General features: G+C 40.5%; 1 protein-coding gene across 1 annotated transcript; it reads left to right on the top strand.

Moving 5' to 3' along the window:
- Positions 1–41,625: 41,625 nt before the first annotated feature.
- TTLL10 (tubulin tyrosine ligase like 10) lies at positions 41,626–71,588 on the top strand (the record flags this gene model as incomplete). Its single annotated transcript, XM_075190657.1, is given in 11 exon segments — positions 41,626–41,663; positions 46,661–46,779; positions 48,158–48,269; positions 49,102–49,190; positions 51,188–51,372; positions 51,374–51,387; positions 61,202–61,373; positions 67,272–67,412; positions 68,086–68,202; positions 69,646–69,739; positions 70,577–71,588. Coding segments are annotated over 11 exon segments (1,764 nt in total), but the record flags the coding sequence as incomplete, so codon positions are not given.
- Positions 71,589–72,089: the final 501 nt, after the last annotated feature.

Below are 72,089 nucleotides of genomic sequence, written 5' to 3'. Positions count from 1 at the left end.
TTTAATGATTATCATTATCATCATCACTATTTATTTATATAGCGCCACTAATTCCGCAGCGCTGTACAGAGAACTCATGCACATCAGTTCCTGCCCCTTTGGGGCTTACAGTCTAAATTCCCTAACATACACACACACACACACACACACACACAGACTAGGGTCAATTTGTTAGCAGCCAATTAACCTACCAGTATGTTTTTTGGAGTGTGGAAGGAAACCAGAGCACCCGGAGGAAACCCACACAAACACGGGGAGAACATACAAACTCCGCACAGACAAGGCCATGGTCAGGAATTTAAGTCATGACCCCAGTGCTGTAAGGCAGAAGTGCTAACCACTTAGCCAAGGTGCTGGTGGTAATGCAACTTTAAATGCTCTGTTCTTTCCTGTATTACTGTTACTGCATTCATATTGGGCTACATAACTCTCTATGTATTGCTACAACCTTTGTTACTATAAGGGATTTAACTCAGAAGCTATATATTTTTAAATGTCCCATTTTGCTCTTGTCTGTGAAAGTAATACCCAAGTCATTCAACTTTAATGCCTTTTTCACAATTGGCCATTTTAAAATTATTGCTCTTGCATCACTCTTTCATAAGGTTCTATTAAATGCAAATCAATAGTTACTGTGTTATGATCACTATTTTCTAAATGCAACCTTACCTGTACATTATCCATCGTGTATAATTTCAATTAGATATAATTAAATCCGATATATGTTGGTTCTTCTACCGCTTGGGAAAGGTAGTTGTTTGCTTCCTCACAATTCATACCTGGGTAGTTAAAATCACCCATTACGAGGACTGGACTTTGCTTTACTGCTTTTTTGTATTTGCATTTGTAATTGAATTTTAGAACAATCTATTATGCTTGGTTACTTATACACGGCAACAAAGACATTTATAAACTACTGTTTGGAATTTGTTACATCAACCTTAAGGACTTTGCATTTGACAAGTATGTATTTATTTATTTATATAGCTTCATTATTTACACTGTGCATTACAGAGACAGCACAGGGAAATATAGTATAGTACAAAAAATGCACAACAGAAGCGGACAATGGAAGAGGAGGTCCCTGCTTCAGAGAGTTTACATACTAGGTTGGGAGACCTATAGAGACAGAAGGTGGATGAGTAAATACAGTAGATGCTTGTGCTTGGCCACAGAAGTGGCCATGTATTGTCACCTTCTTCAGAGATATTTTCCCACAAGATTTTACATAAAGACAAACCAATCGCCCCTCTCCCTAGCAGCACAAGTCCCTTAAATTTGACGCCAATCAAAATGTGTGGAGGGGATGAGGCCAATCGGAGGTGGGTGGGGCTTTCCGGGGCCAACCAATCAGAATGAAGGATGGGTGTGAATATGCAAAATCGCCCTCCCTAAAAATTACGTCTAGGTCCGGCCCTGGTCTGATAAGAACATAGTATTAAAGGAACTGGAGGGATACATTCTAAAATGCTTTAGCCTTACATATTCCCTTAGTTTGTACGCTCCCTTGAGCAGGGCCATCTCTCCTCCTGTTTCCTGCACCTTTTACTTTGCTCTCCAGCTACCTTTCCCCCCACCTCTCTGGGGGTCTCCCCGTCATCCGCGCCCTTCCTCTTGGGCTCCGGCGCCTGCCGGTCCTCCCTCCCCCCCTCTCTAGCTGTGCTCTGAGCTTACTGAGTTACTGTGCTTATTGTTTACTGTATTTTGGCGTCCCACCTTGTACTGTACTTGTTTGTCCCTGTACGGCGCTACGGACACTGAGTGGCACCTTATAAATAAAAATTAATAATAATAATAATGCTCAGTCATGAGACTCACACAATCATGTTTCAGTTAAAGCTACTATATTATAATCCTCCTCCATCATTATTAATTATAATTATTTTATATAGAAGACTATTACATGTATTACCATACATTTTATATAATTTTTGGGATTTTTTAAGTACATCCTTTATGCCTCTTCTATCCCCCGCTCTATTTGCCCTCACAAAGGTTTTCAGTGGGAAACCTTCATACTTTCACTTTCACTGCTACTCAGAAAAAGTTTGAATGATTAAGAACTGAGTATAAATATAAATTGTTTTTTGCTGTGTGTCCATAGAATAAGTCTAAACAGAGTCCCAAATCTTTTCCCTTACACCTCCGCTGAAAAGTCAATTTGAGACTTGTGCGTCACGCCAGGACACTAAGGTTTTCTTAAAAATACCTAATACTTCCCATGTGCCTGTGTGAATTGAGTGAATTAAGGGCAGGTCAAAGCCATCTAAAACACCAACAGGCTATGTGAATACACAATGGAAACTTGCAAGTATACATGGCATCGGCACAGAGTTACCAAACAGCAAAAACTATAATTGATTGTAATTGTGAAAGGTACCTTTAATTTAGCACAATTAGAAACACTGCTTGGTATTAAATAAGAAATGCTTTGGTGTGCATAGTGCACGTTGGAGAGCAGAATGGCTTAAGGAGGGTACTGAAAAGAGGACTTGAGATGTAGAAAATTCATAATAATTATAAGAAAGAAAAACCCCACTAAGTTTAATGTGTTTTCTATGTTACCTACTATACTACCTGTTTATCTGCTATTACTTTTTCATTTACTGTACATTTCTGGGTTTCTGCTAAGTATTTAGTTTATGTAGTAAAGATGGTTTTGTTTTGTTTGTTTTGATTTTTTATTTCTAAACCAGTTTTATGGTGTTTTTGATGAAAGACAAATATTTTGTTCTAACACTATAATCCTAGTAGGGGGGATATCAGTCGGTTGCTGAGAGCTGCTTTGAAGACTGAAGCTAGAGAGAGATGTGTGATAAGGCACACTGGCCTCAGAGAGACTCCAGTACGTATAATCAAGCAACCTTTAAACAACATCTGTTAAGTGCCATAAAGCTTTTCCAACATGTACAAATTGGTCTAAAATAAATGCTTGTAAACTAAGCAATTGGGAATAACCAGAAGTCGATTTTGAAAAATTATGTGATGTAAGATATTCATGACTTTATTGCCCTTACTATCTACATGCATTATGGTTTTCAGCCATGGCTGACAGACTGACCGCAGAGCCCCAGGAAAAATGGTTGCACAGAGCTTCGGGAGGGGAATGTTTAGATCATTCATCAGTGGTAAAGCAGCTTTAAGGTATAAATATATAAGCTATATATGGATTTTGCTAGTTCTGTAATTATGACTCTATATTATATGTCAAAGGAAGAACAACTTCCCTGTATTGTCAGTTGTGCGTTGTTATATTATGCTCCCATAGAGAGATCCATCTAATTTAATAATGAATAATAACAAATCTCTAATCCAAATCTCTAATCTCACACCCAAATTCCTTCCATGACACCCAAATTCTTTCCATGCAGTATTTCCATGAAACTCACAGCAAGTGTTTCTAGGCGTGTTTGCTAAAGGCAAATCTCCTCATTCATGAATTTCATGCTGTTTCATGATTGGGGTGGATGCTTTGGTACTTTGCAAAATCTCCCTTTGTATACCCCCAAGAGAACTGCAGTACATTGCCTTGTCTCAGCTTTCCCTTGTCAAATAAACACTGGTATGCTTTACTTTATGTCTTTACACTTAAAATCCAGAGACACACAATCTATATTAATATAAGTCCATATTATATATTATCATCCTATCACTAGTTTTTATTTTAGCGTTTTATGTCTTTATTACATGTGTGTCTTTTGCACTATGTAATAGGCAAAAAAAAATTCTCACTAAACTATTGATAAATATGGAATAATAGGATTATTGACCATTAAGCTTGCTTAATCAATTAAAACCAGACACATATGAATGCATGGTAACATTGCAGTTAGTAGGATGTATGCTACATGTTTGCAGTTGATAATATGCAAACATACAGTAGGTATTGAAATAACTGCAATGGAACAATGATGTACACACTTTTTAATGACTGATCTGACGACTTTAATAGATATCTATTAATACCTTATTGAATTTGACTCCCAAATGGAAGCACGCAATCCTAATTCTGTGCTGAGATAACTTCATGTTACATGTTGGCTTAGCTTACTATTATAAACATAAGTGGGAACTACTGTCCAGAGTTTCCATCAAGTTACCAATCAGGATGAGATTGCTTCTCGGCTTCTTGGCTAAGACCAAGTATAAAATCTGTTCTGATCAGGGTCTAGTCCCACCCTCCTGAGAAGTGGCAGTGCTACCTTGGTCCTCTGGCCAGAAGGCTGATTGCATGCAGCCTGAGGTGCTGTGTGCCCCTGCAAAAGAACCGGACTGAGGTGCACAAAAATAAACTGGTTGTGGGTTTGCATCAGTGGCGAAACTACGATTGGTGCAGCAGGTGTCGTGCAGCGGGGCCCATGGACTTAATGGGGCCCGCTGCATGGCAGATGCAGAGTGTCGGAGGCTCCGGTTCCCTCCTCCCTGCACTGGGGCCAGCAGCTTGCTAGTTCCACCTCTGGTTTACACCTGCACGTTTTCACAGAGTAAGGAGAACTATACATTTTTATTCTTCTTGCGACACTTTTTATTTCATGGTTCTGGCCTTTTGGTTGTGCCAGAAATTATTATTTTTTTAAAAACATATTTTATTAGGGATTTTTACAACATTTTCACAGTATAAAGATAAGATCACATTGAACGCTTAACATTTAGGAAACTAATCAGAAGATTGGAGGGAAAAAGAAAGAGGAGGAATGAGGAGGGAGGAGGAAAGCAGAAAAGCAGAAGGAGAGACGAATGGGAGAAGGTCTTTGGAAGGGGAAAAGGGAGATCGGGGAAAAGGAGGGGGGGGGGTGTTAATAGTGAAGGCAGTGAGAGGGCCCAGTCTGGCTCCATAGCGAGCCGTAGGTGCCTAGCATGCAGTCTATTATTGAGACTAGGGGTATCAATCTTTATGTTAAGTGGGCCTCTAATGGTCCGTTCCATAATAAGAGAGAGAAGGGTTCCAAATGGCACAAAATTTGTTAGGACAATCATTTATAATATTTGAGACATATTCAGAGTGGTAGGTCTGCCAGATCCTATTAATCATTTCAGGAAGGGCAGGGGGTTCATGTTCTTTCTAAGCAGCGGATATTGCACATTTGGCGGTATTGAGTATGTGGCCCGCAAACGCCATTGTGTACTTGTTAATGTCTGTCACAGATCTGTGTAGGAGAGAGTAGGAGGGACAAGGAGGAAGCAGCAGGGAGGTTACATTCATTATGGATTGGGAACACTCTGCCAGAACCTCACGATCTTGGGGCATGACCACCAAATGTGGTGGAATAAACCTTCTCGACCATAGGACCTCCAGCATAATTTAGAGGGGTTGGGATATATGGCTTTCAGGCGGGTGGGGACTAGGTACCATCTATAAAGTAATTTATAGTTGTGCACACAAATAAACCCTGATCTTGGACCATTCATCTATATCAAGTACCACACCTAGGTCCTCTTCCCACTTCAATTCATAGCAGTCTTTCACAGGTTGATGATATGCCACCAAAAGATGATAGAAAGTGGAGATTGAGCCAGTAGCAAAGGATTTGTTCCAACAGAAGGACTCCAGAGGCGTGAGCTGGTACATAAGCTTAAATATGGGAATAGATTGGTAGAGGTGTCTTAGTTGAAGGTATTGGTAGAAACATTCATAGGGAATGTTATATCATCGTTGGTGGTCCGTAAATTCTGGGAATATGCACATACAGGCTATATCTGGTATAAATCTGAGACCTTGTCAGGACCAATGTTGAAAGGAAGAGTGCTGTTGTCCAGTGGGAAAAGCTGGGTTGTTCCACAAAGGAAACATGATATTGGAGTTCTTCAGTAGACGGAATGTGCGGTTGCTGTAGTCCCAGATCTGAAGGGAGAAGTGAGTGGTTGGTGGGAATAAGAAGGGGGGTGGGCGGTGTTTGATGGGTATCCACAGAAGAGTATAAGGACAGAGTAAGTATAGTAGGTTGGCCTCTATATCAACCCAAAGTCTCATGGAAAATGGCGAATGAAATAAAAACAGCTGAGTAAGGTGAGTGGTAGTACTTAGAGATGTTTGGGAGACCTAGACCTTCCACCGAGGCTTGATGATGGAGCATAAAAGCTTGCACTCTGGGATGTCAGCCTGTCCAAACAAAATGGGTGATTTGTTTTGAAGAGTCTGAAGTGCTATGGAGGGTAATCGAACCAGTAGGGTCTGAAACAAATAAAGGGTCCGCGGCAATAGATTTATATTTACTGCTGTTATACGTACTAGCCAGGAGATACACAATTTATCCTAGGTTACAACTTCAGGTTTAAGTGAGTCCAAGAGTCGGGGAAATGTGGATGCATACAGTTGATTATAGTGACTAGTTAAATAGATCCCCAAGCCTGTCTGGTTGCCATCAGAAATCTGATTGACATTTCAGAGTGTCAAAGAGATGGGGGTATAGGTTGAGAGGGAGGATTTTGGACTTGTCTATTTTAATTATAAAATTAGATACCGCGCCATACTTACCAAGTTCAGTCTGGAGGGAGAGTAGGGAGGTGAGGGGGTTGGTAATTGTAAGGAGAATGTCATCTGCATACATGGAGATCTTGTAGTCCTCTATGCTTGCCTGGATCCCAGTGATCATTGGATTATCACGAATACAGGACACTAGTGGTTCCATCGTTAGGGCACATAGTAAACGGGAAAGTGGGCAGCTCTGTCAGGTACCTTTTGTGATAGCAAAAGGAGATCATGCAGCCAAAAAATCTTTTTAAACCTGCTGGCCATTAGGCTGAGACCTGTTGGAATGTTTTTTTTTTTATTGTTTATTCATTAACGTACAGCACTTTACACTAGGCACATTTTAATGTTTTTCGTTTCCTTGTTTTTGTCTGCATGTCTCTAGAGGTTTGGGTCACCTCCCCAAGTCATCAGAGGCTTTCTCCTGCTAAGGAAGAAAGGGACCCACCCAAGCATGGCGGTGAGTTGAACCCAAAGACCCTCCCCCTAAAGGGCCATATGGCTCTGGGGGTTTGAGATATCAAGTGTGGAAAGGGCCCCATTCATCCCCATCCTCAGGAACCAAAATGTCCCTTAGGGGATGTGGTACTCCACCTGATAAAGGAAGCAGAGCAGAGGTGGATCCAGAGAAATTAACACTGAAGAGCGATTAGATAGGTAGGATGAGAACCAGGATAGGGCAGTGCCTTCAAGGCCTTAGGGATTGTAGCGTTTGTATGAGGAGAGAGTGGTCAACAGTGTCAAATGCAGCCGAGAGATCCAGGAGAATTAGAAGAGAGTAATGGTTTTTCCTTTTTGCTGTGATCAAATCATTGACAACCTTGGTCAGCGCAGTCTCTGTGGAGTGTTGAGAGCTAAAGCCTGACTGAAGAGGGTCCAATAGGTTGTTTGCTGTAAGAAAGTGTGTGAGGCGAGTGTAGGCAATTCTCTCAAGAAGCTTGGAGGGGCATGGGAGCTGAGAGATATATCGGTAATTTGCGAGAGAATTTGGGTCAGAATTTTGTTTGTTTTTTTTTTAAAATGGGTGTAATCACTGCATGCTGATGACGTTAGCCATTCAATAATATGGGGAGAGCATCACCTGAGAAGCAAGCTTCGTGCTCTCCCCTGCGTTAATTAACAGAATTGACCCTTGTGTGACCCTAGGTTGCGCATGCGCAGTAAATACTTGTGGTCAGACTCAGAACCCAGAGTTTTTTCTTTAGAACAGAGTCATTGGCGGGATAGCTTCTTATCAGATTTGCTGTCCAGAAATGACTTTAAGGGTAAATTGGTCCATTAAGCTATCTGTCATTGCTGCGATACTTAACAGGGCAAAATTGCAAACCATGGTAAATAGGCAACTTTGTCTCTTACTCCCCCTTTGTGTGTCTGTCTGTCAATCTTTACACATCTTATCATATCTATCCCCCTACCATCTTATACCATTTGCACCGACCACCAACTTTTTCCCTGTGTCCCTCACAACCCACTAATACTCTTGCCAAGACATCTGTACTAAATTGTAATCTTCCATTATACAATGTCTATATAATATTCATGTAACTGCAGTAATTTATGCCATCTGACATCTAAACTAGCAGTAAACATTGTCTTTTTACAGTATATAATCTTGATTTTATTAAATGTTCACCTATTAAAAATAGGATTGCCATCTGGCTGATATATTGCCATCCTCGCTGGTTAAAATAACAGTGTGTGTCAATGTTTTTATTTGGACAGAAACTTTTCATAGATAGGAAGCCTGGTATTGTGATTACCAGAGCTCATGAATATTGTACAAATGGGAGAACTCAGAAAGGACACACCCAAAATCCCACAGACTCAGAGAAATACTATATACATCCAGTCTGGAAGGTGGAATTGTTAGGTGCCTGCCAAGGCTATGAGAGAAGAATGAACTGACATTGGCACTTCACGTTATAGTTGCCGTTACCCCCATACATTACGGTCTGCATCCAGAAGTTGCTAGGGAACAGACTGTTAAAAGGGAACGGGGGATGGGGCTGTTGATAGTGATCCACCTTGTCAAGTCAGAGTTATGGAACACCCTTTGGTGTCCCAGCAACCATAAGCAGCTACTGTGACAAAAAAAAAAATGACTTCCTGCATTGAATGAATCTTTCACTGGCAGACAGGTAAAGCCACATTAGTGCTTGTGGGGACCGAGTGCTGTAAAAACAGACATTTGGAGGGAGGGGGTAATGCCACTGAACAATCAAAAATGTTGCATCTATTTAGGACAAGTCAAAGCAGAAATAAGGGGAGAGAGTAAAGAACAACTGCTAAATTGTCTCATCATTTCATGGGTATTAAACAATCTGTGAGTCTTGAGCTGAAGTCAGTGTGAAAGCTTTTGAGGCAAGTAGAAAATAATACTACTGCTCTTTTATCCATAAGTACCTGCATTTTATTTTAGCCAAGACATTATTAGTTATATGAGCTCAAAGAGCATGCGAGGTTTCTTGATCTGTTTTTCATGCATGTTTGTTTGTTATTCGCTAAACCGGAGCATAGATCTATGGCAGGAGAAAAATACAAAGTGTTATAACAAATAAAACAAACTAATAATAATAGAAAAAGTTTTAAATGTGAATACGGTCAGCAGTAGGATGTGTAAATAGACAAATGTTATTTACAAATATATTCACCATAGATACTATAGTTTTGTTTCATACTGTCACAGGATATGAATATTTACTAATTATCTGTTAGCTAATCAATATTTTGTGTTATAGCAGACGGATGGAAAGTTTAAGCACATGTAAATGGATGTGAAAATAACAATCATTATACCAAGTGAGACATATATATATACATATATATATATATATATATATATATATATTTATATATAGACGCATGTTTAAAAAAAATGTAAATGCGTTCATAAATATAATTTGAATTATATGTGTTTTCATGTGCTTTTTAACATGTACAATAAGGGGCATATTCAATTCCGATCCCGATTCGCGGGATCGCACCGGAACGGCCGCGCACCTAATCCGCATTACCGCAATAACGATACCGTATTACCGGCAGTAGTGCGCATTTTCCGCGGTAACGCGCGTTACCGCGGATCGGATCGGAATTGAATATGCCCCTAATAAAAGTCTTTGCAAATGCCTGTGCATATGTAGCATAAGGCAACACCAGTTCTTTCAATGATAAATAATTTTTTAGCTATTTTTAAGGCACAGTTCTCCTGTTGCTGGGGTTAGCTCACTATTGCAGCATCCTATACATGAAAGGGTCTATTGATTAGGGATTGCCCTGCTGGGGGTAAATTTCTATGATAAGGGCATGGGAAGGTGTATTTAAGTATCGTTGTAGTACTTGATGGTGTTAACAATATATAAGCATTAAAAAAATCTTTATTAGAATACAGCATTTTTTATGCAGTAATATTTAAACAGAATGAAGATAATTATTAAAATAAATAAATGATGTTCATAAATGTGAAAAAAACAACATTATATACACTATATATTATACTTTTGCTTATATGTGTGTGAGATATAATATCCCCCCCCCCCATGTACTTCCAGGAGAGCGCACTTAGGGGTCTATTTATTTATATATGGCTAATTTTCTTTTGCCGCAAAATACCCAAAATACTCAAAGCTTCGGTATGAATGAGCTCAAATTTTACATTATATATATATATATATATATATATATATATATATATATAAATATAAAATTTGAGCTCATTCAAACCGAAGCTTTGAGTATTTTGGGTGGCAGATTGGAAAATGTAAGGCTCTCCTTTATCATTTATAGTTCAATTTTAAAGAGTTTTTATTATAGGGAGAGAGATAGGGCTTCATCCTATACATCATGGGGTCACCTCCACCGATAGCAGTACTATCGCTAAATGTAGACCCCTCTGGCGTTAAAATTTGCCTATCTTTGTGAAGTACGGCCTCAATACTTCTTCTGCTATCTCCATTTCATGATAGTAAGAACAGAAGTGTTTGAATAAAAAAATGCTTATTCTTAGAATAAAATTAATATTTTTTTCTATAGCCATTATTTTTAAATATTTTTTTAAATATTTGTAGCTATTTTTTTTACTATTTAAGTTTTTTTTATATATTTTAAATTAGTGGAAGAGAAAGCCCAAGTCTGTCAGTTTCATTTGGCAAACCTGGGGAAGCGGAAGGTTAACTCTTACCGGTCAGGGACATTATTGTCAAGGCAGCTGTCTAATAATTTTTATTTATTAACTTATGATTGCGGCAAAAGAAAATGAGCCACATATAAATAAATAGACCCCTAAGTGCGATCTCCTGGAAGTACATGGGTGGGGAGCCTGAAAAAGCAGCTTGTAGTTTATAAAAAGCCCAAGATGGAAATCCATTAGAGGCATTAGTGAGAACTTGCTGCAGCGGAAGTTTGGGAGTTGAGGCAAGTGGCATGTCAATAATTCCACCCAAAATGATGGTTGGTTTTATTTTTAAGTTTGGGGCACAATTCTTCTTTTAAAATGGCTTTACATCTGTCAATACAGATCACCTTGGTGTGTACCAACCATTCTTCACCTTTTATCTCCTATGTAAAGAAAAAAGTTCTCTTGTGGAACAAAGTGATGGCCCTGAAGCGTTTTCCGTTTTTGGTTTCCATTTATAGATCCTGAAAGAGAAATCTGATTTGTGTGGGAATAAAAGAGAGCTGGCGTGTCTCAGTCTAAGGATGAGACCTAAGGTGTGGATGTGATATAGGGATTTGACTCACTGACCTCTTTCCTGTGATCATATAACACCTTTGTTAGATGTATTCTGCTCTCTGGTGCTGCTGTTTTGTTGTGTATTTTGGTGCAAATGTCTATTCTTTTTGTTATAGTATCTTCAGCAATAAAAGCTTGGCAGGATTTAGATACATTTATGCATTTGGCCATCATAATTGTTCATCAGAAGATTTTGTAGAATAAAGCCATAAAGGGAATATAGAGTTTTGTTTTTTTTAGGTGCCAATTTTCAGGCGGTAATCTAATAAACTGTACAGCTCATTGCCTGATATATTACATTTTATATAAAGAAACCAAAACAGTCTGTACAGACATGAGACCTGGCTACCGTTATCTCCTGATTAGATATAGAACAGAGGACACAACCCCTACTCAACACATCCCTACTCAACACAACATGAACACAACATGATCATAATACAATTATGTTTTATTTTAAATACTTTCTATAAATGTAACATACACAACATAAAAATACAGACAGTGTCAATTGCATACAAAACAGAAGACGTATTAGGCTGGTTACACACTACAGAAAATTTCCCCTTATGCCATATCAGTAACCATTTTACATACTACTGGAGAAAAAAAATAAACATGTTTTAAAAGATTTACCTTCAGACGTGTGGTCTTCATCTGTCATAACTGTCTGCTGAAAAGATCATAACTCTGTAAACTCTATGGAGATCCTGATCGTGAGTGCATACACACTGCAGACTTGTAAGGACAACGTTCCATTGTTGAATGGAATTTTTAGTCTGGTTTAATAATCAAATGAAACGATACAATGAGCTTTGGAACAACCATCCTTCATCGTTGGAGCGCACACACTAATGCAATATCGGTCCAAACAGACGATTATCATATGATTGACACGATAATTGGCTGAAAGACTGTAGTGTGTACCCAGCCTTACACAACAGTCTTGAACGTCTTTCCCAAATAACAGATTACATTAAGAGCATACTTGCCAACAATATTTGCGCAATGCCGCAGTTCATTGCATTGCACAGCTGGGACAGGCCTGATGATGCGATTTGTATCAGTAATAGCACTTCTGCCTTACAGCACTGGGGTCATGAGTTCAATTCCCGACCATGGCCTTATCAGTGAGGAGTTTGTATGTTCTCCCTGTGTTTGCGTGGGTTTCCTCCGGGTGCTCCGGTTTCCTCCCCACTCAAATTGACCCTAGTCTGTGTGTGTCAGCGAATTTAGACTGTAAGCCCCAATGGGGCAGGGACTGATGTGAGTTTTCTGTACAGCACTGCGGAATTAGTGGCGCTATATAAATAAATGGTGATGATGATGATTAAGACCCACCCCCATCTGGGCAGATAAATCAGTGAATAAATAAATTGAGTTGTTTTTGCTTTCCATTTATGGATTGATTTATCAGCCGTATGGGGCCACTGTGACTGATACACTTAATTGTATCATGACCTCTGGACTTTACAAATTGCTTAGTATTCTGAGTCACATGGATCTAAAGATACGTGTGACTCGGAATCCTATTTAAATCACGGGATGCAATTTACACTTACACTGCATCAGGTCCGGAATGTTTGAAATCTGGATGTCAGTTGTGTACTAATATTGGTTGCTGACCTGATATTTTAGAAATCAAATTGAGAAGATGCGACCAAATCAGCGGCGCACAGAGGATTGTCGGGGGGGGGGGGGGGATTTCCCCCCGCCGACCCAAAAAAACCCAAAAACCGAGAGAGAGCTGCTGCTCCGTTTCGCCAGCGCTGTCCTATACAGCACCGCCGCGGACGCTACTTTGACAGTGCCGCGGCTGCTGTATAGGACAGTGGCCACTTAGTTAGCGCAGGGGGGGGGGGTTTCTAGAGACTCAGAAACCCCCCCTGCGTGCGCCACTGCAACTCAAAGCATGTTTGGCCTTCTCTAGATATCCAGGTATTTCAGCCGATAGGCCCTTACCTAGCTTGTCTAGTTGCATATCTCACCAATCTTTTGTGCCAGTGAAGTGCATAATTACATTTCAGATAGCTGTGGCTTATTAGCATGTATGCAGTATATAACAATCAGTAATGAAGAATATAAAGTAGCAAGTTGGATGCTATCCAGATATAGAATTTCACATATCTCAATTGTATTATGGTACATAAGGTAATTTCATAATCTAACCAGTATATGAAATTTCATCCAAGAAAGCACCACAAATACTTTTTGCTGCTCAATTCATGTGCAAAAGATCTGTTTTTGGCAAGTGCAAAATGTTCCTGCAGATTAGTAAGTTATGAGCCATCGTCTGCTTTTCATTCATTCCAACAGCTTTTTTTTTTAATAAGTAACTTGACATAAGAGTGCTCTTGTTTCCAGAATAGGTAGATTGGATTTCATCCATTCATTGTCTTTTCTCTTGTATTCACACTTGCCCTTTTCTGGGTTTACAATGACCTGCAAAGGAGCAGAAAAGAGATCAAGTCAATGAGACTATTCCACCAAGAGGTGGCTAGGCCGGCGTGTGAAAAATCACTTGTAGGTAGATGTGCAAAGGTTTTGGTGACCTGTGGCTCTCTGGCTGTTGTTCCACTGGTAAAGGGTACAAAATGAGTTAATGGATAAACAGAAATAAACAAAGCAGAGTTCTTAAGAACTTACTTTGAAAGCCTTTCCAAAAAGAAGGCTTAAAGTAGGATCAAAGCCAGTGATATTCAGGGGTCTATCTGTCTAATGAACAAAAGCCCTAAATCCTAAAAAAAAAATTTTGTTTTAATTTATTTTTTACATTTTTCCTTTAAAAAATAATATTTTTTGTCATATCTGGACCTGGAAGCCCAAATCCGGGCTTTCAGTTCTAGTCCACATGCATGAGCCGCTGAAGCACCCTCCACAGGTTCTGTAAGCACTGTTCTTACCGCTGCCAGTCAGTGTCGCTAGGAGAGTATTGCTCTTCTGCTCACATGACATTTTTTTGGGGATAAATTGCCTGATAAAAGATTTTCTAGTGCTGCGATACACAGCGATAAAAAACTTGTTATTGGGGGGGTCTTGATAAATAGACACTAAAGTCTTTTTAGTGGGGACCCTATGTGAGAGTGCACCATTGTTCTTGATCAACACAAGAGGTAGTTTACAGCACACCTATTGCATATATGACATATTTCGAGAGACGCTAGAGATGAGTGAAATATTACGTGAATCAAGTCTGCTTAACGCCCACTGTAGAGCCGATCATGCACTGACAAATGCCCCCGCCAGAAGTCGTTCCATCAAATCCCGTCACTTCACGCCCGCCATATGTAGCGACCAACTGCTAGTGCCAACCCTCAACCAGCTAACTGGAGCTCGCTAGAACCGCGACAAGCAGCAAGGCATGCAAGACAGCGCGTAGAGAAAATGCATTATATTCACCCAACCGGACGGAACTCTCCACGGACCACTTCAAAATGATCCGCCTGATGCAGTGGATGTTAAGGCAAGCAGCACACATATATTCCTGAAAGGACAACTTGACGTAACAGCACTAAGCAAAGCTTTGAAAAGAACATCGCTGCCCATACCAACACCTTTTAGTCATTGTTGCATCATGCCTTGGTACGAACAAAAGTGCAGGGAATGATTGAATGATCTCAAGATTATATAAGTGTTCTTTTAAAATAATATACAATGAAAAGTGCAAGAGCGGTCCAGAGCCTAGAACTCCTCATGGAGGTGGGGGGGGGGGACATCCCCTCCACCGATGAACCGGCTCGGGCCAGGCTCTACATCTATTGGTGGTGAGGTGCTGGGGGGCCATGCTACACCCCTCAACCAGTTGTGGTGATTGGAGCCTAGTGCTCTCAATATTGTTGGGGGAGTCAACCACACCGCAACATGGCCAGCGCAAGCAGGAAAATAAAATATGGGAAAGGGAGGTAAAGGGCACACACAATGAAGGAGAAAACAAAGGGAAAAAAAAAATACAGAAGCAGAAAATGGGGACAGACATAGGAATAAAAGAGAGAAATGGAATGAAAATAAACACTAGAGACAGGCAGCAGGAGGCACAAAGAGTTCTTATCCCACAATTTCCTGGATCCAAGAGGCTGATTCCTTCTTGGCTAAGTACATTTATAAACTGTCCTTTGGCCCTTTCCAATTGACACTACCAGTGGGCGTACCCACATCCCTTGTCTGCTCCGTAACCCTTTAGAGTGGTGTAACTTAGTTATGAACACAACCACAGCTTTTAATTTTCCTTGTGCTTTATTCAGCCCTCAGTTCTTATTCTCGGCTCTATCACATTTTCGCACCAGTTTCGATGATGGTGAAAGTCTCACCTGATCATCTGTTGGTGCTACGGGAAGACAGCTTACATCACAGAATGAGAGGAGCCCATTTAAAACATTGCGTCATCTTGTTGCGTTCTCTGCCAGGCAAGCATGTGATGTCATGAAGCACATGACATTGAGTCACATGCCCAGGTGATAAAGCACTATCACAGAGCCCAACAGAGTTTACATTCTATTCTGCATGTCTGTGCGATAGTGTGAAAGACAATGCGGGATGGTGAGCACAGTTCCACAGTTGTGGGGGACAGTCTCCTGATTGTATGCGGCTTCCCTACAGTCATGCGCCCCAGGCTGTTGTCCCGTGAAAAAGGGAAAGAAATAACCTTTTTGTCGATGGTTAAAAAATAGTGATATCAATATGAAATGAGCCAAAATATAGCAGGGTAAATAAAATAATCAAATTATTAAAGATAATCCTGCTGCCTTCCACAAACAACAAGTACTGTTACTTGTTAGTATACAAAATAAGAAAAAAAAGGCAAGTAGTGGCTCTGGTAAATCTTAAACAACATATTTATTGTACATAAAATACTCATGAAATGCTCAGCAAGTCTAAAGAGCAACACCTATTAGCCACAAATTTGTAGAAATAGAAAGAGCACTAATAATGGCAGCTATAATAGACTCAGTAACCAATAATGGCATAAAATATAGGAGAAAGTCCAGCTAGGTACCCTACCCATAGGTACAAAGATATTATAAATACAGCCACAAAGCTGTGACCTCAATACAAATTAATTCCAGCAATAATGACCTGTGATCAGGGAGCCAAAGCACACTTAGGGGTATATTTTCTAAACTGCGGGTTTGAAAAAGTGGAGATGTTGCCTATAGCAACCAATCAGATTCTAGCTATCATTTATTTAGTACATTCTACAAAGTGATAACTAGAATCTGATTGGTTGTTATAGGCAACATCTCCACTTTTTCAAACCCGCAGTTTAGTAAATATACCCCCTAGTATGCACAATCGTCTCCTCTTCAATAAATAATCAGCTGGTGTACCTTACAGGTATTGATGATAATTCCTGGTATCCTCCTCAGAATTCATATTAGAGTCTTTAGGATTGAATCCTGCTGTCAACCTGAAGTGCAGAAAGGATGTATTGCTCCAATCGATTGAAGTATCCCTAAAAACTTGTATACATGAAACAGGAAAAAACATAGGGTGCTTCCAAACTTACTGGTGCCCCTCTCATGCGTTTCTCCACCCCCTTCAATGGGCAGTTTAATCAGTTGTCCCGTCAGACCATAGCTTGAGCTGGTACTAGTGAGAAATTCTACATGAAGCAATGTTATTATGTTTCAGTTAAATAAAAATGTGCACCTGGAAAAGCCTGACATGAAAAACAAAACCAAATGGACATGGCTGATATAGAACTACACAGCCCAGCATGCCCTGCCAGTCATTGGCATGCAGGCAGACACTGGCAGAACTCACCAATCGCTGTCTAGTTCTGTACAGGAGTATTTCGTAGCCTGCATTGATTTTAGGCTTAGTGTGACAGTTTTAAAAGTAACTTTTTTTTTTGCTGCGACGCCTGTGACATTGGATGAATGGGGTATTTGTGGCTTTGCAGTGCGACATTCTCCAAATCATTTACAGAAGGTGTGTGTGCAGAGACCATGGGCCTGATTAATTAAGGATCTTAACTTAAGAAACTTCTTATTTCAGTCTCCTGGACAAAACCATGTTACAATGCAAGGGGTGCAAATTAGTATTCTGCTTTGCACATAAGTTAAATACTGCCTGTTTTTTCATGCAGCACACAAATACTTGATAGTTTATTTGTACACTGAAATTTAAAGTTGATATTTGTGTGCTACATGAAAAAACAGTCAGTATTTAACTTATGTGCAAAACAGAAATCTAATTTGCACCCCTTGCATTGTAACATGGTTTTGTCTAGGAGACTGAAATAAGAAGTTTCTTAAGTTAAGATCCTTAATGAATCAGGCCCCATGACTGATGAATGATGATGATGATGTAACACAAAATACAAGTTTCCTTTTACTAATTTTGGTGCCAATTTATTAAAGGGCGAGAAGCCCTGTTGCCAATGAAAATGGGTGTATTCGCTGGCGATGGGACTCCTGTATTCTTCTCCTTATAATTTCCCCGGAGTTGCATGGCACAGCCTATTTACTCCGCTATATTTGTTCTGTTATCGCTCTCAGGATGGTTAGACAACCAGTACCTTCCAGGCCCGTATCAATATTTTTTTCTATAAATTGCAGCATTAACGCTTTTTGATCAATAGGTCATTTAATAGTGTGCAAAAATCATGCTGTGTGCCATTTATTTTACTATGTTTTCATTTATTATAAAGTGCTTCTCATATTATTCTGAAATATCTGTCTGCAGCCACTCCCTGCCTCCAGGAAATATAAATATTTTGTACAGAGAGAGTTGTACTCGGGTTCCAATGATAAAAAGATAACCTTCCTTAATGCATCACCATATAAAGACTTAGGGAAAGTTAATACTGCGTCTCTTCAGGGCAATAGAATAATACTGCATCTGTTCAAGAGATACAAGAAAGAATAGTCAGCTGGTTATTAGAAATGGTGACTGCAGTGTATCAATAATCTATCACAGCTATCACCATGGATCACTCTCTGCATGTAATATTGCCAGAGATTTAGGCTGGGTACACACTACAGGGTTTTCAGCTGATTATCGGGCCAATCAGACGATAATGACCGTTCAGCCCGAGATCACAATAGTGTGTATGCTCCAACGATGAACAATTATCCTTCCAAAGCACATCATTCCATATGATTTTTAAACTGAATGAAAGATCTCGTTTAACGATGGAACAATGTCGTTCCAATCCTGCAGTGTGTACGTACTCACGACTGGCAGTATCCATAGACCTCTATGGAGTGCGCAGAGTCACCATCTTTTCAGCTGATGGATATGACAGATGAAGAGCACAGATCTGAAGGTAAATCTTGTAAAACGAGTTTAATGTGTACACATGAATCGGCTGCTGATCGGGACTCTTTTTATTTTCAGTCGTTGGTAAAAGAGCTAGACTCACTCACGGATTCGAAGAATAAAGCACTCTTTCAGTGCTTCTTTTCTGGTACAAGAACAGGCATTGCCAGAATATATATAGGCTCCACATGCAGGGCCGGCGCTACCATTAGGCAGCCTTAGGCAGCTGCCTAGGGCGCCGGCCTCTGGGGGGCGGCACTGTGGCCGAGGAGACTGATTATTAAAAAAACAATTATGAATAAGTTCATTTTAAGCGGGCGGCGCGATCGCCGCCGGGCGGATCGTCCGCCCGCAATATAGTAGTCCTGTAGACCTAAGCGGTGCTGCACTGTAAGCAGCACCGCATTTTCAAATGTGCCTGGCGCCTGGCAGCGTCGTGACGTCACGACGCTGCCAGTGTAGAGAGCCGACAGGAGTCTGACAGAAGTAAAGAGAGAGGAAAGAAGCAAGAAACAAGAGGCGGAGAAGAGAATGGAAGAAAAGTGAAGGTGAGTACAGAAAAGGGGGAGAGGTAGTGAAAGTATGGAACAGAGAAACGGAGGGGAGGGTGACAGAAGTATGCTGCAGAGAACCGAGGGGGGAGGAGGAGTGGATGCTACAGTAAAAAGGGGAAGAGGGAGAATGAATGCTACATAAAATGTGTGTGGTGGGGGGATAATGGAAGCTACAGAATATGTGGGGGGGGGGGGGGAGAATGGATGCTACAGTAAATGTGTGTGTGGGGGAGAATGGATGCTACAGAAAGTGTGGGGGGGGGAGAATGGATGCTACAGAAAGTGTGGGGGGGGGAGAATGGATGCTACAGAATATGTGGGGGGGGGGGAGAATGGATGCTACAGAAAGTGTGGGGGGGGGAGAATGGAAGCTACAGTAAATGTGTGTGTGGGGGAGAATGGATGCTACAGAAAGTGTGTGGGGCGGGAGAATGGAAGCTACAGTAAATGTGTGTGTGGGGGGAGAATGGATGCTACAGAAAGTGTGGGATTACACTTATAAATGTCCTTAAGTTAGAGACTATGGAGTCTATGTACTAAAATAGTGCCGTGACAAATTGCAGCTATGCAAGGGCATAGGTGACATATGTGAGAATAGCTAGTGGGCAGATGGGCATGTGTGAGTGAAGTTGGTGGACAGCGGGTACATGTCAGTCTGTAACAGGCGAGTGATGTCATGTTTTCTTTTTTTTGTTTGTTTGGTTCTGAAATCTAACATTTAGAGCCTCCACTCTAGATATCCTGTGTTTGCTCCTGGGCAGCAGTGAAGCCTGGACAGCATTCTGCGCCAGACATCAGTGCTGCGTCAGACATCTGAACTGCATCCTAGCCAGCCAAGAGGAGGTAAGAGTTATTTTTATTTCAAAAATTCTAAGTGTGTTAGGGGCTGTGAAATAAAAAAATATTTTTTTATGTGGGGGGGAGGGGGGCGACGAGCTTAAACTTTGCCTAGGGCGCCGGGCAACCTTGCACCGGCCCTGTCCACATGGCACCGGAAGAGTTGTCGCTGGTGATAACAACTTTAACATATAGGGGCCAATTTATGACCCGGTAACTATCAATATGTATCACTGCAAATTGCAGTAAAACATAAAGAAACACCACTGCAATTTACCATGTTGGGTCTGCTCTGGGAGCCCCGACGAAGATCCCACTCTTCACCAAAACATTTTCCCTCTTCATCTGCATCGTAAGGCCATCCTTAATATATTGAATAATGCTACTGTCTAGTGACAGTGATAGGGAACAGTGATAAACTCTGGTAATTATGTTAAGGCAGGAGAAATCTCTGTTCTCTCCAATGTCAAGCCTTTGTTAAATAGCAAAAAGCAGTTAAAGAGCATTTTGCTTGCGCTTATGCCAGTATTTTGGCTCTTCACCACCTGTTAAATAGACACCATAGTGCTATGGGATAACTAGCTCTTTGATAAATGTACCCAAATTTCCAGAGACAGTCCCAAACTTTTGCCCTTGGAAAGGTCACTATTTTGCAATATTGACAAACTACAAAATAAAATTCCTTTTAAATATTACCATTTCTTCTTATCCTCAGGGCTTTGTACCAGTTTTTTGGGGAATTAGTATTTAAAATGCAAAAAGGTATGTTATAATCAAACCCAGTAAATATGACATAAGGTAGATTGTAGTGATCCAAGATCCACCAAGACAGTATTGTTTGGTTAGATGTAGCAGCTGAGCAGCAAAGTGTCCCTGAAAATTATTTTAATATGTTGGCAACTATACAGACATAACACACTGCAGCTAACAAACATCATCTGACCACTGGACATAATCAAAATACAAATTCTATTACACTCTATACAGATATAGTGCACTACACATACCCAAGATGACCTGATCACTGGACATAATCATAACATAAATTCTATTACACTCTATACAGATACAGGACAGACTACTGGTATTGGCAAAGCTAGCCTAGGAGGCGTGGAGTCTAACGTGCCCCAGGTCTTCTCCAGGGACCCCTGCAAGGAGTTTTGGGCTTCGCGTGGAGACACGCAGGTCATGGCCCTCCAAGGTAGCCATGAGTGAGATGATAGAGAGGTCAGGCAATCCGGGTCAGAACCGTGCTAGAATACAGAACCAAAGGAACAGGCAAACGCAGAGGCAAGAATGCAAAGGTCAAGCCAGCCGATCCAAAATGAGCCAAAAGAGTCTTTCCAGAAGCAGAGTCAAAGTTGCAAAGGTCTAGCCGGGAGGTCCAATATAAGCCAAAGTGGAATCCAGGAGCAGGGTCAGACAATCCGGGTCACAAGCCAAAAGGAAGTCAGGATGCAGAGAGATGAGATATACAGGAGCTAGAAGTAAGGTGGACCTTGGTTCTATGGCCCAGAATGGCGCTAGACGATCCTTTAAATAGGTGCAGAGGAGATATCATTGGTGGCAGGGAGCTCGGCGGTCAGAATCAGCTGACCGCCGTCAGGAAGCCAGAGAGGAGCATCCCGTTGCTTAGCAACAGAGAAGCGTGAATTGCGCATGCAACGGCGCCCGCTGCCCAGAAGACTGGACGCAATTGTTCGGAGGAGAAGGGCGCCCGTCCCGACACTTCCTGAATGTGCGGGGATGGCGCCTTACAGTACCCAGCTTGACCTGATCACTGGACATGATCATGATACAGATCTATTACACTCTATGCAGATATAAAACACTACACTTACAAATCATGACATGACTATTGAACATAATCATAATACAAATTATATTGCAATCTATGTAGACATAGGACACTACACCAACTCAACATGGCCTGACCACCGGACATGACCGTAATACGATTCTATTAATCTCTATGCAGATATAGGCAACATGACCTGACCACTGATTGTAACCATAATACTAGCTCTATTAAAATCATAAAGGTTTAATTTTAAAGGTAAACACCGACCTTTCTGCATGTTTGAATAATTAATACGTCACTGTTTCTTTTGCAACCTTTTTATTTAACAGGAATTTAGATTGACATTATCAAAATACTCCTCTTTTATGTAAAGAGACACCCAAAGCCACATAAATGTGATTATGTTGGGAACAGTATATGTCTGATATACATACAAATGTTCTTTTTTCTCAACAGAGAAAAAAACATTGAGGCCTGCTGTTTAGCCAAAGTAAAATGACCAAGGCTCACGACTGACATTCACTTGCAATCCTACAAAAATGCAGTTAAAGTCCAGTCCTGCTGAGACAAGGATAGAAGAGTCACATAATGGACTGTGCGATACATCAAAACATACTCCAGAGCCAGTGGAAATCACACAACATAAGACAAAGGCCGCTGATGTGAAAGAAACAACACTACCTGTAACTGACAGAAGTAATGAAGACAGACAAGAGTGGTCAAAAGATAAAAAACTTCATGAATACACAAGTCAAAGGAAACTGAGAAAGACTGCTACTGGTTCAAGAAAAGCACCTTTAACAGCAAGAAAGAAAAAAAGGGGTCAATTCAGCACGGGCTCACAAGCTCTTCCCGCTGTGTCCAAAGGTGAGATTGGTTGAAAATGTTATTAAACAATATGTGATGCTTGTGGGTTTAAAAATAAGTTATTATGTAAATTTCTGAAACAAAAATCACCAGAACTCAGATATCTATTGTGCAAAACCAATGGTTTGGCTTCAGGGAAATTTGCCACTTTTTTGGGGAGATCTTCTCTTATCTTCGTGCATGTTGTAATTCTCTGTAACGTAGTCGACAACATAGTACAGTTCCCAATATAATAAGGGCTTAAAATACAGGGGATGAGCAGACAGACGGTTACAAGTGGTTCCACCAATTAGTATGTTCTAAAACAGTACACCAGATAAGTTAGTATGCAAAGTGCAGAAACAATGGGTTTTGTATTTATTATAATAATGAATGATATGGTGGGAAGAAGTGGGCAATTTTTACAAGGGAAAAAATTTGGCAAGTATGAAACATACATACTGCTCCGCTGTAGACTGTTTAGAACATTTGTGGCTGTGCAAGTCTGTATCGTCCATTGCTGCAATACCAGTTAGAAATTAAGCCATACCATCATCATCATCTATTTATATAGCGCCACTAATTCCGCAGCGCTGTACAGAGAACTCGGTCACATCAGTCCCTGCCCCATTGGGGCTTACAGTCTAAATTCCCTAATATAGACACACACTCATACACAGTATGAATGTAGCCCTGGACCTCTTCCTCTTAAACTCCCATTGCCAGTTGTAACAACAGCTATCATTCTCCAAAGGCACTTTGGGAAAGGCCCATTCCTGTTTCAGCAGGACAATGCCCCTGTGCACAGAGTCCTGACCAAAACACCTTTGGGAAAATTTGGAACGCCAGCTGCGAGCTAGATATTATTGCCCCACTACCAGACTTTTAGCTGAGCCTTCCCAGCACATTGGAGACTGTTATAGCTGAAAAGATGGGACAACTCCACCTCAGGGGATGATCTAGAATTTTATTTAGGGGAGGCGATTTAGTCCCCGCCCCCTTTTAACAGTATGGGCTGCCGGGTGCAGGGGCCAAAAGCAGCCGGGCAGCATACCTTGCCTGTTTGTCTCTGCAGACACGAACCGCGCATAGTGTGCAGCTGCAGACAGAACATTCCTACTAGGGTGGTTGGGAGGGAGGATGCCCCGATACCCCCTCCCCAAACCGCTAGTGCTCCTCGTTAATGCCCATGATTTTGGAATGAGCTATTCAACAAGCACATATGGGTGTGATGTTCAGGTGTCCACATACTTTTGGCCATATAGTATATGTTTCCTTGGGTGCTTTGTATGTTTTATTACGATTGTTGTTGATTTAGAAGGCATCTCGGTGCTCCACTGTGCTGGATAGTGGAGAAAACAGATTATACATAAAATAGGGGCCTACAAGGTTGACAAAGTAAGTGCAGATGCGAAAAACAAAGGGTAGGTGTACTAGTGTGGGTAGTATAGGATCTAGTAAAGGACTCCAGTAGTGTAAGGTATAATAAAAAGTTGGGTTTTCAAGAACATTAATAGATTTGAAGGCTGGCAGAGAGTCTGATCAGATGTGGCAAAGAATGCCATAGGTATATGAAGGCATTGGAAAATTCTTGTAGGCAGGTCTGAGAGGTGAGGCTCAGGTGAGAGGCAGAGAGGAGGTGAGGCACAGGTCATAGGCAGAGAGGAGATGAGGCACAGGTCAGAGGCATATCTAAGAGGCATTTTGAAATAACATTCAGATGTTTGAAAGGGTGGTGTTGATGGCTTTTTAGTTTTATAGTTGAAGTTTAGTAATTTGATTTGGTTTCTGGAGATTTGGGGAGTCAATATGCAAAGTGGGGAGCAGTGAGACAGCAAGATAAGGCTTGCTGCAGCATTTAGGACAAATTGATGCTGGAAAAGTTGCGAGAATGCCACAAAGAAGTAGGTTACAATAGTCTAGATAGAGAGAATGAATGATTTTTGACTGCACCTTAGCTAAGGAAATTGTATAATCTAGCAACATTTTGAAGGTGGAAGGACAGGACTGCAAAATAGACTTGGTGTATATAGTAAGGCAAATGGGCGGATTCAAGGATCACAACAGGAATTTGTGGTGTCCTTGACATTGAGAATGGTTTGAGGGGAGGTGGTGACTCTGCGAGGAAGGAAAATGATAAGTTCTGTTTTGGACATGTTACAATTTAGGTAGTAGCATTATTACATCCATGTGGAAAGAGCAGAGAGACAGTTGGTCATCTGAGATAGTAGAAAAGGAAGAGGTCAGAGGACGAGAGGTAGATTTGTGAGTGTCGGCAGTAAAGAGATATAAGGAAAAAATTAGTTCATCAAAAGAAGAAAAGAAGAGGGCCCAGAACAAAGCCTTGTGGAACCCCAAAAGTTAGTGTGAGTGGAGGGAATTATGTGCCAGTAGTAGAAACTCCCGTGCAGCCCCACTTCACTGGAATGACCTCCCTCGTTCCATCCGTCTCTCTCCTACTTTGTGCTGCTTCAAACGTGCACTAAAAACTCACCTCTTCTGCATAGCCTACCGACCATCTACTTAACCCCTCAACTCCGCTACTCGCTCTCCCTTCTCTCTTCTGGCTCCCCTTGTGCCTGATTCTGTCTACCCTCCTTTAGGATGTAAGCTCACATGAGCAGGGCCCTCTTCCCTCCTGTCTCCTCACCTGTTCTTCTGCTCCGTGCTTATTGCAGCAGCCTGCCTGGAGTTTCTGAAGCATTGGTATTTTTGTTTATTGTTCTGTCCTGTTTAACCCTGTATAGTCTACTGTTTGTACTGTGTACGGCGCTGCGGAAATCTTGTGGCGCCTAACAAATAAATGATAATAATAATAATAACAATTAAGGAGTGGTTGAATAGGTGAAAAATTAACCAAAAGAAAACTGAGTCATGAAGGCAAATGGAGAGGGACCTCAAGCTGGAGAAGCCAAGGTGAAGAGTGTGTCCATCACAATGGATGTGAGATGAAGTACACTGGGACAGACCAAAGAAGGAAGTAAGCAGACTTTTGGGGTGGTAAGCAGTTGGGTTGTCAGTAGGAATGTTGAAATCACCAGTATAAGAGTAAGATATTCAAAGAACAGGGAATATGTGAGTCAGGTAGTGAAGTTTTCAAGGAACTGGGAGACTAGTTCTGGGGAGACAATAAATTACAGCAATATGAAATGGAGCGAAAATAAAGATGGATGGTGTGGATTACAAAGGAAAATAAGGAGAAGGATGATTCCAAGCGTATAACTCTTAAGGTGCCGCATGGAGTTACTATAATGTCTACTCCGCCACCTTGTCTGTCTCCAGGTCTGGGAGAGTAACTGAGGTAAAGTTCACTGTAGGATATAGCAACAGGAGATATAGTGTCAGAGGAGGTAAGCCAGTTTTATGTATTGACAAGGAGTTTGGAGAATTGTTAAATCATGGATGGAAGCAAGTTTGTTATAAACGATACCACATTCCAGAGTGTGCAAGAAAAGGGGATTGAGGGTAGTGTGGAGATGTGGATCCGGTTGGAGGGATGGAAGATTTGTGGTGAAAAGTATAGTGTAATGCATAAAGAAGAAGTGCCTAAACTCAGTCCTCAAGAGCTACCAACAGTTCATGTTTTATGAATTTCTTTAATCATACACAGGTGAGTTAATCTATTTTTTGGGTCAGTAATTACCCCACCTGTTTCTACAGACAGAAATGTTGAAAACATGATCTGTTGGTAGCTCTTGAGGACTGGGTTTAAGCACCAAACTGTGCTCTTGCTCTTTGACTTAAATCTATGTAATGATGGGGACTGTGTAGAGTGCCTAACAATGGGGTTTGTGCAGATGGGGAGGGGGGCTCTATTGAAACCAGGTAAGTGGAAGTCCACTGCATAGTGACTGACAATGGAGTCTCTGCAATGGAGGGTTCTGTGCAATGAGACCACAGTAAAGGGGCCTTTGGCTGGCAATGGGACACTCAGTGGACCAATCATGAGGGCAAAGTGCTTCCGACAGGATCAAGTTCTCTTAGCAGTGATATAACTTGCTAGGGGCCCCAAATTTCTACCTTTCTACTATTTGGTAATAATCCAGTTCTGCAAGCAAGTGTTATCTGTTATAACGCTGTTTATCTACTGAATAGTATTTTAAAAGCCATCAATTGTTAACACTTTACCAGGAGATGTCAATCTGGACAATCTCTTAGTATCCCTAATGACACACACAATACTGATTAGATCTTATTTCTGAGGGCAACTCAAACAGGAAAACCTAATAACCTCACTTTATGGAGCTAAGTACTCAACGGAGGAAATTTATAGGCCAAAATGAGGGTTCAACCTAGTACAGGGTCTATCCCCTACATTAAAAAAAAAAGAACAGTTCGGAACCAATTGTAACCCAGGTGGCCCTTCTTGGTTTGGAGGCCTAGAGCAAATCAGTTCTTGGTAGAGATGGACGTATAGCAATGCAAGAGAAAATCTTAGTGTATCAGTAAAATGCTATAAACCTTTTTAATGACACAGTGTACAGGAAATTCAAGCACTGGAATAGTTAAAATCCATGCTATCCGCACTGTGCCAAGGGAGCTATTAAAAAAGCCAAGATTATAATCAGAACATCACCATATAGTGAAGCGTTAAAGGAGAAAGCCAGGAAAAGAAACCAGTTAATCAGCTTTTCAGCAAGCAAAGCTCGTTATTTCTAAGTCCTCTGATTAAAAACCAGGGGAAAAGGCCTTGATCTTCCTCATTACGCTGCAAGGTGAATCATCCCAGAGACCACTGGAGCCAGCTTTGCAATGCCCCAGATATGTCTATTTTTAGTCCGTGTTGCATTTCATTCACATTTCCTGTTTGGTAGCTTCTCAGCTCTGTCATAATAGTCTCCCAGGGATTTTTTCTTTGTATTTCTGTGATCTACACAAATAAATATGATTGATAAGTCCTGTTTTCACTTACAAAAACATTTCCTAAAAGAGAAGTCTGTAAAACACATTTAATGGCTCTTGGGTGTTGTAAAACAATTCTAGTTAAACTGCAGACAAAACCTTGTACTTTGTCCTTGCTCTAACACACCATTAGAAGTGTGTTTGTTAACACTTGTCAGATAGGATTGACTGACCAACCCAGTTATGACAACTCTACCTACCATGTGATTACAATGACTTGTAGGGTAGCTACAGTGCTTCTGGAGTTGCATAGCGCTAATTGAAGGACTGATGTACATATATGTGTTGGGATTAATGGCAATGTGCCTGATTCATTAAGGATCCTAACTTAAGAAACTTCTTATTTCAGTCTTCTGGACAAAACCATGTTACAATGCTGACTGTTTTTTCATGTAGCACACAAATACTTGATAGCTTATTTGTACACTGAAATTTAAAGATGATATTTGGGTGCTACATGAAAAAACAGTCAGTATTTAACTTATGTGCAAAACAGAAATCTAATTGCACCCCTTGCATTGTAACATGGTTTTGTCTAGGAGACTGAAATAAGAAGTTTCTTAAGTTAAGATCCTTAATGAATCAGGCCCAATATTCCTACTCATGCTTTGCTGAATTGCAATCTCCTGACACGTGTATTTTAGAGGCTAATTCTAAAGATATTTCATGAGCTATCACCTAGGCTGAATTTACTTGTCTCTCATTTCTTCATTTGTCATAAATTGTCTGTTTTTTCATTTTCCGTTCCTGAATACTATATGCAACCCTATTGTATATGGGGAAAAGTGTGACCCTCAAGTGACTTGAGGCTAATATTTTATACTTTTTATGCTCCTGTTATGTTTATTATGCCTTGTGAGTCGCTTTTAATATTTACGTTTTATTTCTTTTCTTTGCACTTGTGTGATTCTCTCCTTTTATTTGCACCACTTGCCAGTTATAAGTTGTTTGAGCAACTTGCCTTTTTTCTACTGTAGCACTGATCCCAAAACTTGCCTTGCACATTCTAGGATTTCTCAAGGCATTAAAGGTACTTGCTGTTTATTTTTTTTATTAACTTGGCATTTGACAATTTGCTATCGATTTATCAATGTCCTCCTTTATGTGTGTCCAGGACACTTCATCACTGGCACCGTTCACTCTTGATCAACACTGTTCCCAAGTGACCATGACGTGTTTTTGTCAATATTTCACTATGTAGACACTCAGGAATCCATATCCTGTCAGCCATATATAAGCACCCGTAGGTGCCAACAGTAGTTGATTATGGAACGCACTTTCTTTTACTTTACAGCCATCCTTCACACATTTTGTATATCTTTATCTGTAGCACCTCATCCTCAGTTGTTGCCTTTCACCTGACCCTTGTCACTGGTAGATGTACTGTAATGTCATTTGGCATCAGTGATCATTTCTTCCCCATGTAGGCCTTCTATTATTTCAAGAACCCTTTTTGGAATATTTCCTGCGCAGATGTGATTTCAAATGTTATGCCTATAATCTGTACCTCCAACATGGTGTTTGAAAAGTGATTAATGAATTGCTCTTTTTATCCACCACTTGTTGTCAATATCCAGATTGGGCATCAAGAACACTGAAGATTCTATCTCCTGCTGGTTTGTAGGAGATGTCTTCCAATCTTGGTAGTGTACAGTGCTCTCTCATTATAACCTGATGTAGGTCTCTAGGGTCTATGTAGATCCCTTACATATTATTTAACTTATTTTCCCCTGCTATCGCTGGACTCACCTGCCTTTGGGCTTTTGCAGCTTTGTACTACTTTGAGCAAAGTGTGCTTAGAATTGTGCATCTCCAGTGAAGTGCAACTGTTATGCGCAAAATGCTTCCCTTTAAAACTGGAGGCTCTCCAAGGGGGTAAGAGGGAGTTATTGTGTCCCAAACTGCCTGCTTAAATGTGGGAGGTATACATTCAAATAAATTAATTTTGTTAAAACTTGTTCGCACTGATAAACCAGAAAAATACTTTTTATTAGGCTTTACTAATGTTTAGAATAAGGAGAGGGCTGAAGGAACAAGGGACAGCTTAAATGGGGTGGGAGTAGTTCCAAGGATATTTCATTTTTGCCAACTCTCCCTGAATGTCAGGGAGACTCCCTGAAATAGGGGTGATCTCCCTCACTCCCTGAAGAGTCTGGCATTCTCCCTGACGCTGAGCCAGTACAAGACGTGGTTGGCTTTGCCATCTGTGGCATGATGACACAGTTCAGAAATTGTGTCCTATGTCCATGTATTGATGCCTATGAAGGTGGCCATTTTCATGGAGACCAAGATTTAATCAAAGACTGACAGGTAAGACAACATGAGTTCAGTAATGGAGACAGAAATGTAAAAGACAACTTTAGTCTTTTGAGATTCATTAGCTGCTTTTCTTTAACGCATAGTTGCCTACTCTCCCGGGAGACTCCCACATTTCTGGGAGACCTTCTGGGCTCCTGGGAGAGCAGGGCAACCTCCCGGTTCTCGACCCCGCAATAGATAAGTGGGGGCGGGGCTTAATGACACATCTATCGCATCAACTTAGCTCCACCCCCTGCTGTAATTGGGCAAAATTGTGACAGACATTTAGGGGGTGGTGCCAAAATTATGCGATACATCAAGCCCCGTCCCCATATGCCCACCTCCCCTGGGATTTCCCTGAAGACAATGAGGAAAAAGTTGGCAAGTATGGGATATTTGTTTTCTGCTTTCATCCACTCCTATAGATAGTGGTAGGACTAACATCCAGTCACCTGACACTGTGCCTTCAACATCATCGTCATATTTTCCATCTTCATTTTTACACTAACCACACAGATTATACCCTGCCTGCTAGCAGGCACATGAATAGAGATTGATGTGTCATCCTACTAACCTGTAATACATTGGGCTACCAATGTGTGATTGCTGGGACATTGCATCACAAAGCCACAATTTGCCATGGTAACTGGTCCCGTTGGTTTCAGTTAAAGAACAGAATAATAAAGTCAAAGTGAAGGCCAAGCTCAGTTAAAGGGACCCTAACGCTATTGTTTTCAAGTTGGATTTGTATGACGAATGTGAAAAATATTCTTGTTATAGGATTTTACACCCACGTTTCTTTATATTTCTTTGATAGTGCTAGTTACTCTGCTTGAAGATCTCACCATTTTTTAGAGCTGCCATTGTTTGCCTTCTCTTCCCTATATCTCTCCCAAAGGCCACCCTGTCTCTCTTTTTCAGGTGTGATAATCCGTTCATAATATAAAAACTTGGGGCAAAGGATATGTGTGACATCAGTGGTCTCACACATATCCCTTATGTAATTGGGTTTGTGGCCACAACTAGCTCATAGTTTGCACAAAGCTATTGCATGAAGCTATACCCACCATGTACATTCCCCGTTGATAGCCACAATTAGGGCAACATTCTGCCTGTCTGAAAAAATGACCGGATCAGCAGGAGTGAATTAATAAATAGGCCCCTAGACTGTTACTTGACGCCAGTCACACCAGATTGAAACCAAAGCACTTGGTCTTGGAAAAGGCGTGAGTGCAAAACACTTGGCAATGGTTAACTATTCCCTATTAAAATGGGAAGATGTTGCCATGTTCAGATAGATTGGAATTGTCAGCTATTATGTGCGAAACTGGCTCTCTTCTTGCATCACAATGTCATGACATCATCATTATGACATAAGAGGAAGATAGCAATCAAATAGCATGTGTCTCATTTGTTCCCTTTGCAAATTTCATAAATATCTACTATATTATACATAAATGTTCCGTAAGCAACCTCATATATGACCTAGAAGTCCCTAGTGGTAGGCTGGTAGGAGACTAGTTATTTTATACAATATATATATGTGATCACTTTAAATTGAACCTACTGATTTATTGGTAAAACATTTACAACTGCTTCTGATTGGCTGATTGCAAAATCACATCTGAAGCTGCTGAGTGCTTTCTTCATTGATTGTGCATATATTACAGGACTTTGGGTGTGTATTGAAAACATTTTTTTGTTACTTTCATTCATACGCGAGAAGGCAGGTTATATCTGCTCTATTATATGAAATCTAATAACATATGTGTATTTCCTTTTGAATACAAATGTTGGTAAAGTACATAAGTGGACAATACATGAGATGAATACTCTGAGCTGCTGTTTACATTATAATGCTCTTACTATTTGCTAGTGGTCATTGTGGCCCTGCTCACTTGGTTTTTTGCCCACCTGTGTTTCCCCAGTTTTTAAGATCGAATACAATAGGCTCTTTGACCACAGTCAAATCTACCTAAAAATGACTTGCCAGTTTGACAGAATCAACAGTTTAGGGCAATGGCTCACAACCCTGTCCTTAAAGCACAAGTGGACTAATCACAAATTGAACCAGTTTGTAACACCTATTCTCTTGCTAAAAGGCTTTATGATGTTCTTAAACGATCCAAGACCTAGGGCTAGATTTACTAAGCTGCGGGTTTGAAAAAGTGGGGATGTTGCCTATAGCAAACAATCAGATTCTAGCTGTCATTTTGTAGAAGGTACTAAATAGATGAAAGCTAGAATCTGATTGGTTGCTATAGGCAACATCCCCACTTTTTTAAACCCGCAGCTTAGTAAATCTAGCCCCTAGTCTTGCATTAATATTTGGGTTGACCTGTGGCACTGTGGGGTCTATTTAACAAAGGGCTAAATGTCATAAATACGGCGAAAACAAGGTTCAGGGCTTCTCTATAGTCTTCGCCGGGGGCCTCAGGGAAGCTTCCCCATGCAAAGCAATTGCCACTGCTGCTCTCCTATCTCTGTCTCAGGACGTCAATAGGGGAGAGTTCACGCTAGAAAAAAATGCTCTATAATTTAAATAAAGCATTTTTCTTTAGTAAAACTAATTATGATTTTTTTACTCTATTGTTTTAATTTTGGTGAAAATGGAATTGGAAGAATTTCTGGCAATGCTGTGTCACACATGCGGAGAGGGACCCTGCACTGGCTGGTGACGCGGTAACGGACCGCTTACTGCTGCCAGCCAGTATCGCCAGGGAGCTAAGCACAGCTGCCCTGGAAACATTTTATTGGTAAAAACACCTTTAATATCGCCCAACCTTGTTAAATAGACCCTGGAGACTTCTCTGTCATACAGGGCTGTTCAAAAATAATGAACCGATTTCATTACGCAATATTTTATTAAGGAAACGTAAAACAAAACTCCAGCCAAGTCACAAATATTCTACTCATAATCAAGATTTATTTCCTGTATTACAAGTGTTCAATGTGATTTCAGTTCTCAAGCATCGTCATGAAATAAGTCATCGTCATGAAATAAGTCACTGACCATTTGAAAGAGAAGGTTTCTAAGTTATTTCATGACGATGCTTGAGAACTAAAATCACATTGAACACTTGTAATACAGGAAATAAAACTTGATTATGAGTAGAAAATGTATGACTTGGCTGGAGTTTTGTTTTACTTTTCCTTAATAACATATTGCGTAATGAAATTGGTTCATTGTTTTTGAATAGCCCTATATTCTCAGCCCTGTTGAGGCATTCAATCATGTAATACCCCTGCCCACATGCCAGACATACCCCTTATCACTAGGCTATGCCTCCAAGCCAGGGGCGGATTGGTAACTTAAGGTGGCCCTGGAAAAAAGTCTGAAAGTGGCCTCATGTGGGAGGGGCCAAATAAATTGTAGGCGAGGCTCAGTATGTGTGTGCACCCAGTGTGTCTGCCCGTGTGTGTGCCCAGAGTATGTGTGCCCAGTGTGTGTACCTGTATACGTATGTCCTGTTCTTGTCATTTTCACCTCCTGTAGCTGCTGGTGTCTTTAGCTCAGTTGCTGCTTGTCTGGATCCTGGAATGTTTGAGGACCTATTTGGAAAAAAAATGGGTACATGAAATTTAGAAAACTCCAACCATCCCCGGCATTAAATCAATAGCATATACATTTACTAAATAGCCATCTTCTCCCCAAACTCAGCACCACATTCAATTAATAGACCCCAAGCTTTCCCATCTTAAACTAATAGGCCCCACCAATAAATGAAATTGCCCCACCATCATCCCACAAATAAGATATTACCCATTAAATAATTAGCCCCCACCTAAACACCACCATTAATTTAATAGCCTACTTCCCACATAAATGATATTAAGAAACCTCCTCACACTCTCTTTTAAGAACCCCCCTCCCTTCCATCCCTTGCACTTAATATTAAGAACCCCCCTCCACACTATATATATATATATATATATATATATATATATATATATATATATATATTTAATTTTTTTATTTTATTTTTTAAAAGCCCCTCATCACACTCACACACTATATTAACATACCCCTCCTTCCCTCACACACTATCTATATACTAAAAGCCCCCCCAATCACACACTGTATTAACATACCTCTCCTCTCCCCTCCCACTTACACTTACCTTGTAACTTCCACTGTCTAAGAGATGTAGACAGCCTCTCCTGCCGCTCTGCATGTCTGGCTGCTTCCTCCTATCAGTGCTATAGATAGGAGTCACATGGGATGTGCATGACGTGACAGGTGGCGTCCCATGTGACTCCTGTCTATAGCTCTGATAGGAGGAAGCAGCCAGACACAGGGAACCGCGCCGCGGCCACATTCAGGAAGGTGGCTGGTCCCGAAGGAGGGGCCAGCCATCCACTATCACACAGACCCCCTCCGCTAGCACCCGTTCCGGGGGCGGGGGGAGCGGGGACTTACAATTTTTTTTATTTTAAAAAGAAAAAATACATGCAGCGGCCTCCTGAGGCCAGCGGCCTACCGGGAAAAGTCCCGGTAGGTTGTATGGCCAATCCGCCCCTGCTCCAAGCAATTGTATTGTGAGAGTACTATCACTCTTGATTGACCAGAAAGCTCCAAGAGGTGATCATTTAAAGTTGATCTAGGACATGCCCTACCCCAACTATAAATCTGTCCTCACATTTTAAATTTACAACACCCCTCAATGCAACATGGTTTTGCCCAGGTGCAAAGTCACTTATTTTTTTGCTTCATTTTCCTTAATGAATCAGGCCCAGTGATTGCATTATATTCAGAATGCAACAATTATTGTCATTGTTTTTATTTTAGTCAATATTTGTCTGCTGCTGACATGAGATTCAGGTCTGAGGATGAAGAGTTATATGTCTATTAATAGTTATATGTCTATTTACTAGGCTGGCACAGACAGATATGGGGTTTATAAATAACACCTCAGGAGAGTTTTTGTTTTCTGCACAAATGAATGGGTTGCACAGCTTGGCCTTTATCTTATCACTTGTTTTGCCTTGAACAGCTGGATTTGAGCCCTCCGATACAGAGCCCTTAGAGGCAGCTAAAATGGAAACATCCACAGGTAACCTAAAGATTTCCTCCGAACCATCTCATCTCGCAGAGAAGAAACAAGAAGATCCACGAGGGCCGGGATCCTACTTTTACATTGGGGGCGGCAATGGTGCTCAGTTGTAAGTACCTAATAGGGAAAATGAATGTTTGTGTAGTGTTGAAGCTGAAATTAATAAGGACAGACAGGCTATAATTGTACACTGCAATTATCTTTTTAATAGAATTTAATGCTTCTAGGATGCACCTAAAATTCATAAACTATATGGTTTCATACTTAGAAATTAAGGGCCTGAGTCATTAAGGGAAGTAAGGCAAAAAAAGTAGTAAATGTTCTCCGGGACAAACCATGTCACAATGCAAGGGGTGCAAATTAGTTTATTATTTTGCACATAAGTTAAATACTGACTGTTTTTACATCTAACAGACAAATACTTGCTAGCTTTATTTTTACACTGAAATTTAAAGTTGATCTAGAACACACCCGACCTCAATTATAAATCTGTCCCCACATTTTAAATTTACCTCCCCCTCCAATGCACAATGCAACATGGTTTTTTCCCAAAGTTACTCCTTTTTAGGCTTTGCTCTCCTTAATGACTCAGGCCCTAAGTGTCTAAGTATGAAACCAATTTAATTTAAGTTAAATTAAATTAAGAAGCACTCCCATTAACTTTAATGTGCCCTAAATTTAATATGCTTTTTTGTGAATTAAAATAAAGCAGCTAAGTGAAAAATCTTTAAAAGGATAAATCCACCCAAAACTAAAAAACTGAAAAGATAATCAGTAATTACATGTTTCTTTATCTTACCTAACTGCACCTAAAACTAAAGTGATCCTTTAATATAGTGGTACATTTTTTTTAATATATCTTATATCTCTATAACTTTTGACAAATTTATAGCACCATTATATTACAAGAAGGTTTGTGATTGAGATTTGTCATTTATCATCATCATAATTATCTTAATTTGTTTATGTGGCGCAACAGAATCCGCAGCGCCGCACAATCAACAAAAAATAAATAGAAAAAAAAATACAGATAAGTAAGGGACATGAGAAGTAAAAGAACCAGTAAAAATAATACAAGGGACTATAGAGAAAACAACTACATAAGAAGACACAGCTAGAGCAAAGGGAATAATACAAAGAGGATGAGGAGATAGGAGATAGAGATGGTCAAACTTGTGAGAGTTAACATTAGGAACATTGGGGTAGAAAACAGAGCATGAAGGGGGCAGGTGGAGCATGAGTAGGGTATTGTCTTGGGGCTGGGTAGGCAAGTGTGTAAAAAGGTTTTGAAAGAGCACTTGAAAGAGTTGAGAATGAGCGCGAGTCTGATTGGACAGGGTGGGTAGCTCCAAAATTGGGAAGGTTGACTCCAGGTACTAGGTAATGGGTCATGCACTGATTGACCACTTTATTAGTTACACCTTTACAATTGCTCATTAATACAAATATCTAATCAGTGTACAAACTGGCAAGCCAGCTCATACATATGACTGGCACATCGAAGCAATAAGTAACTCTTACCACACGGGCCACCATCGCTGCAGCAGCTGAGGATCAGTGAGCTATAAAATAGTCATGCAATTTTTTATGCTGTAAATGGAAGGGCTATTGTCCAAGAGGGGCTAGTATCGATAATAATGACCATTTAGAAACTAATCTCACTCGCAAGCACAGTTTCCTGTTTACCCAAGAAATACTATTCATTTTCTTCTCTAACATAGCTATGTGCTAAATGTATGCATCACTATATATCATTCAAACACATATCATAGCAGGTATACTAGATATGGGATGTGGGACTTACAATCATACATACAGTACATATAATTTACTTTCAGCCACTTACAAACAGATTCTGTTATACATTTATACAGTAAAAATAGATAGCAATATATGCTTAGATACACATCACAGGGACAATAATACTTATATTAGGCAGATTGCATGATGATGCCAAGCTTCATTTTAGATTTTATATATATATCTATGCACAACTTCCACAAGACAACAACCCTCTGACCAACATTGCTGTGTGACTGGATGATATAGCATACAACTCACTTTTACCTTTATAATCTGGCTAGACCGAAATGCAATAAGTGGACTTAACCCCATATCCCCGTATCAAACTCCCATTGTCCCTTAGATTGTAAGCTTGCGAGCAGGGTCTTCTCACCTCTTTGTTTGTAATACCCAGTATTGCATATTATTGTGTTTGTCCCAAATTGTAAAGCGCTATGGAATTTGCTGGCGCTATATAAATAAATATTGATGATGTTGATAGTATAAAACAGTTTAGCATAGATGGTACAATACACTATCATGTTTCCTTTACTAAATATTTGCCTGTTTTATAGATGTGTACAAGTACTTTTCTCATATATGTGCATGCATGTGTGTATGCGTATGCCAGATTCCATTACAATCCCCATGTTAGCAGTATTAGCTCAGCATTCCTATTTGACGAAGCAATATTCTAGTACATAGAGCTTGCTCTCAATAGACACCACTGCTGGTCCTGATATATATCACTGCTCCTATATATATCTTGATCAATACTGCTGCCAGTATAAAATGAACTGCATTATTACGTGCACAGCAGTACCTCAATTACTCTATTATAAATACAATTACTCCAATTTCGACTAACTATGACTTACCCTGTGCTCAGTACTAACTACTGCTTCCAGTGCACAATTGCTCCTTTATTTATATAACAGGACAGTACTAACTATAACATAAACCACATGCTCTCACGTATATTTCACAATCACTGTTATTCATACTTACCTACTCCCGGAAACTTGTTTCTGGGAGAGGGGCGTGACTGGAGGGCAGGAGGGGCGGGGTGCGGCCAATCGCGTCATTTGACGGTTGATGTAAATGATGTTTTTTCGCGGGGACAGGGCCAAAATGGCTCGATTCACCGAGAATCGCTTAAAATGAATTCCAGGATGTGGGAGAAATGCCAGCTCTCGCGGGAGCCCGGGAGACTGACCCGAATTTCGGGAGTCTCCCAGACTTTCCGGGAGAGTTGGCAAGTATGTTGTTATTGCCACATGTATGTCAGGAACCCCAACAGCCCGCAACACAAGACCCGGAGTCTGCTCAGAAGTCCGGTTTTCGCTGGAGCCCCTAGTGACGGGGACAGGCTTGGCCGCAGACAGCTGAGGTTCGTGAATTGTGCGCTGACTGAGGGGAACCCAGCGATAGAGGGTAGGAGCAATGGCAGAGTGAGGTCCAGGCAAGGGTTGAGGCCGGCAGCAGACAGAATATCCAGTACGCAAAACCGGGGTCAGAGGTCACAGGCAAATCGGCAGCGTAGGAGTCCAGGCAAAGGTCAATGGGCACAGGCAAACAAACGAAGTCAGTAAACAAGCAAGGGACGGCAACAGTAATCAGAATCCAAAAGATACACAGGGAGCAAAGGTACACAGCAGGCTTAGTATGCAAGCAGGAACTATAACCGGCAGGGGAGGATTGTCTCTCCCTGCCTTAAAAATTTGCCCCAGCCAATAGAAAGGGACTGGGGGCAGGACCTTCATTTAGCCACCTGGCTAAAGTATTGATTAGCGCACGCGCCCGGCTTCCCTGAATGCCGGGACGCGACGCTGCCTTTCAAAGCGTCCCGGCCGTTGCCCTGGCAACGGTCGGGGTAAGGCGGAAGTGACGTCCCGGTCGTCATGACGATGGCCGGGACGCCGGATGACAGCGGGGAGCTCTGGATACCGCCGCGGCTCATAACAATGTATATCTCAAACTCCATTATCACCACATACTCCATTATTACCACAAGTGTAGCACAAACTCCATTATTACCACAACCACAATGCAACCATATACTCCTGTATTACTCCACATATGCAATCATATACTCCTGTATTACTTCACATATGTAACCATATACTCCAATATATTCTTCGCACAAACCTCCATAAAATCCTCATGTAACAAACTATATGCTCCAAATGCAAACTATGGGGCTAATGAACATATGCCTGTTTGCGTAGCATAAATTGCGTTATTTCCCTCTGTGCGTGCCCACATGAAAAGGGCCCATGCAGGTTTGCACATATTCACGCTTGCGCTTGAAGGGGTCTGACAAGGGAGGGAAGGACCATTCAAACATATACCGAGTACAGGATTGTGAGTCGCTGCAGACCTGAAAACAGGCAGAGATATGCCCTTCAGAGTGCAAATACTTGCTGATTATAGTAAATAGGCTTCTGCATCCACGGGAAGCCTTTGCCAGAGACCCCCAGCCAAAGAAATTGCTAGCGATAACTGGGAATAGTCTTTAGAAGGTTGGGGGCTCTGCTACATAGGGAGCCGTCCCATTACTGATGTCTCTTTGTCAGGGTATTTCAATAAATCAACTCAGCTCAACATTAGTAGCAGGGTTTTTGGGTGCAGAAAATCATCATGTTGTTACAAAATCCATCTTTGCTACACAACAATAGTGTCAGGACTATGTTATTCATGATAGGGCTTCCCGGCTTTTTCAGAATAGTGAACACAATTAAGGCCACATACCTATATGTGTTTTACATGTAGTTTTTAAGGCTATTGAAATACACCCACGGAGAGTGCACTGAGAAAAGGACTTAGGCCTTGAAACATCTGCCATCATCTCCTCTCCACTATAATGTATATCATGTTTTTTCAACACAATTTAGTTCTTTGAACTTCAATTTGATTGTGTGCTACCTTTTGTTTTCGTTTTTGTATGCATAACCCTTTATGTGAAAATTTAAATTTTGGTTCTTATGATTACGATGGTTCTGTACAATTCTTAGTAACTAAAAAATGCATTGAGTCAATGACAAATATAAATAAAATATTAAACCGTAGAGATTTAAACTTGGTCATTTAAAACTGTAAGAACAAAAGTCATTATAAATCCAATGCCACAGAAATCTCTGACCCTGGGTTTCCTCAGTGGCTATGAGAGAAACGTCCATCCATAAATAAAGCTTAGTGGGTAATGGTTTATGCAGGGCCAGAGTACACTGTGTGATATGTATGGATAAATACAGATCAACTATGTGGTCCTCCAAGCCCTCACCTGGGGCTCTCAGCTCCTTTTTGCTTGTCAGATTTGATTGTTATAACTTGTAACACTGATTTTGAAATGCCTGCTGATATGTTATTACAGATCGGTGTCTTTCTGTGATTAAATGTATTGTTTTAACTTATTACTGTGATTAAAGGTAATGTACGGCCTTTTTGAATGTTAGAGTGACCGCACCATGTGACCTTTGAAATGTATCAGGTTGTCCATCACTGAACCTGAGGTTAAGGGTCATTCTCAAAAGAGCATGTAAAGTGTTTTGTCTGCAACTGATAAGGACTTTGACTCAAAACAACCTTCCACACATGTGCTTTACATGATAGGATGCAATTGTGGCTTAATATATATTGGCAGGACAAAAGTAAGAATACAAGACCATCTACGCAATATAAAAAATGGCCTAACCATACACAGCCTATCGCAGCACTTCTCATTGGTACATGGAAATAACTTTAATGGTTTAACTTTTTAGGGTATAGAGCAGGTCCCACAGAAAAAGATAGGTGGAGGTTGTGATCTTAAGTTTATTAAGAGTGAATCCTTTTGGATCTTTGAATTTGATTCCTTGTCCCCAGTGGGACTGAATGAGCGGAATGACGTAGTTTTGATTTTGAAATACTATTTGTATTGTGCTGTAACAAATAATCTTACTATGTATACTACCCTGCACAAGATCGTTATTCTTCATTCGATAGTGGGTTCTACTAGTTAGTTTGAAACTTTACTAAGTGTTTTATATATCTATAGTCTCTTAAAATCCATGTAATATGGTATATAAGCCTGATTTAAGCTGTAAATATTTGGCCTCGGTTATTGATGTGTTTGAGGTATACGAAACGGTTTAATGTTTTCACTACACACCACAGGCGGCATGTTTAATAAACTGCGGGTTTGAAAAAGTGGAGATGTTGCCTATAGCAACCAATCAGATTCTAGCTGTCATTTTTTAGAATGCACTAAATAAATGCTAACTAGAATTTGATTGGTTGCTATAGGCAACATCTTCACTTTTTCAAATCCGTAGTTTAGTAAATATACCACCAGGTCTTTATCAATTGATTAGTTAAAGCTGGTCGCGAGCGGCATCATTGAATTACGAATGACGTGGACATTCAGTGCAGGATTGTTTGCATCTGTAAGTGCTGCAGAGATGATAAAAACTGTGAAGAGTGAGGCTGGCCATACCCATGATGAAGTTCGAGGGGTGAAATGCGTAGGGTTGCTGCCCTCACAGTTTATGGTGACATTGTCATTTATTTGCTGAGACGAGGAAAGCTGTGTGTTCAGTCCAGACAAGAGAGATCACATAATCGGACTCGGAGCTGCCTCCTGCTCAGATAAGCCTTCGTTATCCTTACTCTTTGTTAAGGTTTTTAATTGGTATCTCAGAATGGTTACATTTCATTTTATCACAACGGAAGATCGACTTTAAGGAAGTCGTCTACAGATAAGCATGTTATCTTATTAATAATGTGCGCTGCTTTTTATATGATTATACCCAGTAGTGTCGAATATTGTACACTGAGCGGCCTTTTCCTTCTTTTTATTAATTTCTAGAGTCGTCCACAACGGATTGTGGAACATTGGAAACAAGGAGCTGTAAAAATTTCTAATTGGACATTGTTGTTTTGCATCGTGTTTTAGTTTGAGTGCTGAAATAGGGATTTCCTATTATTAATAGTGACTCAAACACATCCAAATGCACAGTAGCTATTTACATGCACAGCGTGAGCTCAATGTCTGAACGTTGGCTCACAATGCACTACAAAATCACTGGTGAATCATTTGCAAATAGTCGCACTAATTTTTCCAATGTCTCTGTAACCTGTTGAGCAGGTCAAGGTAAATATGCATATTCTCACAGGCAGTTTATTTTTGTGTTCCATATTTACTTAAGTTTTAATCACATTTTGCAACCAGCATGCTTTCGTAGGCAACCGTCTTTGTGTCAAAGTCTCTCAACTGTAAAGAGAGCAATAAAATAATAAAGGACAAACATAACCCCTGTGAGTGAAAGCAGGGCGCCCTCTACTGGCTTCATAAGAATCTGCCCGTTGCTGCGTCCCAAGTATATCATACTTCAACACTCAGCAAATTCACATTAATGCATACATTGTGAGAGCAAGTTTGCACACTTCGTAGTAAAAGCACTGGAGCCCTGGTATTGCAGAGCAGTGCAGAAATGAGATGTAAGATTACTGAAATGAGATACTGAGGTGTAGATGGTACGTTTATAGAGGTGTTACTTGTTATGCAGAAGTTCATGGCTGTTTTCACTCCGCAAAAGGACCAGCTCAGAGCTGATTCTTTGAAATTCCACCCATTCTGTGCCTCCACAATGCATTTTTAGAAACACTTTGTAATTAAAAACTTCACACACATGGAATAAAACCATTTCCGTTGTGTCCTCACACTCATGATTAATTTAGGACGCAAATGAGGCTGAACTGAGCAATATTGTAAGTGAAAAACAATTTTTTTTGAAAGGGTTGGAAATTAAGTGGTAGGAAATTTTTGCAAAGTGCCCATCTTGAAACTTTTCCGCCTCTCCTCACACGTATACTGCTTTCATACCACCGCCCAGGCAATATACCGGGTATATGAACCTGGGATATTGCCGGGGCGGCAGAGGCTCTTACCTGTCAAATTCCCAGGTAGACCCTGTTTATACTGAACACAGGTCTACCCGGGTCTCCATGGCAACATCACAAGAGGAGCTCTGATTGGCTCCTCTTGTGATGTTTAATTTTTTTTTTAAACTGTAACATTATGTCTGGTGAAAAAGGGTTGAAAAAGCCGGGTCTCACCATTCATAGCGCGGGCGACCCGGGTCGTGTGCCCCCCGGGAATTAGACCTGGAGTCAAAAACCCAGGTCGAGGTTGCAGTATGAAAAGGGTATAGGGCACACTTCTGGATTGTGGAGGTGTCAACCAGGAGCAGAGGGCAGGTGTGCACCTTGATGTGCCCAAGGGCTTTTGTAGTGCACAACACGTGCGCTTAGGAAGTTAGGCCCAGTGGTTGCAGTTATTTTGCAGGAGGAACCAATATTCAGGCTATTAATTAATGAGGAACCAGTGATGTCACCGAGTCAGGATTCACAACGTGCCTATGATGTGGAGTAGAGTTGTGCTTCTTGTGGTTCAGGACTAAGGTTGTAGGAAGACCCAGAAATTATGGTTGTTGTGATTCTGACAAATTTTGCCTAATTATTTGCAAGAATTCTAAGTGTAATCCCATAATGATTATATTCTTTATAAGTTTAGGCATCTCCCTACCATGACAGCAGAGATCCAGCCTGTTAAGTATACATGGTAGAAGTGTCAGGTTAACCCGTTTTTGGAGGGCGATATTAATCTCTGGGGATGAGAAGGCTTTACTATCTAATTATGGGCTGCTTAGGCTGTGTGACTGTTTTGGGTTTTGACTTTATGAGAACAAAGAAGATGACAAGTGTTATACACATGTACAACCAGGTTTAGGCCACCTGTGGCTGTCTACCTGTGGTGGAACTATAGTGGGGACAGTCTGTCCAACGACGACTTTACTAAACTAACAACTGCAGGTTATGACCTAGAGTCTATACAGTGCATGTGCGACATTAGGTCGTGCGTATGCAGAGCCATTTTGTGGTAGTTAACGGAGGTAAGAGCAGGAAGGCGGCGGGGAGGGAGCCAAAGATCCCTCTCCTGCGATGCTCTGCCCATAGGGTAGAATGGCTAACAACATTGGGGGTTAACACCGAAAAGTTAGCCTTTTTGGAGCTTCTTATATTGGCCCAGACTGGAGTCACCATTGAAAATTATGGTGAATGCGGATTAATGCAAAACTTAGCCTAATGCAGCAGATATCTATGATATTACCTGCATTAGGCTTTTGTTCGATAGAGGTAATCCTTAAAAATGCCTAAACCATGCGGAAAAAGCCGTTTCTGCATGGTTTATGGCTTAATAAATAGGTCCATTATCTTTGGAAAGGCTGTGTTAACTTCTTTTTACTTGCAGTGAAAACATACACTTTTATATATAGCTTTGTATGGATAAATTCCTTTATTGGTTCCAGGAGGATCTGTCTGGCTCCAAACTTTATAATGGCATTAATCTCTCTCTTTATACCACATACCAACAGTGCTTTACGGTGTTTGTAGCTATACACGGTAAGCTCTGTTTTATGATCATTTGCATCTAAAATCTACATTTCTAATAATATATCTTCACTTCTCCTCTAGATGAAATTTGACAGGCATGGCGGACAGGCTGTTAATACTTTTTTGATTAATAGAACCTTTATGTTTATTTTAGAAAATCAAAACCTACAGTATTTTAAGAAATGACTTCTGTGTAGGTACACTGTATCATGTGTGATCACTTAAGCATGACTGAAGGATAAAAATCTGGGTCATAATGCAGGCAAGAAAGAGTTACAAGTATATGACATCATACTCTCTATATAAAGCAAACAGGAACAGCAATCTGGAATTTGCAAAGTAAACAATGAAGGTATAATTAGGCGCTCAATATTTCTCTCTAGAGAATATTCTTATTGGAGGGAATGGAGGTTTGATGTGCTAAAAATAAATATTTTATCTGCAGGGATGCTTAAAGGACTCTGGACATCACTCTTGTTTACTTACTTTCTATTGCAAGATCTAGAACTGTATTTATTTTTCATTTGGGTGCATGAATGCTCACAACTAGCTGACCAAAATGGAAAATGGAATTCTGCAATAGCCAAATGTTGACTTTGTATGACCAATCAATTGATTGGTCATACTAGCCTACTTTCATGAAAAGTCCTGGGGGTAAATGTATCAAGCTGAAAGTTTTCCGGCGGGTTTGCAAACCCAATCAGATTCTAGCTATCATTTATTTAGTGCATTCTACAACATGACAGCTAGAATCTGATTGGTTGCTATAGGCAACATCTCCACTTTTCAAACCCACCGGCAAACTCTCAGCTTGATATATTTACCCCTGAAGACTCTTGAATCTGGGAGTCGTCCCGGACTCCCAGGAGAGTAGACCAAAAAGTATTAAGTAAGTTATTGGTACACGCCACCCTCCCTGCAATTTTTACTAAATGCATCCATTGCTCTGCTTTCTTCTGTGTTTTCCACCAAATCCTTTATATCATACAGCTTGATTTTTTTTTTTGTTGCCCTTGAATACAACGCAAAAAAACGGTTCTGTGGATACAATTGTATCCTATGTATAAAGCTGAGTCATATCCAAGGGAAACAAAACTTAGTACATCTGTTTGGATGATATAAAGACTTTTGGGGAACAACAAAGAAGTACCGCAGAAAGATAAAGAAATGAGAATTGTTAAAATTGCAGGTGAAGACGTACAGCAAATTAATGATAAGGTTGGAAACCGTTGAAGTATTTACCATCTTTCTTGCTTACTTTGTTTCAAAATTTGCAACTGCACAAGGAACACATTCAAAGCAATGAGAAAGCCAAGTCAGATACTTGATGGTATAGGGAGAGGAATCAGTGGTAGAAATAAATAAATAATAATACCACTGTATACGTCATTGGTACGGCCTCATCTAGAATACTGTATTCAGTTCTGGAGGCCTTATCTCCAAAAGGATATAAATACATTAGAGACTGTACAAAGAAGGGCAACTAAAATGGTGCATGGCTTATACCATGGCCTTACCTGGAAAGACTAAAAGATTTTAATATGTATAGTATGGAGCAGGGAAGAGAAAGAGGGGACATGATAGAAACATTAAAATATATGAGGGGTTATAACAAGGTGCAGGAGGGAAACATTCTTCAAAGGAAGAGAAGTATTAGAACATAAGGACATGTACTGACACTGGAGGGAAGTAGGTTCAGAGGAAATTTGAGGAACAACTACTTCACAGAAAGGGTAGTGGGTAAGTGGAATAGCCTCCTATCAGAGGTGGTAGAGGCTAATAAAGTTATAGCAATTTAAACATGATTGGGATAGACATAAGAATATCCTTACAAAGAACTAAGGATCAAATAGGGGTTGAGGTTGCCATAGTTTAAAAAAATGGGCTGACTAGATGGGCCAAGTGGTTCTTATATGCCATCAAACTCTATGTTTCTATGTAACATGAACAGACAACTTACAACTAAACATATGTAAAATGTTATGTGTGTTTTAAATCTATATGATCTTTTCTAAATTCACCTTTTTAGATGTCTGCAGGAAGTCAGCTATCTTCTAGGCAGGTGTAAAAAATTCAATAGTATTACATACCTGCCAACTGTCCCTATTTAGGGCAGTGCTGAATGGGTGCAGTGTGCACCACGCTACATATGAGACTTTAAGGGAGTAGAGGAGAGCTAAGGGTGGCCTAGAATTGTAGGGGCACTAGACACACCCCCTTGTGTGTCCACCTCCGCATTGTGCCATGGCCACTCCCCCTTTCTACAAGCATTCTGTGTACTGGCAGAAACATGCTCTTTGTACTGCTGAGTAACGTTTTGTAACAACATTGATGTAGGGAAATTATGAGTTTTTGGAATAATCACAGCAGATTATTGTCACAGCATCTTTAGCCCACAGGACAGTCCCATGGCTAAAGCTAATTTACATAATACAAATAAGGCATTATAACAGGAGGAGCCAAGCAGAGAGAAGGGGTACAGTATTAATACTGTAAAATATAATTTAGGTAAATAATTCTACATTGCGATTAGGTGTTTATTCAGGTTATAGTATTAATGTTAGCTTTTTCAAAAATGCATGACGTGTTCTCTCTTCTGTATATACCGGTATGTTGAGTTTGCTAAGTTAGACTTTAATATGTGAAACTTATAAAGTTCTGGTCAGCAGACAGTTAATAAAGCTTTGCTTCCAGGGTAAGTGCGTATTGCCTTAACAAAGGCTGGCAGCGCATCCAGGACAACAAGAGAGATGATTACAAGTTGAAATGGTGTGAGACCAAGAGCTCAGCCACTTATTATGCCTTCCGGGAAGGTAAGAGACTGTCTATTTCATGTGTCATTCACTCTCTGACTATACACAACATTGCTAAGCATGACCTTAAACGTTCTTCATGAAACTTATATATTGTATGACTGAGTCTTACTTACTGAAATATTAATTCCCTACATGGGGGTTTTCACCTTTGGAAAACCAGCCACACAAATTAGTGCCCCCCTCATACAGCAGTCAAAAGGTGTTCTTCATAGTGTTACCCTCCCGTACCCCTAATTACAGCTCAGAAAGAATGTCGCCAAGTGAGATACACACGATAAGTGGGCAGTTACTATGCTCCATAATGCAGGATGCCTAAGATGTTTGAAATGTCTTAAGCCTACATGCCAACTTTTAAGATTTCTCCCCCGGGAGATCTCCGGGGGAGAAGTCATGTGACATGTGGTAGGAGGAGAGCATGGTGACATTGTCGCGTCACCATAGCCCCGCCCCCACTGTAAACAGCCGAAAGTCACAGCATTGAATGGAGGGGGCGGAGCTTAACGGCACGCTTAAGTCCCGCCCCCTCCATTCACTGCTGTGAATTTCAGCAAATGCGGGAGGTTTGCCTACTCTTCCGTGAGTCCTTGAGGACTCCCTGAAATTCGGGATCCTCCCTGGAATTCTGGGAGAGTAGGCAAGTATGGTCTTAAGTATTCCGGATGAATACGTTGTGCAAAACCCTTTATTAAGTATTATTATTATTATTATTATTATTATTATTATTATTATTATTATTAATAATATAATTATTAATATTCCAGCCAAGGTCCCTTTTGCCCATGAAAAGTGGCAATTGAGCTTTTTTCACTTTGCTCTACATAGTTTTCTGGGCTACCGACAGGGATTACCCCACCGGCGTCAAGTATCTGCCGTTCTCGCCGCCACACCTGTTCTGTTAAAAGCCATCTCATCAACACAGCAAAATAATTAGTAAAAACTCTGATGACAGCTCATTATTAAGTTTAAACAAAAAAGCATGTTTAAATGTTACAAGAGAGCTGGTTCTTTTTTCTGCCAAAAGAGTATAATTGGGGGTACGCATTTAAGGTTTCTGAATATTTCATTTGTCTTTTCCTTACAGTAACATCCCATAATAAATTGTTCAAAGGACAAGAGGAAAATTCAATATGTGCAAAATTCTAAAAATAACTTCAGGGAATTTATTGGGGAAAATATACAAAGCATTCTGCAATTGAGCACAGTAGTTTATTGTGTTAAACTGTGTATGCGGGTAAAGTTGTAGAGTTTCCACTGCAAAGTACATCTGTACAGCAAAATAATATGATAATCGTCTGAGGGAATGAGGGGGGGGGGGGGTGCAAATTTGGATGTACAATAGAGCTTTCACTGTATTCATTGTTTTTCTATTTTTGAGGTGAACAACTTCTGTATCAAATACCCAACAATAAAGTGCTCACCACCAAGATTGGGCTTTTATGCAGCCTGAGGGAATATGAAAGGGTCATGGAAAAAATCAACAAAACCAGGTGAGCACCTAATTCTACTTATAATAGACATACATGTAAACGAGCTCCATCCGCAGGATGGATTAGGGCACATAGGCTATATAATACTATAAGGTGTGAGGCTAATTGATATCGTTCTGTTGGTTCCCTCTCCAATATATAATTAAAACATAAATATGACTAGTAAGTTTTCCTTACATGGAAGACTGTGTTCACAAAAACTCATTGTCTCATGTCTTGCCAGGACTCCTAGGGGTATATTTACTAAACTGCGGGTTTGAAAAAGTGGAGATATTGCCTATAGCAATCAATCAGATTCTAGTTATCATTTGTTTGGTACATTCTACAAAATGATAGCTAGCATCTGATTGGTTGCTATAGGCAATATCTCCATTTTTTCAAACCCGCAGTTTAGTAAATATACCCCCAAATATTTAAGTATTCAAAGCTGCGTGTTTCATCGGCCTTATTTATCAACTTAACTGATAAGCCTTTGTTCGCTGGAGATAGACCTACTTTTTGGTTCACTCAGTTTATGAATAGGTTAACTCTGACGATATCACTGCTATCGCTGTCGTTAAGCCAGTGTTAGCTGTTTATCAATGTCCCCATAGAGCTCTATGCGGCAGCGAATACATTCAATTTACCAAGAGGCAGAAATGTGAACTTTAGTCTCCATCAGTTGACACCATGTGTGCGCTGACTGGACCATTGAGGTACTGGCGCAACAAGGTCTGCATCAGGCGCGCATCGTATATATCACCTCCAGTGAAGAAAACACAAACGTTTAAGCTATTGTGAGCGTCCACCTTCACGTTCTATGTGATATTCAATATAAATTTGTCCTTCACAGTAGAATGCTGAAAATGGCAGATTTTTTTCCTGAAACCTTTCGCTTGGATGTGAAAGATGAGGCAGAAGCCTTCTTTTCCAGCTACGAAGGTAACGCATTTTATGTACTACATTTCATTATGAATACTGATTGAAATAGCTTTTTTTTGCTTTAGCTGGTTGGCTTTTATCCACACTATATGTATGTTGGTATGTCAAGTGCTGAAAGGCGTTGTTTGTGTCCTAAATTCAATTTAAGATACCTAAATGTTGATTTTTTTTCCCAGTCCATGTCTACTATATTTAGATGCACCTTTTAGCAGAATGTATGCAGTCATACACTGAAGATTCTTCTCTCTTTCACGGGACATGTCCTCCCCCAATGTCCCGTACCAGACCTGCGCAGTTTATAAAAAAAAGCAATTTGCTCCCCTGAATTTTAAAACCGTTTGTGTCAGACGTACGTCTCCCCTTCAGACTCTCCCCCTTCCGGTACAGCTAGACACACTTTTAGAAATATGTATTTAGAGGACATATTTTATGGTAGTACAAACACTCTTCTATCTCCCTCTCTACATAGTAAACAACTAAATACAACAGGGGTGTCCAGGAATATAGTAATAAGTAAAGAAGAGGGGTCTTTGAGTACAATGAAACAGGTAGCCTATTAATATCTGAGCAGGACGGACCTACGACTAATATAACAATATTGGTATGGTGAATGTTTCTTAGGAAATATACAGATTATTCTGGACAATTACATGATTGTCTATTTTTAGTTTATAGCTCATGCATTAAGCTTAGTACTGCATTGTTGCCTACTCTCCTAGAATGTCCGGGAGACTCCAGAATTTATGGGAATCCTCCCGGACTCCCAGGAGAGCAGGGCAACCTCCCGGTTCCTAGCTACTTCATTAGTTAAGAGGCAGGGGTGGGGCTTAGGACGTGATTCACGCGTCATCGTGGCCCCACACCATACTGTAATAGGCTAGAAATTGTGATGTCAATTTAGGGGGTGGGGACAAATGATGCTATTCACCAAGAACAGCCCTCACATGCCCACCTCCCCTCAGATCTCCCGGATCCTTTTCGGTCCTTGAATAGTCAGTGTATAATTATAAGCAGACCTAAGCAGAGGCCAAGGTGAGACACCATTGTAAACACAAGTAAACATAAATGCAGTGACAACAACCTGTTACTGTGACTAAGATAATACCTGGGGGTATACTAAAGTTTTGATTTTCTTGTTGTGACAGTGCTCAGTTCCCATAGAGTACTATTTACATTGACTTTGAATATCCCATCATCAGCAGGTTCCTCATTTCATATATATGCTACATATTTTCATTGTACGTTTGGGGCTTGAGTTATTAACAGATCTAATTATTTTATCTATATGATTGTGTTTTTATAGTGTAATTATAAGATATAAATAAAACTAATACTATTTTATATACCATTAACTTATGAATTTATATTAAGTGTATATATACTCTGTGTGTATATATATATATATACAGCATTGGGGTCATGAGTTCAATTCCCAACCATGGCCTTATCTGTGTGGAGTTTGTATGTTCTCCCTGTGTTTGCGTGGGTTTCCTCCGGGTGCTCCGGTTCCTCCACACTCCAAAAACATACTGGTAGGTTAATTGGCTGCAATAAAAAAAAAAAAAATTGACCCTAGTTTCTCCCTCTCTGTCTGTCTGTGTCTGTGTGAGTGTGTGTCTATAGTAGGGAATTTAGACTGTGAGCTCCAATGGGGCAGGGACTGATGTGAATGAGTTCTCTGTACAGCGCTGCGGAATTAGTGGCGCTATATAAATAAATGATGATGATGATGATGATATATATATATATAAATATATATATATATATATATATATATATATATATATATACACACACATTTTTTTTTGTAAGATTTTATACATATATATTTTATACATATATACATTTTTATATAATTTTTTAGATTTGTATTATATATTTATTATTTATTATATAGATTGTTACGTTGTATATTATCACCTTCAGCGCTGTTTGCTTCAGAATTTTAGGTATAATAAAGCTGTTAGGATTTGCTCTGTGCATGTGATGTTCTCAAGAGACACATTTGCTATTTTATGTCATTGTACAGAGGGGCCAAACATGGATCTGCAAACCTACTGGGCTGAACCAGGGTCGTGGCATCTATTTGCTGAAAAACCAAGAACAGATCACTGCCCTTCGCTGCCAAATGGGGGAGTCAATGTCCAAGAAACTTTTATCGCCAGCAAAATGTCCACAGGCCCCGGATAGTACAGAGGTACGTGGCAGCTTCTGATAGAACATAGAAATACTGTCCAAAGACTCTCAGTGGACTGTTTTCTTAGCTTAGTTTTTTGGCAGGTCTGTCAACCCCACATATAACTATACTTTTGTTATATGCCCCAAAATTCCCTCTTTTTCCAGAACATTCCCCTTTTTTTTACAGAGGGAGGAAGAGGTATGACCAGGATCAATTCTGGGATCTGCCTGGAGGTGGCGCATGCTCCATGAAGCACCTTTGGCTTCACTGCACTGCTTCCCTATACCTCGCTCTACTTCTGATACCTGCTCTGTTTCCCGTAGAGCAGCGACATGGAGCGTAAGGTGGCACGTCGCCCATGCCGATGAAAATATATTTTTTCAGTGCAGACGGGCTAGTGAGGTACCCTGATAAGCATGATGCCCTCCTGCCTCGCTTACTAGGATTATCGTGTTCCGGCCACCCTGGCCTTGACCTAGAGTTAGAGCATGCTTAGGGTGTATCGGGCTGTCACTAGGTAGATCAAGGTTTGGCTAACTGTACCCTGAATACTCTATTGTCAATTTTGGTAAGTAAAATATCCATAACATGTTCTGTGAATTTCCCTAATAATACACATCCTGCATCAGTAATTCAATTCTATTGTGGGAACTTCAGGAAGAACAAAACGTTTTTGGCTTAGAAAGGGGCTATTTGGCTAGCGGACCACACGGCCCCTGCCTCTATCCACCGACCATACACCATACTTGCCAACTCTCCTGGAATGTCTGGGAGACTCAAGAAATTCGGGTCGGTCTCACAGACTCCCGGGAGAGCAGGCAAGTCTCCTGCATCCCGCAGCTACCTTCCCAAAATCATGCGATTCACGGTGAATCGCTTTATTTTGGCCAGCCCCCCTGCGACAAAACGGCATTTTCATTGCAGGGCCAAAATGAGGCGTTTAGCCATGCCCCACCCCCTCCCGCCCTCCAGTCACGCCCTTCTCCCGGACAGAACTTGGCGAAAGTAGGCAAGTATGCCATACACCATTTATTTATTTTTACTAGTATGGATCCCTATTGTTCAACTTACCCAGCCAAGAAGCGCTATCTAAGGGTACATAAATGATATTAGAGTTAGTCAAATGTTATTACATATTCCACTTTTTGACTTTATACACAAAATAACTATTATCAGAGCCTCTGCTGACTGCCTGTCCCATATATCCTTCAAAGGTGTTCATCAAAATTTGCATAGTGATTTGCATTGGCTTTAGTCTGACTAGACTACAGTTTTAAGAAAAGCTTCTCAGATCAGCCACAGCGCGCCTGAAAAATGCGTAGATCATTTGCTTTTTCATTCAATAATAATACTTAATAATAATACTTACAGTAAACTTGATACATAGGTTGGAAACTAACTTTCCTTTTGCAACAGCGCCCTCTGGTGTTCATACCGAAGTTCAAATGGTAAGACAATTGATTTAAAGTGGGCCTATCATTAACTGGCAATATTTAATAATGTAAAGGAGCTGTAAAAGTTATCTGTATATTGTATTAGACATGTTCTAATACAATAATTCTATGTGCCATTTCCAGAACTGTCCTGCCTGTCATACTATATAAAAATGCCACCTGTTTGGTCCTTACTAATTCTTTTACTTGATAATCAGCTGGGAGAGATGAGGAAAGGAGGATGAGAGCTTACTTGAGGGATTTAGAGGGCATGGATCCGGCTGTGTTTTAGTGACCTTGCATTTGGACCCTTCACTACTTCTGTATATTGCATTAAATCATTAAATACAGTGCTGATGAGAAAAAGATGTCACTTTAAAAAGTCCCCCATAATATGTACTTGAATGAGAAGAATATATCCAACTGCCAACATTTGTTATGCATACGTTATGTTAGTTGATACTACTTGTCGTTAAGCAGATAGATACCTGGGCAACTTGCTAGTGAAGTGGGTGAGATGGGGGCCTCCATGACGCGATTCGCTGTCAACAGACCATCACATTACTGTTCTGAGCTATTGCATAATCGGCAACATTGGAAAGTTGTTTCCCGGGAGGCAGGTGGGTGTGTGGGGGTGGGGCTCGATGAAATGCGTCATTGGCCCCGCCCCCAAACTGTCATCAGTATTTTGAAAAAATAAAAGCGGGGTGGGGCCATGATGATGCATGTACAATTTCACTAAGCCCCGTCCACTCCGTTTAATTTAACAAAGCTGGCCGGTATCCGGGACAATTGCCTGCTCTCCCGGGAGTCTGGGAGGACTCCCAGAAATTCGGGAGTCTCCAGGACATTCCGGGAGAGTAGGCAGCTATGAGCTAATGGGGGCCCTTATTCTCAGTCTGTGTCTTGCCACTGACTGTCATCCCCCTCCTCACCTGATGCCATTGCCCATGTTATATTCAGCCCTATCCTCACTAACATAATCACATAAGTGTACAAGTTACTGTTTTCCACAGATTCAGTAAACTCACTCACATATTCTTGCTGCTATGAACATTCTGAGGATTTGATTGGCTAATAATCTTTGCACTTCCTGGCCAAACAGGAAATTAATATTAAATGCAATTAGGTGCTCTGATCCTAGTATAACACACCTAAAATGGGAAGAGGGACAGTAAGTGACATACATTATATATTTGCACAATTCCAAGACGTGGACATGTACACTGAAATACAACATTAAACGTAGCAATTTAAATTTTTTCATGGCAGAGCCGTAACTTAGAATTCTAGCGCCCGGGGCGAGAAAGACAAATGCCGTCCCCCTAGTCCTCAATTTTAACCAAATGAACCTAAAACATTCCTAAATTGCGCCCCCCTTCAGCGTTGCGCCCTGGGCGGTCGCCCCTATCGCGCAGCCCTAGTTACGGCCCTGTTTCATGGTATAGCCCCACTAATACATAGGTGACAGATCAACGTCAATTAAAATGCTGCTAAGCGTCAGATCTGCCCCTGGTGGTGAATTGTGAAAGAAATGTTTTGTTTTCGAGGTAACGTCTCTAATCAAGAATGTAATAGCGTAAACGATCCAGCACCTCAATACACCACAATATATCTGGACTCACAATACATTTGAACACACAATTGTCTGGTGCAAATTAATGTTGCAGAAAAGATTTGAAAATAATAGTAGCTATACAGCATTCAACCCCAGAACAATAACAAATGCTGTCTCCCAGGAAGGTAGCTCTGTTGAAGCAACAAATGAGGGTAACACTACAATGAATGCCAAATTCGCCATGGTGATTTATGGTTAGATTATTTTGTGATGAGAATAAAGGCAAGATCAATGCCATTTATAAATCAGGACTACACTTGACACATTTGTTAAAGAAGAAACTACGAGTGTGTCCAAACTTACCATTTAAACCAGGAGACTTAAAGAAAGCTTCTGGACTATCTTAAAGTAAATGGTTTCCTGCACATGTGATGGTGTCCTTATATGACAGTGATAGTGGGCAAACTAATATATAATTAGTAAATAATAATAATAACAATAAAATGGATATATTAAAGGTAAGCTACAGTATTTTGAAAACGCCGTTATAGTGTCAGTGACTGTTAAGGTGCTGAACGCTAGATGGGAGGAAGACAAAGTCCTATATAATACACAAGTGAATGTTAATATATGTATTAACTCCTATAAATAATATTTGTGTAAACAGTGAATTCTAATGTCAACACCTTTAATCTGTGAGTTCCGATGTAATTACTTTAGTGTTTATTAGGAACATGTGTTTGTATCAGAGGGAATAATGTTCCTCCTACTCTAAATAAAGTAATATTTTTGGATATCAGAATCCCAGTGGATCTCTGTGACCTTAATAAATGATACTGGCCCACTCTACCCAAATTGTGGTTGGGAGAGCAGGCAATTCTCCTGCATCCTGCCCACTTCTTAGTGAAGGGTGGGGCCTTCTATGATACTACTCATCACGTATCTCAGGCCCGCTGGCAAAATGACATGACTGTGATGTAGAAGGGGTGTGGCCAAAATGATGCAGCTCATAATGCCCCGCCCCCTCATTCGTGAACTTGATCCCCCCTTCGGGATCTCCAAGAGAGGAAAAATAAGCTGGCAACTATGTTAAAAATACACTTGGCCTACAGCCTTATGTTTTATATGGTCATAGATGTCCTGTAAACCAGATATGTATCCCTTAAACTTGGATTCTACATAGGTTATAGAGGCTGCATACATATTGCCACTGCTCGGAGGTATGCAGCATCCTGAGGTAGGGACAGGGCCATCTTAACAACATTATGGGTCCCCGGGCAATGCAGTGCACCAGGGCCCCTAGATATAGATATAGATATATAGATGTATACAGATACAGATATAGATATAGATATATAGAGATAGAGATAGATAGATGTACTTGCTCAGTGACCCTTGTAGGTTTTTTTTGCAGGTTTTTTTATTTTGCAGGATTATGTATTCTCATTAAGAGCCGTGCCTATGGGGCCCCCTTGCCCGTGGGGCCCCCGGGCAGCTGCCCATCGTGCCCAATGGAAAAGATGGCCCTGGGTAGGGACACCAACTACACACACCTAAAATAGGGATTATCAATCTCTTTGAAAAACGACCTTAAAATATGTACAAGCTGCAATAGGAATGCAGACAGATCAGACACTCATGAACACGGTGCACACTGCATATGGTCGTTCTTCATAGGGATTAATGATTCTATTATTAGTTAACTTTTACCACTGCAACACTGATAAATCTTCAACATCCTCGCTGAATCAGCTATTAAAATACACAGCAAGCCTCATACTAAAATGAATTCCAGTCAATAGCAAGAACATCTCCCCAAGTTCAATGGACTATAAAGCAAGACCCTCATCCCAAGTTGGTTTTATCTTCTAATTGCACCACTAAGTTTGAATGGGACTGATCTAGGCTCCCATAGTGGCCTGGTTTCTGACCACAATTATAATCCGCCACTAACTTCATCTTCATCACTAGTACCCGTTTCTTGTGGCTTTTCTTGATGGTAGTTGGTCGACTTCTGTCACATGATAAACACCTGTGCAAAGTTGTCAGGTAAATGCAGTTCAGGCGGTCAGTTCACTTGCTGACAAAGTGTCTCAATAAACATCTCTAGCACCTGCATAGTCTATAACTCAATTTAAGTCCACTCCAGTCCTGCTACGTGTCACACAATTAGCATGGAAGAGTCACAATTTTAACCCTCCACTCACTGTCTGCCTATTCTGTTGATGACCAGAGTATGCAAGAGAGAGGATTGTTATCGCACAAGAAGTAGGACTGACCTCATTCAAAACTCGAGATATTGAACCAACTGTTCCCTTGAGGGGGTGCTCTTCCAATATAGATTCAACTATACAGAACAAAAAAACCGAAGTGAAATCTAAGGGGTATATTTACTAAACTGCGGGTTTGTAAAAGTGGAGATGTTGCCTATAGCAACCAATCAGATTCTAGTTGTCATTTTGTAGAATGTACTAAATAAATGAAAACTAGAATCTAATAGGTTGCTATAGGCAACATCTCCACTTTTACAAACCCGCAGTTTAGTAAATCTAGCCCCAAGTGTTTAAAAAGAAGGCACCGCATTCCACTATTAATAATGGACAAATAAAATCTCTCATGGATCATCAAAATTTATATTCACATTACTTGGCAAATATGCCTTTATTCCAGAGATCATTATTGGCGAAATATTTAAAACAATACAGAATGTGTACAGAAAAAAGAGAGTAGTGAATGTAAAAATAGAACAGACCCTTCAGTGTGCGTCAGAATAATTTCAATTGGGATGTGAGATACCAATTATTATTATTATCGTTTATTTGTTAGGCGCCACAAGGTTTCCGCAGCGCCGTACATGGTACAAACAGTAGACTATACAGGGTGAGACAGTACAGAACAATAAACACAAAGTACCAGTACTTCAGAAACTCCAGGCAGGCAGATACAGTAGAGACGGAGCGGAAGAACAGGTATGGAGACAGGAGGGAAGATGGGTCCTGCTCATTCGAGCTTACATCCTAAGGGAGGGTAAACAGAATCAGGTACATAAGGGAGCCAGTGAAGCAACAGGGAGAGAGAAAGGGGGCAGGGGAGAACCAGAAGAGGTGAGAGGTTAAGTGGATGGTTGGTAGGCCTTAAGGAACAGGTGAGTTTTAAGTGCTCGCTTGAAGGAGCACAGATTGGGTGAGAGACGAATGGAGCGATTCCAATGTCTTTGGAAATCAAATATTGTTTAATGCTTAATTATTATAATGATTATTACTAATCCAATTATAGATATCTCATCATTTTCTCCTTAGTCCCCGTGTATTCATAATAATTAAATATAGAAAGTTAATCCTAGCCTCAAATGATAGGCCTATATTATAATTCCTAAATTGGAAATAAAGTTGGCAGGTGTATAGTAAAACAATGTTTTTTAGTACTGATAGACTACAGATTTCATATCTGCAACATAGTCTTCTGTATTAGTAACCAAATTTAACTGATACATTGTATCCTCCTAGAGATGATAATAATCTCATATGTACAGCATAATTTCTAATATTTATGACCAAAGTAAATTGCTACATAATATACAATAGGGGTGAGTACCAATTATATTATCCTACTTAAAGATTGTATGCACATGTCATTAGATCTGAGATCCCCATTCATCTCAAGATAAAATCATTTCTCAAAGAGATCTATCTCTGAGTATGTCATGTGCAAAATTTTGTGAGCTGTTCATCCAGATTAGTTTAGATCTATAATATATCTGACAATTACAAATCAGTAGCAAGATTATGGTTGCTTCTATACTTTCTTCATAAGAATGGAAAGATAGAGAGTGTTGTATGCAGTGCTTTTTTTTGTAAGAAAAAAGCTGTTGGAACTCACCTCTTTCTGCCTCCCTCATTTTTCTGTAGCCCTCTCTTTCTGCCCCCCCTCGTTTTTCTGTAGCCCTCTATTTCTGCCCCCCCCCCTCGGTTTTCTGTAGCCCTCTCTTTCTGCCCCCCCTCGTTTTTCTGTAGCCCTCTCTTTCTGCCCCCCTCGTTTTTCTGTAGCCCTCTCTTTCTGCCCCCCCTCGTTCTTCTGTAGCCCTCTCTTTCTGCCCCCCCTCATTTTTCTGTAGCCCTTTCTTTCTGCCCCTCTCGTTTTTCTGTAGCCCTCTCTTTCTGCCCCCCCCCTTGTTTTTCTGTAGCCCTCTCTTTCTGCCCCCCCCCCCTCGTTTTTCTGTAGCCCTCTCTTTCTGCCCCCTCTTGTTTTTCTGTAGCTCTCTCTTTCTCCCCCCCCCTCGTTTTACTGTAGCTCTCTCTTTCTGCCTCCCTCCTTGTTTTACTGTAGCCCTCTTTTTCTGCCTCCCTCATTTTTGTCTAGCCCTCTCTTTCTGCCCCCAAATTTTTCTGTAGCTCTCTTTTTCTGTGCCCCTCCCCCGCTTTCTGTAGTCTGTACTTACCTTCTATGCTTCTTTTCTCGCTTCTCTGCTTGATTGCGGCTCCTCCCACTAGCAGCGTGTCACGTCACGGCGCTGCCGGAGCCGGATGCAGGACACACACTAAGATGCGGTGCTGCACTGTAGCAGCACCGCAGGGAAGAAAAAAAAATGTTAAAAGTTAATTAAACTTTGAAAACCCGTGGGAAAAAGGTGCCGGAATGCCGTTCTGGGCGTTCTATGACAAAAAAAAGCCCTGGTTGTATGGATCATATCACAATGAAGAGGGCTAGTGCAGGAAATATCCCTATATCGCCTGATGATTGTGCCACTAGGTCTATCCTTGGGTTTAATATACTATGAGCGAGCCTCTATAATCACATATCTCAGGCTTCACTAATATTACATATGAGGACAACATGATAGGATTTACAAACAAATGTTTGCCGATACCCTGGTGGCACAGCCACTGGCGGATAACACTTCTGGGTCTGTGACATCAAAATGACGTCATCATGCCCAGAGTATGTCATAACGATCAAACCTCTCTTTTTTTTATACACCAATGTCATGAGTCATTTATCCTGACCTGTTGTAAGGTTAGGTCATAGTTGCCAACTTTCTATTGTTGCCCTCCAGGAGATCCTGGAAGGGGGAGGGTGCGGTGGGAGGGTGGGAGGAGACGGGGCATGGTGAATCGCGTCATTTAAGCTCCCAGTGTGCAGGTTGCAGGAGAATTGCCTGCTCTCCCGGTAGTCTGGGAGACCTACCCGGAATTCGGGAGTCTCCCGGACATTCTTGGAGATTGGGCAAGCATGGGTCAGGTTGAAAGTTAGAAAGCTCTGTCACATTACAGCCTCACACCACTAAATTCTAGCCTTATGTCACAGTACACACCCCTAGTCACATTATACACATTATATTTGTTTAGTACCTATTCCTGACACCTTATTCATGCAGGCACTAAAGAGTAACCCGATACACTTCAGGGGCTGCATATTGTGGCCCTCTAACCTTCAAAAGGGCCACATATTACCAGCATACTTGCCTACTTTCAGTAGGTGACGTCCGGGAGAGGGGCATAACTAATGGGCGGGAGGGGGCAGGGCGCCTTGAATTGTGTCATTTTGGCTCCGCCCCCACGAGTAAAATGACGGTTTGTCGTTGGGGACGGGGCCAAAATGACGCGATTCTCTGTGAATCGCGTCATTTTAACAACGGAATTTCAGGATGCGGGAGAAATGCCAGCTCTCGCGGGAGTCCGGGAGACTGGCCCAAATTTCGGGAGTCTTCCGGACTTTCCGGGAGAGTTGGCAAGTATGATTGCCAGCAATAAGTTAAAACAATACATTTAATCAAAGAAAGAGACATCTATCTGTAATAACATATCAGCAGGCGTTTTAAACCATAGTTACAACAAGCAAGAACAACCTAATCTGACACTAAAGCAGGAAGGAGCTGGGGGCTGCAGGTGAAGGCTCAGTACTAACTGCTGTGACTGATGGGAGATGTCATTTCCCAGCATCTCATTGATGCGAATCAGGTCAGGACTCCAGGGACCACCCAGTTATATGCCGACCTGATAACAACGGGTGTCACAAGTACACCACAGTTACTAGATGAGCCCATGCTTACATGTATATAATATGTAAATACATAAACACTGCCATTTGTGACTTTTCCACAAATCCAGGCCTGACTGTAATTTTCCTGGTAAGGGAGATGTGTTTAATGTGTGATGAAGCTTCCTTGCCAGGTGACAACATGATACAGTCCCAAACCATGTGTTACACTGTGGGACAGTGTGAGTTGGCAGGTATATTAGCATGTGGTTTGAGAGACCGTGTAAAACATTTTTTAAACCATTGCTCTAAATGAAGCAGTTTTGAACCTAATTTGAAGGTGAGTACAGCCCATGATCTAGAGCCCCTTGACGGAACCAGTTTTACACTTTGTAAAACCAAAAAATTGACTAGAAGTCTGTATCAGTGTAGTCCTACTAGACTAGACCTCTGATTTAATGGTAAAATAGAATGAACTTATAGAATGTTCAAATATACTCCTATATACTAGACAGATGGTAGAAAACTCTGCTCTCACCATTGCACGACGAGATTGAGCTATATACCAATGACAACAAAATCGTGAGAGGGAAGTAGAAGGGTATATGATTAAAAATAAATTAAAAGGCAAGGTATAAATAAGTTATAAATTGACCACTGAAGGGGATCTTCTCCTTTATACAGCACTCAGCCAGATCTGCAGAGCTTCAGTTAAAGTTCAAAAATTGAGTTAAGTAGCTGTCATGTTGCATGTTAACACATGTTGCAGAAATATTTTTAATACTTTATTGCATCTATGGCTCTCACTGCATAAGCTCCACAATATTAGTTAATATGGATATATTTTGTTTTTCTTGTATGACAGATATATACCAAATCCTTTGCTTCTGGAAGGGAAGAAGTTTGATATTCGTTGCTACCTGCTCATAGCTTCTACCGTGCCCTATTTTGTATTCTTTCGCCATGGTTATGTTCGTCTGACCTGCAACTCCTATGATCTAAAATCTGATGACCTAACTGGTCACCTGACCAACCAGGTATGTGGTATGCTGTACCGTCAGGCTGGTACCTTCTTTCATACTAGAATGCATATGCCTTGCTCTGTAATTACCTTGTGCATCAGGTTTTCAAATACATTAATTTAACGTACTTTATTTCTAAATAAACGGGACATTTTTACCTAAATTACCCTCAATGGTAGAGAATGTTGTAAAAATTGCATTCATTTTATTTACATAGTTTTTTAACTTTGAGGCCGGGGAGGAATGTAGAGCTGTGATGAACTGGCAGCTGTGTCCTGTTTTGGTTAAGTCTATTTCCTTTCCTGAAGCCTTATAACCTGCTGTATGGCAGTTCAAGGGCAAGCATCCTTCAGCCGCACAGGTGTTTTATACAGTAACTTTGCAATATTGAGTTGACTACATAGGAAGGATACAATATATCAGTGCTGGATCTCAGGAATGGACAGGGATGCAGTTGTCCTCGTGATCACCTTACTGACCTTCCTAAGTCAGATCTAGGAATATAAATTTACAAGTTTAGGGAAGGGTGCAATGAGTGGGTATATTGATAAGGGCAAGGGTAGTATATCATTAATTTATTAATACACTGCCTTAATTTCTAACTACTTCTCTGGTGCTAATAGTTAAATGCACGAATACTGGTGTAGGTACCATATACAACAGTGTAAATATGTATTAGTAATGCGGTATTCACCTGATCGATTAATTGAGTTTGACAGTGTACTGATCCTTTGAAAGTATATTTCGTACAAATCCAAATGTGCACAGTTTATGTCCAACCATAAAGTGTGGGCAGTATGGTGGCTCAGTGGTTAGCACTTCTGCCTCATAGCACTAAGGTCATGAGTTCGATCGTATGTTCTCCACGTGTTTGAGTGGATTTTCTCCGGGGTGTGCCGGTTTCCTCCCACACTAAAAAAATATACAGTTAGGTTAATTAGCTGATACCCTAGTCTCTCTCTGTCTGTTTGTGTGTGTGTTATGGAATTTTCGACTGTAAGCTCCAATGGGGCATGTGAGTGTGTGTTCTGTACAGTGTTCCTATATAAACAGCTGATGATGATAATCCTTCTGGAGTTCTAATCTAGGACTTCATATCTTAATGCCTTTTTATTCACAAAAAGTCAGTTCGCAATGTCATAGCCCATCACTAGATGGTATAAATAGTTTTTGAACCTGAATCTGTATTACATTTACTTCCTTCTCATTTTCCCTTCTCCCGTTCCTCACCGATAAATAGAGATAGGGCCAATAGTAAAGTATTGCTTTAACATATTAATATTACAATTCCTGAAAAACACACTCACATTTGGAAGAGTAAAGAAGTTTAGTTCATGTAAATCTATTTCCCGATCACTTCCATTTCGCAAGCCCTTGCAGCCTTGACCTAGTTCGGCGGTCCGTGCGGGCCCCCTGGCTTGGTCAGCTGTCAGACGCTGTGGGGATTCCATTACATGCAGTCAAAGGGTAGTTAGTGTAACCCTACGCGTTTCATCACAGATGACTTCATCAGGGATCTAGGAATATAAAGTGATTTTTACTGTATACACAGTACGTAAATAAAATCATATACATACCAGCACAGAGCTTCAAGAGACATCTGGAAAGAGATCCCTTTGTAATGAATGTTACAATGCACCCATTGACTTCACACAGTGTAGGCAGACATGATGTAGGCTGAATCAGTTATTATTATAATTAGGGATTCCACTTTTCTGTTTTAACTGAAAAGAAAAAAAACGAAAAAAACCCACAGATGACTTTCTTGACATAGTCAGTTAAAATCATCTCATATTTCTCAGTGAGGCAGAAAGGAGAGAGAGACAAGGAGACATAAATAAAGTAAAAAAAAAATTACACAGGGGATACAATGGTAGATAAGATTTATTGGCACTAAATTTGTTTACCCTTTACCTGGCACCCATTTTCCAAATTTAAAATTGTGTCCCATTGCACCCTCTCCTCTATGTCTTTGTATTATAATGCAAGCTATGCATTTAAGAGTTAGTGACATCACAGAGGTATGAAGAATCTGCAACACAAGAAGTGGAACTGAGTTATGTGCTCCTATAAGAGCTGGTTTTGGCAGACACCCTAGATCAGGAGTGCCCAAAGAGCCACCTGCTAGATCTGGAGTGCCCAAAGAGCCACCTGCTAGATCAGGAGTGCCCAAAGAGCCACCTGCTAGATCAGGAGTGCCCAAAGAGCCACCTTCTAGATCAGGAGTGCCCAAAGAGCCACCTGCTAGATCAGGAGTGCCCAAAGAGCCACCTGCTAGATCAGGAGTGCCCAAAGAGCCACCTGCTAGATCAGGAGTGCCCAAAGAGCCACCTGCTAGATCAGGAGTGCCCAAAGAGCCACCTGCTAGATCAGGAGTGCCCAAAGAGCCACCTGCGCAGGTTTTGTTGACGTCCCTATAAGCAGCCCATTCTGGTTGTCTCTTGAAGTTGTCAGTCTTTGGGGTTCGCCTGGCCCTGCCCCTCCTACTCTGTGCTGACCAATGAACGGCTGTTGAGCTGATCATATTAAGTAGCTCTGGTTGCCAGCTGGTTGCATTGTGCCATAGTGGCCTTGGACTCAGCAGAAGCCAGTGTATGAGAGGGAGGGAGCAGATAGAGTGTCTGTGACAGTACAGGATTCCTTCACTGTGCCTTCACCATGCCCTAGTGGTCCAGGGAGAAGGTAGCATGAAAAGCTCCTGCAACAGGAACTCTAAAGCAGTGAGTTCTGTAGTCATTTTACTGCCCACTAGTCAACCCGAGTTAATGCATTTAATAATCCATTAATTCAGTGGGGGCTGATTAGAGGACACATCCACATAAGCATAAACTATGTCTGAATTTGCATGAACCACACCCATATTTTGTGCACAGCAAAACTTGTTTTACCTGGTTCCTTTAGTTTTGGAGCTGGCTCGTACATTTCCTCATGCCTTGTCTGCATGCATAGGAAAAACAGGTTATAACCTCTCTACCCCATCCTAGTTCAGGTCTGCGATCCTCTTGTACATATTCAGTGCACCCCTATTCTCCCCAGCAAAAGAGAAAATACAGGGCTGCATCCATTTGTAAATACATATAATAGTATTTTGAACTAGGGATTATCCTGATTACCATTATAAGGACAGGAATGTTTTGCCCAACCTTAAAACAAATGGGACTGCTTAATTGGGATCCATTTGGATTTGTTGGGATTGTTTTAATTCCACTGGACCAATTAGTTCTTTGAGGATGAAACGTATACTTTGATTTGCACGTCTTTTTTCAATCACAATTATGTATACAAAACATTTCCATTTAAAAATAAATTTTTGTGATCTCTGTACATACTGTAAAACATAACAGCATAACACAAGCCTTGAAAAGTAGTTTGAGTATTTTAATCATATACAACCTGTAAATTTCATCTGAGTTTAATCTTCCTGTTCATTCTCTCTCTTTGAATGAATAATGCTGACATGTCTACAGTATATTCTGAAACTTGTCTTTTTCCTTACTAGATTTACGTAGCTTCTTTTGGGAATTGTTCATTAAAAAGTCTTCCTTAAAAAAGAGTTATGGGTCTGAGTTCACTTATGATAGTTTTAATCTGGAGACTCCAAGTAGTGAAGTAGTGACAATTTATTTGATCATATTAATAATGTATATTTCAACACAATATCACACATTTTACCTATAATATACATATTTTATGATAATTTCCGGGGGTCAGGTCATGTTGGGCATTTAATCCTATGTCCTAATGTTGAGTAAGTATAAGGTCACATGTCTATATACACACCGGTCAGCCACAACATTAAAACCACCTGCTTAATATTGTGTGGTTCCTCCTTGTGCCGCCAAAACAGCTCTGACCCTTAAGGCATGGACTCTACAAGACCTCTGAAGGTGTCCTCTGGTATCTGGCACCAAGACGTTAGCAGCAGAGCCTTTAAGTCCTGTAAGTGGCATGGTCGGGCCTCCATGGTTTTTACAGCACATCCCACACAAATGCTCAATCGGTTTGGGATCTGGGGAATTTGGAGGCCAAGTCAACACCTTTGTCATATTCCTCAAACCATTTTTGCAGTGTGGCAGCGCGCATTATCCTGCTGAATGAGCCCATCAGGTAATACCGTTGCCATTAAGAGGTGTTCTTGGTCTGCAACAATGTTTGAGTTGGTGGTATGTGTCAGAGTAACATCCACATAAATGCCAGGAACCAAAGTTTCCCAGCAGAACACTGCCCAGAGGATCACTGCTTTCCTAGTGCATCCTGGTAGTGCATCGTGGTGTAATCTCTTCCCAGGTAAATGATGCACACGCACCCGGCTGTCCACATAATGTAAGAAAAAAGTTATTCATCAGACCAGGCCACCTTCTTCTATTGCTTCATGGTCCAGTACCCAATGTGCACATCGAAGGCACTTTTGGCGGTGGACAGGGGTCATCATGGGCACTCTTACCGGTCTGCGGCTATACAGACCCATATGCAGCAAGCTGTGACGCACTGTGTGATCTGACACCTTTCTATCATAGCCAGCATTAGTTTTTTTCAGCAATTTGTGTGCAACAGCATTTCTATGGGATCAAACCAGACGGGGCTTCGCTCCCGATTTACATCTATTAGACTTAGGAGGCCATGACCCTGTCACCGGTTGTCCTTCCTTGGACCACTTTTGGTAGGTACTAAACACTGCATACTGGGAACACCCCATAAGACCGTTTTGAAGATGCTTTGTCCCACTCATTTAGGCGTTTTGGAGATGCTTTGTCCCAGTCATCTAGCCATTTTGGAGATGCTCTGACTCAGTCGTCTAGCCCTCACAATTTGGTCCTTGTCAAATTCGCTCAGATCCTTACCATTTTTCCTGCTTCCAACACATTAACTTCAAGAACTGACTATTCACTTGCTGCCTACTATATCCCATCCTTTGACTGGTGCCAGTGTACCGAGATAATCAATGTTATTCACGACACTTGTCAGTCAACTTGTTTTAATGTTGTGGCTGATCAGTGTAGAATGTAAATGGATTATGATCATGTTCATTGGTCAGGTCATCATCATCATCATCATCATCATTTATTTATATAGCGCCAACATATTCCGTAGCGCTTTACAATTGGGGACAAACGTAATAAACAAATAAACAAACTGGGTAAAACAGACAAAGAGGTGAGAAGGCCCTTCTCGCAAGCTTACAATCTTTGGGACAATGGGAGATTGACACATGAGGTTAAGTATACCTTTTGCATCTTGGCCCAGCCAGACTGCAAAGGTAAGGTGACTCATAAGCTAAATGATCCTGTCACACAGCAATGTTGGTCCGGGGGTAGTTGTCTTGTGTGAAATTGTGTAACAGGCTAAAGGTAGTGAGGTTAAGATGGTGGTTGAGGAATATTATAAGCTTGTCTGAATAGGTAGGTTTTCAGAGAACGCTTGAAAGTTTGTAGAACAGAGGAGAGTCTTATTGTGTGAGGGAGAGAGTTCCATAGAGTGGGTGCAGCCCGAAAAAAGTCCTGTAACCGGGAATGGGAGGATGTAATGAGGGTGGATGAGAGACGCAGATCTTTTGCAGAACGGAGTTGCCGAGTTGGGAGATATTTTGAGACAAGAGAGGAGATGTATGTTGGTGCAGCTTTGTTGATGGCCTTGTAGGTTAGTACGTTGGAAGGTGTAGTGTCTTATGTTAGTCAATGACTTTATGTTGATACTGTCATGTTATAAACTGTAGTAGAATATTATAGTGATTATGTCCAGGGGTCAGGTTATGTTTGTTAGTGTTCTGTATCTGTATCATATTGAGTAGTCAGGTCATGTCGGGTAGGTATAGTGTCATATGTTTTTATAGGGTATTTTGCATACTAAACAAATTTAGCAGTCCATCAGCAGAGTCTATGGAAATTTAATATGCTACTTATTTCTGCTTTCCAGTACATGCAGAAGAAAAACCCACTTTATAATGAATTGAAAGAGGAGACTGTATGGGGAATGGACAGATTCAACAGTTATGTCAATGAAACGTTTGCTTCAGACAAGGGTCTACCCCAAGACTGGGTGCTGAATGTCTTTACGGTGAGACAACAGAACATGATAGCCATGTACATGTAATATGATTGTAGTATAAGTATTTTAATGTTAGCAGAACTGGCTTAGAATCTATATGCTCTTTCAACACTAGGGGTTATTACTAAACTGCGGGTTTGAGAAAGTGGAGATGTTACCTATAGCAACCAATCAGATTCTAGCTATCATTTTGTAAAATGTACTAAATAAATGAGAACCAGAATCCGACTGGTTGCTTTAGGCAAGATCTCCACTTTTGCAAACACGCAGTTTAGTAAATATGCTCCTAAAAGGGGCATATTGTCAGTAGATACCTTTCACATAAATTATTTCTTTTTATACAAGATTTGCTGGGAGGCCAACTGGCTTCTGGCTTGTCTAGCATGAAGAATATTTTCCCCTCAGTCTTCCAAGACAGTCCCCCAAACAATTAAGTATTAAATCAAGATCTCCAAATATTCTTAGCCATGCAAAGATCTTGTTCAGCGACACAGAGGAGTGATGAATGGTGATTAAATAGTGATTTATTTCAAATATTAATTTGACTCCGCAGTTAACTGCTGTAACAAGATTTCTTGGAGGATCTGTTACATCCATCTACCAGTGGATGTAGGAAATGTTGTTCTGTAGTGATGCCTTTGACTGTTTTCATGTTGTGTCGTTGTCTTCCTGTCTCTGACAGAGACGGATGCAGCAGATAATTATACAGTGTTTCCTGAGTGTCAAATCAAAGTTGGAGTGCCGACGGGGGTATTTCGACCTTATTGGCTGTGACTTCCTGATCGATGAAGATTTTAAGGTATTGCATAAATACAAACTGTATCCTAGATGTTCATTCAGTCACATGTGCTGAAAAAGAATTCAAGTAGCTGGATAGCCAGCAGAATATAGCTTCAAAATAATGAATACCATAAAAAAGAATGGCCAACTAGACAAATATACAGTGCCTTACTAAAGTATTCACACCCTTGAACCGATGTACATTTATACAGAAGTGCACTCAATCTAATATATAAATGCTTAGTGGCGTCTGTGTGTGGAAAAAAAAACCCAAGTTGCAGCGCCACCTGCTGGGCAGAGTTATACACTGAACTACTAAATTCTTAGTGTGTGTGGGGAAAAACATTCAAAAAGGGCTGAAATTTGGTAGGGCTCAAACTCATTTTCGTGAGGTAATTTTACCTCATGAACACACATGTGTAGAGGCGTGCGTTAGTGTGTGTGTGTGTGTGTGTGTGTGTGTGTGTGTAAAAAACTATTTTCTCAGAAAGGGCTCATCCAATTGGCCTGAAATTTGGTATACTGACATTATTTGACAAAAAAATTAGAATAGTCAAGTCAGTTAACTCCCATCATCCCCCCTTCCCTCCGCGGGAGGGGTAGTAAAGGCTAAATTTACGAGTTGAGGGGTCAAACTCATTTTCGTGAGGTAATTTTACCTCATGAACACACATTAAAAAGGGCGCTTGCGTCGGGAACTAACGCTCTTCCCCTGAGGAGGCCTGGGCTAGGTCCAAATGCATGACAAGAACCTTTTTAAGACCTTAAGTAGCTTGATTTGACTAGAATGCATGAGTATCATGCACGGGTTAACTTGTTTATTATATGGTCTCTGTGTATAAATGACCATCATATTCATGTGTTGTCCTCTTATAGTCACAATGATATATATCAATAGAGCTTTTAGTTGTTGCAACTATGACAAGCTCCTGGGAACCTAGCTTCAGCCCCTATATGTGCGTGGACTTTTGAGAAAAGTTAATGTATTACCCATAGCAACAAATCTAATTCTAGACATTCTAGTTAAATGATTTCAAGACTCTGAATGGTTGTTATGGGCAACACCTCCAGTTTTCCTTTTCAGAACTTCTAATGAATCTTCCCTTTGGTCTTCTTACCTCTTTTCTTCCTTTCTTATGATAGAGAATGTGGAAACACCAAGGCAACCTGTTCCACCCAGCTCCTCACATAAGGAGAAAATAACAGGGGTTACATGGACGTGTAGGAGATTAATTAGGGGGATCTAGAACTACCTGTAAGCAATGAAAGTATTAGAATGTTAGCAGCAGCACAGAATATTTCAGTTCAGCCAACTCATGTATGTCCATTTGTTGGCAAGTTTGAAGTGGGAGGGCTAATTTAACACGTAGCCAATCAAAACCTTAATGGCACCGAATGACTGTGCAAGGTTCTCATGCAGGAACATTCTGGTACCAAACAGACTTAATACTTGTTTTCTCAGGTTTGGCTACTGGAAATGAACTGCAATCCTGCCCTGCACACCAACTGTGAGGTGCTAAAAGAAGTAATTCCAAGTGTGGTCAATGAAACTCTTGGTAGGTTTCTCATTTTTAGATTCTGTCATACAATAGAATTTTGAGTTGTTTTTGTTTTTATTTATTTTTATTTTTATAAAACACTTTTACCTGCTAATTAAATGAGGTGTTTTTTCAATAGTAGCTGTTGATGCACTGTACTCTTATATTATTGCTTTACTTAGTGTTTACTGATTTTTATAGTCAATGAATTTACAATGATATTGTCAACCCTGAATGTTCTCAGTGTTAACGTTTTTTTGGGGCCTGTGCTGTTATTTTAGAAATGACCAATACTTTTTTATTTCAAAAACCACAAAGAAATCTTGGTCCAAATGACACCATACAGGCTGAATCTTCAAACTGAGTTTAACAGACATACACTCAATTTTGGAGCAGATTTTTTTTTGTATTCTAATAACCTGGGGCCTAATTCATTAAGGATCTTAAATTAAGAAACTTCTTATTTCAGTCTCCTGGACAAAACCATATTACAATGCAAGGGGTGCAAATTAGTATTTTGTCTTGCACATAAGTTAAATACTGGCTGTTTTTTCATATAGCACACAAATATCAACTTTAAATTTCAGTGTACAAATAAGTTATCAAGTATTTGTGTGCTGCATGAAAAAACAGTCAGTATTTAACTTATGTGCAAAACAGAATACTAATTTGCACCCCTTGCATTGTAATATGGTTTTGTCCAGGAGACTGAAATAAAAAATTTCTTATGTTAAGATCCTTAATGAATCAGGCCCCTTATTGCTAACTAAGTTCACACATTTGTACGTTTTCCTGTCACACATGTCCCCTACTATGGGCCTCTTTTCAAAGTAAACTCTCCTTCTACTGTTGCAGACTTGGCTCTTGAAATCTTCAACAAAAGCGTTAAAGGCCACCGCATTATACCCCTAAATACTCAGAGCAAGTTTGTTCTGTTGTACAATGGGGAGAACAATGAACAGACCGTAAAATTCCATTGGCCTAGGAGCATCAGCCCTGTTAAGATAGAGAAGACAGTGCTATCTGAAAGCCTTAATGGACCTGTAAAGAATGTGGAAAAGACCCATAAATCGTCTAAAGCTTCTAAAGACAATGGCAACCTCATTGTAACTAAACCATCCATCTCAAGGTCTCCTCAAAGAGCAACCTTGGCAATGTCCCCTGTTAATATGACTGGACTTTATGATGGCCTTACTCTCCGTTCAAGTAGACACAAAGCCAGAAATGAGGTCCCTCAAAATAACTTTATAACAGAAGCGGGACAAACAAAAGGTAAAACTGAGCAGCCGAACCCTGTAGCCAAAATCTCCTTTTCAGGTCCTCATAAATTTCGGATCATTGGCAGTAAAAATCCCCAGTACACCAGAAGGAGCGCAACCTATACAGCTATGAACACCAATGCTGTCATCAGGATAAGCCAGAAATCTCATCTCATGAACACAGGTTCCTGCCTCGAGCATGAGAAAACCAATGGACTTAATTGCCTTGAAGATACTCAGAACAGTGAACAGGAACATTTGAAATCCCCTGATAATTGAGTCTCACGGGAATGGGATAAAATCAGCAATAGAGTAAGAGCAGATTTCCTGCTGCGGAACGAGTTTCAGAACTGTGTTTCTGCTTCTCAGAGGTCTCCTCAACACCATTAAAGTTTTGCAAAGTCAAATGGCAAAATCCAACGCAACTTAGAAGCATCATTTTTAGTCATTACTGTAATGCTCTAAACACAGTCTGATAATCCATAGTGTATCCAGACTTATTCGGTTAAGAGCCATTCTTTTGTTACAATTATACATAATTATTTTGGGGACTATTCTTAAAGTGTTTTTTTTCCAGTGTATTTGTTTTTAACATAGTGCTGTTGTCAAAGGAGTAATACTACTGTAATATTGCTTCATGTTCAATATTTTTATAAACATTTATATACATATATAATTAAATAATTATATATATATATATATATATATATATATATATATATATATATAGAATTCTATGGGTGCTGTTAAAATATTTAACATAATTGAGTTACAATTTATTTTGCTGTTTACCCAAAAGTACTATGTTTACAGTTAAAATGCACAACTCAAGCTACCAAGTATGTTTTTAAGTATGTTTTTATGGTTAGATTTGTATGTGAATCCTAAAGTAACAAACATATTTACTTTTTTGTGAGATTAATTGGTATATTTCAAAGTTTTGCTTTGCATATCATAATAAATATAACTCATACCTCACAACATTCTTAAATGAAAAGTTGGAACAAAGTATCTGCTCAAACCATACGTCGGTTTCACATGGACCATACCATTTTACCAACAAGTCACACCCAGGTCCACCCACACAATATTCTTTTCCATCTGGACCA

The sequence above is a fragment of the Mixophyes fleayi genome, chromosome 11 (genome assembly GCF_038048845.1).
Source record: "Mixophyes fleayi isolate aMixFle1 chromosome 11, aMixFle1.hap1, whole genome shotgun sequence".
Classification (NCBI taxonomy): domain Eukaryota; kingdom Metazoa; phylum Chordata; class Amphibia; order Anura; family Limnodynastidae; genus Mixophyes; species Mixophyes fleayi.
The sequence above is the reverse complement of the archived record's forward strand: the minus strand, read 5'-3'. Positions and strand labels throughout refer to the sequence as shown.